A 72,089-nucleotide genomic window follows, 5' to 3' on the forward strand; every position below is an offset into this window, starting at 1 on the left:
TTATGAGTTTATTTAAGCAATCCAATCAATATGCCTATAATAATATAAACAAACCTCATAAATTCTTCTCCATAGAATCTTAATGGTTATTTGATGATAAGTTTTGTAATTATGAGTTTATTTAAGCAATCCAATCAATATGCCTATAATAATATAAACAAACCTCTTAAATTCTTCTCCATAGAATCTTAATGGTTATTTGATGATTTTCATTATAAGAGAGGTTAAATCATATAAATTCGGAGTGAAGAAATTAACCATAAAGATAGTGTTTGATTTTTTATTTAAATTATTTTTTATTAGCTGAGACATTATTATTTAATAATGACTGAAAAACATAAACTTGAATTCAGTTTAATGGTAAATACTTATTCTTCATTGGATGTTTGAAGTTGGATTTGTGATTTGCTAAACAACTTTACGAATTGTTGTATGGTATGTACTTGGTATTATTGGAGTTGTAGCCGTTATGCTATTAAATTTTGATGGGAGTAAAAGATAAAATCATTCTTTTAAAGTATTGTAAATGTCATCTCATTTGATAGGGGTCAGGTGGAATGATTATTTAAAATGTTTTTATTAAGTTTAATATGGAGTTGTGAATTGGAAAATTGAGTTTGATGATTATTTATATAAAAATAACTAAAATATAAATAAAATATCTACCAACTATTACTCTTTTTTTAATTTACTTCACCACACTCGTCAAAAAAAAATACAAAACAGCTTTTATTAACACTATTAAAATTTATTTTAATAATTTACTCAAAATTTAAATTACTAAATTCTATAAATCTTATATCAATCTTAACCATCAATCTCAACGATCAAAACTATAAATCTATTAATAAAAATTAAAAAGATAATGACATATAAACCTGAATAAGAGAAAAAATGCATAACCCGAAAAAAAACCCGCCCCTCTAACCTCGTTGGCAAATTATTCCATGACTTTTTGTCTTTCACACGCGTACGGAGTTACTGTTCATGTAAAATATGTTCCAAGAAATAGCAACATATACAAAAGCTACAAAAGCAGAGGAATTCAAATTTTCTTTCGACTGCGAATTCAAATTTGCGTGAATTCGAACTGTAAGTGGGATGTTGATGGCATGTCACTCCCCCAGTGCCCCTCCGAAAAAGTTATCAGTTCAGAGACATTGTGACCGTTTGAAAGGGAGAGTATATAAGACAATCTCGATTCTCTTACACATCGCTGTCTCAATTTCATCTCATCTTCTTCTTTTCTCCTCTGCATTGCGTTGACTGGCCTGGTCTCTTGTCGATGTTTGTTTCCTCTGCTGCATGGCCATGCATTTTGGATTTTACAGTTTTTTTTGGTTGGATTTTCCGTTTGATTGTTCTTGATACTCTTTTTTTTTCCAATCTGTTTGCATTTTGGATTTTACAGTTTTTTTTCGTTGGATTTTCCGTTTGATTGTACTTCATACTCTTCTTTCTTTGTTTTCCCAATCTGTCTTTGTTTTCCCAATCTGTTTGCATTGTTTGCCCAGGAGATTTTATTTTGCTGTTGTTATGTAGAGGAGAAGAATCGCTAGAGATGAAACGCTTATTATCCATTGAAATGGAGGAACAGGTATGCGTTCGAAAAGTTTTTCAGTATATTTAATTTTTACTAGTAATTTGTACAGTTAAAAGCCGCCTGGTAGACAATTGGCTATGCAAAGAACTCAAACTGTTCAACAGTTTGTATTCATTGTTTCTATTTCACAGTGAAGCCGTGGAAAATTTTAAGCGCTATCACGGTAGAGATTGTTCTTTTATTCTATTTGGCGGTTCTTGATTGCTTGATGGTTTTGACCTGCTTAATAATTTTGCAACAGGGGAAGAAAAGGGCTTGCCATGGAGGGAGAATTTATTCATTATTTCTACGTCAGAATGAAGCCCTGGAAAATTGCAAGAGCTATCACGGTAGGGATTGTGCTTTTATTCTATTTGGCGGTTCTTGCTTAATGGTTTTGACGAATTTAATAATTTTGCAACAGGGAAATAGAAGGGGTCGCCATGGAGGAAGAAGAATATGAGACAGGAAGCTACGGTTTCTGAATGTGTAATGTGTTTTCTCATTTTTTTCTGTATCTCTTTATGCTTGGGTTTCTCTGTCAACTCTGTTTAAGGCGGTGTTTAAACTTTAAATGTTTGACAATGAATTTGGGGAGATGAGAACACACGCTGGAGCAGAGTACGAGCGTGCCAGAGGATTTTCGGACACCGTTTTGCCTTACGCATTCTATTATGTTAGGCGAGCAATATTAGGTAAGTACCGATTCTTCTTTCCCAGCTCCTCAAAAAGGGAGAAAGTATCGATGCTTCTTTTCCCGGTCCTCAAAAGCAGAGAAAACATTTTGTCATTCTCGGTATGCTACCTGCAGGTTCAAATTCAGTCAATCTGTTGACAGGCATTCCATCATTTCTTATATTACTTAGAATGGACTTATAATCTAAATCTATATACGATAAGGATGCCTCAGGCAAAGCCAACCCCGTAGACCAGAAAGGTTAACATTAATTTTCTTCAGTATTACCCTATGCACATCGTTTGCTGCGGCATTTTTATTTTATTTTGTTGCATATTAGCAGGAATTGATGTTTCTCGGTATTCTTGATATGGTTTTAGAGTTTGATCGTTTTTATTTATAATTTGACACGGGCTTTAATTTTTTGCACAGACCGTTTGCTGCTTTTTCATATTTTTTGGCAGTTGCTTGCTATTGGTTAATTACTTGAAACAGGTAAAGAGGTTTAGAGCGGGGCTCGCAACAAGGAATCGAAGATGACAACTCAGGTTTGTTTTGGTTTTTTTCTGGGCCCCGACTCTATATTTGTCTCTCCCTCTCACAAATTGTTTGCAGTGGAATTGCAGGGAAAGGATAAGGAATACTTACTTGGTTGCCTTCGAGGAAAAAGAGGACACGAAAACCTTTCGTACTTATTTCCTCAGTGAAAATGAAGACAGGGTGGGACAGGCTGAGAGGACATTTTTGTGGTTTACATAACATCTTTTCATACTCATTTTGTGTAAATATGGCTCAGGTATATTCAGTGAATAGTAGCATCTTTTCATACTCATTTTATGTAAATATGGCTTAGGTATATTCAGTGAATAATAGCTCAGGTAGCTTTTTCTGTACTTTCCAGATGGGTGAACCGCTAACCCCACAGGTGGTGTTAAACCAGTAAAAGTCTTGCTAAACGGATATAAAATATCTATTTAGAGATCTATTCTACCAAATTTCACTACAGATATTCTTAAGTAAGGTTAACCAGAAGTCACGAATAGCATATTGTGAGTTGTGTTACTTGTGTTTCCATTCGTTTGATTGGGGATTTATTTTGTTGCAGAATGTACTACAGAATGGAAGAAGGATGGGTAGAGATGAAACCCATTTGAGTGTAGGAGTTTGATATATGATTTTGTTAGGTGAATTAAGTTTTATTTATATTGATTGTTTTTTATTTATATGAGTTGTAAAAGTTGTTTCATAGTATAGTTTAGTTAGAAAGAGTTAAATTTTGATTATTTTATTTTAGAATGGTATTAGTTGGTTTTCATTTTTTTTAGTTTATAGTTATTTTTGTTTGATTTATGGTTTGAAATGAGTTTTGATTTGTAACAGGTTATTAGGGTTAGTTATTGACCAAGAAGATGAGATAAAGAATATTTTGTTTCAATTTAAAAGTTGTTTGGTGTTTTTTCTATATAGGTTTGTTTATTTCGGTTGATATAACATTTATATTTAATTGTAATCGTTTTGGAGATTGATTCCTTTTCAATCTTTCTCTGAAGTAATTGCAAAGATGTGATAAGGTGCAAAAGGAGAAATGCATACAGTCAAGGTGCAATGAAAATGGGGTAGGTAGACATTTATTTTTCATATTCTTTGTTAGATGGTTATTCTATAGCTAACCACATATTCTTCTTATTGCTAGTTTTCTATTTATTTGGTGAGTGCTTAAAACTATTATTTAGAATTTTTGTTTTTTTTTAAATGATACAGAGGACATTAGAAACAAGGTGAGCTAGAAGTTAGATTATTATAGATGCTTACATTGGGAAACTATGTAAATGTATTAATGTCATGTATTGTGCATGCCAAATTTCAGTTTGCTCATTTATTTGGGATGTTTTCCATAAAGATTACTTGATATCCATCATTTTTCAATAGATCATATTCCCTGTTTGAGTCAGAAAATATTGTGGGTGGTCATGATTGAGACGGGGTAAAAAATTTATAGAATTTTTAGTTCCAGGAGAGAAATAAGTTGACTCAATACAAGCTAGTCTTTTCTTCAAAATGCAAAATATCATTACTTTAATACCAAATTGGTGTGAACTTATTCACCAGAATATAAAATTAGAAGTGCAGTCAACTTCACCACACTACTTTGATTATTATTATTATAGCAATTTCTAAAATCTATTTTGATAATTGGTTCGATGTTTAAATTACGCAGTTCTCTAAATCCTATATCCATCTCAACAATCAAAACTATAAATCTGTTAATAAAAATTAAAAATATATCGAAAATAAACATGAATAAAACCCCACCATATTTATGATCGCTACATATGTTTAATTCGGAAAAATGTATAAGTTAAAAAAACCAATTCGCTCGCTGGCAAAATATTCCACCGTGGCTTTTTCTCTCACGCGCCAACAGAGATTATGCTAATGAAAAATATGTTCAAATAAAACAAAGCTCGATAGAGTTTGAAAGAAACAACATTCTCGCAACATTTACAAATGCTAAAAAACAGAGGAACTCAAATTTTCTTTCGACTGCGCATTCATGTCCACTCATCCCTCCCAAAAAGCTATCAGTTCAAAGACATCGGGACCGTTTGAAAGGGAAAGAATATAAGACCATCTCCTACATTCGGCGTCGTTTGGCTTTCATCTCATCTTTTTCTTTGCTCCTCTGCATTGCATTGGCTGGCCTTGTTTCCTGTCCATGTTTGTTTCCTCTGGTGCATGGCCATGTATTTTGGATTTTACATTTTTTTTTTTTTTTTTTTTTCTCTTTTGATTTTCGGTTTTGATTGTTTTTTTCCAATCTGCTTGCATTGTTTGCCCAGGAGATTTTATTGTGTTGTTGTTATGTAGAAGATAAGAATGCTAGAGATGGAACGCTTATTTATCCATTGAAATGGAGGAGCAGGTATGCTTTGAAAAGTTTTTCAGTGTATTTATTTTTTACTTGTAAGTTTGGACAGTTAAAATCCGCCTGGTAGACAATGGCTATGCAGATAACTTAAACTGTTCAACAATTTTTATTAGTTGTTTCTATTTCACAGTGAAGCCGTGGAAAATTGCAAGAGCCATCACGGTAGAGATTGTGCTTTTATTCTGTTTGACAGTTCTTGCTTCATGGTTTCGACCTATTTAATAAGTTTGTAACAGAAGAAGAAAAGGGGTCGCCATAGAGACAAGAAGCAAGGGTTTCTAAATCTGTAATGTGTTTTCTCAATTTTTTTCTATATCTGTTTATCCTTGGGTTTCTCTGTCAACTCTGTAGAAGGGGTCGCCATGGAGGGAGAATATGAGACAAGAAGCAAGGGTTTTTAAATCTGTAATGTGTTTTATCCTTGTGTTTCATTCTGTCTTAGTCAGTGTATAAACTTTAAATGTTTGACAGTGAGTTTGAGGAGATGAGACCTTACGCTCGAGAAGAGTACTAGCGTGCCGAAGGATGTTCGTACACTTTTTTGTCTTATTCATTCACCGAAAGATGTTCGCACTTTCAGGGTAGGGGAGCGATATCAGGTAAGAGTAGTCTAAGGAGGTTAAGGACTTGGTTAAATGCAGAGAATTTTGGGTAAAAAACTTGTAAAGGGAATCATGTTTTAATGGTGGAAATAGGTCTGGCACTAATTTGACAGTTGTAATTTACATTTACAAAAATTTATGATAATTTTTTTTCAAAATATAACCCAAAAGAAAAAAACAACGTCGTTAGGCTACGGCTCAGGGAAGTCCCGATTATTATTTTCCGAAGCGAACAGATTGTCATCATCGAAACAAATGTGCTGCAGCATTCCGAAGCGAACAGATTGTCATCATCGAAACAAATGTGCTGCAGCATCACGCAGCTCCCGCAGAAATCAAACGTGACTAGAGATGCCGCCGCCCCAACCAACACATCATGCACTCACGTGCACAAATTCCGCTAATCTATGTAGACACGCATTCCATCGTTTCTTAGATTACCTGGAACAGACTCCAAATCTATATACGATAAAGATGCTTCAGGCAAAGCTAATGAAGGTTAACATTATTTTATTTAGCATTTGCCCTATGGGATCATTTGCTGGGCCATTTTTATTTTATTTAGTTGAATATAGCCGTAATTGATGTTTCTCCATATTCTTGATACGGTGCTTTGCTTTTTCTCTATTATGTAACACTCACAAAGGGCTTTAATTTTTTGCACAGAGCGGCCATAGTTTCCCTGTGCTCTTATTGATAGTTTGCAGCTTTTCATATCTTTTTGGCAGTTGCTTGTATATTGGTTAATTAATTATTTGAAAGAGATAAAGAGATTAAGAGCGGCGCTCGCCACAAGGAATCGAAGACGGCAGCTCAGGTTTCTTTTGGTTTTTTTTGAGCCGTAACCCTATACTTGTCTTTCTCTCTCACAAATCATTTGCACTGGAATTGCAGGGGAAAAGATGCGGAATACTTACTTGGTTGTCTGGGAGGAAAAAGAGGACAGGAAAGCCTTTCGTACTTATATTTTGTCATTGAAATTGAGGGCAGGGGAGAACAGGCTGTGAGATTACGACATCTTGGTGGTTTACGTAAGATCTTTTCATATTCATTTTGTGTGAAGATGGCGTAGGTATGTGCCTATCAGTGGATAGTCGCTCATGTGGCCTTTTCTATACTTTCCAGCTAGGTGAACCGCTAACCCCATAGAAGATAGGGTTAAACCAGTGCAAAAGTCTTGCTAAACAGATACCTTTAAGTAAGGTTAACCAAAAGTTATATAAATGAATAGCCTATTGTGAGAAGTTATAGATGAATAACGTATTTTGAGTTGTTTTACTGCATGTGTTTGATTTTGGGATTTATTTTGTTGCTGGATGTATTGGATGTATTTAAGAATGAGTAGAGATGAAATTCACTGGAGTAGAGGAGTTTGATAGATGATTTTGCTGGTCGATTAATATGTCTATATCTTTAAAGAATTTGATAGATCTATATCTTTAAAGAACTTGATAGATGATTTTGTTGGTCAATTAATATCAAATTGTTTTTTATTTGTAAGAATTATTTTACAGCCAACTTGATAGATGATTTTGTTGGTCAATTAATATCAAATTGTTTTTTATATGTAACAATTATTTTATAGCCATAAAAGTTTTATTGTAAGTGTTGTTTTATAGTATAGTTTAAGAGATGTTAAATATTTTTTTGATTATTTTAGTTATAGATTAATTGTTTTTGTTGGTTATCTAATTTTAGAATGGTAGTTGTTTGCTTTTAAATTTTTTTTGATAGTTTTTGGTTATTTATTTTGACTTGATTTGTGGTTTGAAATGAGTTATGGTTTGAAATGAGTTATGATTTGCAACAGGTTATTAGAGTTAGCTATGGAGGAAGAAGACAAAACAATAAATGTTTTTTTTCAAACTTAAAAGTTGTCTAGTGTTTTTCCTATGTAAGTTTGTTTATTTCAATTGATTATATCATTTATATTTAATGGGAATTGCTTTAGATATTGATTCCTTTTCAATCTTTCTTTGTAGTGCAAAGTTGTGATCATGCCCATCCGGATCATGCTACAATGAAAATCAGGCAGGTAGACATTTCTTTTCATATTCTTTGTTAGATGGTTATTCTATAGCTAACCCCATAGGTTATATGGTTAGTCTTCTTATTACTAGTTTTTAATTTGATGGGTGTTTAAAACTATTATTTAGAAATCTTTTTGTTAAAATTTCATTAAATGATATAGATTTCACTAGAAACAAGGTTAGCTAGAAGTTAGATTATTATAGATGATTACATTGGCCAACAATGTAAATGTTTTAATGTCATGTATTGTGCATGCCAAATTTCAGTTTGCTCATTTATTTGGGATGTTTTCCATAAAGATTGCTTGATGTCCATCATTTTTTAGTCCCTCACACTTTTTCTTTGGATCAGAAATTAGTGTGGGCATGGAAAGAATTTTCCTCAATGCAAGCTAGTCTTTTCTTCAAAATGCAAAATATCATTACTTTCATACCAAATTAGTGTGAACTTATTCACTAGAATATGAAATTAGAAGTGTAATAAATTTGAATCCATAATCACAAACACACTGCATTAGAATGAAACAAGATGGATGATAATTTGATTAATACAAGAACAACAACTAATCTAATAATCATATTTGTTAACTTCTATTTTTAGTTATGCTTTTATAGAATATGTGATATCTATCTACTTAGATCACTTTACCATGGTGATTGCCACATACAATGATAAAGATTATTCCCAAATTTAAAACAAAGTCAACTAGTTATTAAAGCTAACTAAAAGCTCATTTAATACAATTAATCTATTTAGATCAATAACTTATCAATTAATTCTTAACAAATAAATAAATCATTACCAAATAAAATTCAAAAAATAATTCATCAACACCCTATTTGACTTCCTATCAATCTTTAACAAATATCTTCACCACTTATTATAATTCCTAAAGATATTATTGTTATTTATTTTATACAAAATTTTCCTCAACATATTATTACTATTTATTTTATAAAAAAATATTTTAAAATAAAAAATGACTATGATATCAACAAAATATTTACTAATTTTTAGTTTTTTTTTTTTCACGGCACCTTAAAAAATACATTTATATTACCATTTCTAAAATTAATTTTAATAATTTTTCGATGTTTAAATTATATTTATGATAAAGATCAATCTAAACGATCAAAACCATAAATATGTCAAAAAAAAATCTTTTTGAATGAAAAATTTTTAATCAATTTTTTTTCACGGTAATTTAAAAAATATGTTTATATTACCATTTCTAAAATCTATCTTGATAATTTTTGAATGTTTAAATTATATTCATGGTAGGGATCAATTAAACGATCAAAACCATAAATATGTTAATAAAAATTAAAGACATAACAACATATAAACCTGAATAAAACCCAACCATGTCCATGATAACTACATATATTTAATTTGGAAAAATTTAAGTTTAAAAAAACCCACTCCTTTAACCTTGCTGGCAAAAATATGCTACCATGGCTTTTTGTCTCACGCGCGAACAGAGATTATGCTAATGAAAAATATCTTCATATAAAACAAAGCTCGATAGAGTTGGAAAGAAATAACAACCATATTGAAAGCTACAGAAGCAGAGGAATTCAAATTTTCTTTCGACTGCAAATTCAAATTTGCATGAATTCGAACTGTAAGTGGGATGGTGATGGCATGTCCACTCACCCCTCCGGAAAAGCTATCAGTTCAGAGACATTGTAACCGTTTGAAAGTGAGAGTATATAAAACAATCTGCTACTTTCGGCGCTATCCGGCTTTCATCTCATTTTTTCTCTTCTCCTCTGCATTGCGTTGGCTGGCCTTGTTTCCTGTCCATGTTTGTTTCCTCTGTTGCATGGCCATGCATTTTGGATTTTACAGTTTTTTTCCTTTGATTTGCAGTTTTGATTGTTTTTATTTCCAATCAGCTTGCATTGTTTGCCCAGGAGATTTTTTTGTGTTGTTGTTATGTAGAAGAGAAGAATGCTAAAGATGAAACGCTTATTATCCATTGAAATGGAGGAGCAGGTATGCCTTTGAAAAGTTTTTCAGTATATTTAGTTTTTAATATTAGTAAGTTTGTACAGTTAAAGGCCGCCTGGTAGGCAATGGCTATGCAGAGAACTTAAACTGTTCAACAGTTTTTATTCATTGTTTCTATTTCACAGTGTAGCCGTGGAAAATTGCAAGAGCTATCACAGTAGAGATTGCGCTTTTATTCCATTTGGTGGTTCTTGCGTAATGGTTTTGACCTGCTTAATAATTTTGCAACAGGGGAAGAAAAGGGGTTGCCATGGAGGGAGAATTTATTCATTATTTCTATTTCACAGTGAAGCCCTGGAAAATTGCAAGAGCTATCACTGTATAGATTGTGCTTTTATTCTATTTGGCGGTTCTTGCATAATGGTTTTGACCTGCTTAATAATTTTGCAGGAGGGGAAGAGAAGGGGTTGCCCTGGAGGAATAATATGAGACAAGACGCTGCGGTTTCTGAATCTGTAATGTGTTTTCTCATTTCTTTTTATATCAGTTTATCCTTGGGTTCCTCTGTCAACTCTGTCTAAGGTGGTGTTTAAACTTTAAATGTTTGACAGTGAATTTGGGGAGACAAGAACACACGCTGGATAAGCGTACGAGCGTGCTATAGGATGTTCGTACACCTTTTTGTCTTCTTCATTCTATTATTTTAGGTGAGCAATATTAGGTAAGTACAGATTCTTGTTTACCAGTTCCTCGAAAAAACGTATCGATTCCTCTTTTCCAGTCACTCAAAAACAGAGAAAACATTTTGTAATTCTCGGTATACTATCTGCAGCTACAGATTCAGTCAATCTATGTAGGCAGGCATTACATCATTTCTTAGATTACTTACAATAGACTTATACCCTAAATCTATATAGTAAAGCTAAGCCGGTAGAGGATGAAGGTTAAAATTAATTTATTTAGGATTGCCCTATGGGCATTGTTATTTTATTTAGTTGCATATAGTTGTAATTGATGTTTCTCGATATTCTTGATACGGTTCACAAAGGCTTTAATTTCTATCTATTATTTAACACTCACAAAGGGCTTTAGTTTTTTTCACTAGCGGCTATAGTTGTCCTATGCTCTATTGATATGGATATAGACCGTTTGCAACTTTTCATATTTTTTTTGGGCAGTTGCTTGCATATTGGTAATTACTTGAAACAGGTAAAGAGGTTAAGATGATAGCTCTGGTTTTTTTGCCTTTTTTTGAGTCGCTACTCTGTACATGTCTCTCCCTCTCTCAAATCGTTTGCAGTGCAATTGCAGGGGAAAGGATGAGGGATACTTACTTGGTTATCTTGGAGGAAAAAGAGGACAGGAAAGCCTTTTGTCCTTATTTTGTCAGAGAAATTGAGGACGGGGGGGCAGGCTGTGACATTACAACATTTTGGTGGTTTACATAAGATCTTTTAACACTCATTTTGTGTGAAGGTGGCGTAGGTATGTGCCATGTCAGTGGATAGTCGCTCATGTAGCCTTTTCTGTACTTTCCAGCCAGGTGAACCGGTAACCCATAGAAGATGCGGTTAGGCCAGTGAAAAAGTCTTGCTAAACAGATGTAAAATATCTATTTAGAAATCTGTTTTACCAAATTTCACTAAAGATATTCTTAAGTAAGGTTAACCAGAAGTTATATAGATGAATATCATATTGTGAGTTGTTTTACTTGTGTGTTTGCATTTGTTTGATTGGGGGATTTATTTTGTTGCAGGATGTACTGCAGAATGGAAGAAGGATGGGTAGAGATGAAACCCATTGGAGTGGAGGGGCTTGATAGATGATTTTTTTTGGTGAATTAATATGCCTATAGTCATAAGAGTTTTATTTGTAAGAGTTGTTTCATAGTTTAGGAGCGGTTAAACCTTTTTGTTGATTATTTCAATCATAGATTAAATGTTTTTATTGATTATCTCATTTCAGAATGGTGCTTGTTTGCTTTTAATTTCTTTGATAGTGCTTGGTTCTTCATTTTGGCTTGATTTATGGTTTGAAATGAACTTTGATTTGCAACAGGTTACTATGCCTCGACAAAAAAGATGAGAAAATTAATGTTTTTCCTAAGTAGGTTTGTTTATTTTTGTTGATTTTATCATTTATATATAATCGTAATTGCTTTGGAGATTGATTCCTTTCAATCTTTCTTTGCAGTCATTGCAAAGATAAGATCACACGTCGAAGAAGGAGAAATGCTGATAAAGAATACAATCAGAGTACCAGTCAAAATTAGGTAGGTAGACATTTTTTTTCATATTCTTTGGTTATTTGGTTATTCTATAACTAAACCCATAGGTTATATGGTTATTCTTCCTATTGCTAATTTTCTATTATTTTAACCGGTGCTTAAAACTATTATTTAGAAATCTTTTGGTTGAAATTTCACTAAATGATATAGAAGACACTAGAGGCAAAGTTAGGCAGAAGTTAGATCACTATAGATGACTACTTTGGCCAACTATGTAAATGTATTAATGTCATGTATCGTGCATGCCAAACTTCAGTTTGCTCATTTATTTGAGATGTTTTCCCTAAGGTTTGCTTGATGTCCATCATTTTTCAGCAGCTCATATTCCCTCTTGTGAAAATTCCTAGATCTAACAATCTCTGGAATCCTACTGCAACCAGCTGAATCTACTTCACCTAGATCGTAAATTACATTACAAACTTATTTCAGATTTCTTCTTGAAATATTGAAGTAAATTACTGAAGCAGCCTACACCAAATTAAATATGATTATGAAACATAGAAACTGAGCAAGGAAATACAAACACATAGGACACCGTTATTTTTGGACAAATGTCCCTGGAAAAACCCAATGCAGGAAAACCGGTGCAACAACTCTGAGGGTTTTATTATTATTAAGCAGTAGCAAATTTTGAATACATCTCTGAATACCTCACAAGATTATTCAGTTACAGAGAGAAATACTGGCAGAAAGAATTGTGAGGTTACCTCACACTATCACTAGAAATCCTAACTGATCTAGCCCTAGACTGATTGCCTCCTCGGCTTTTCTGGCTGCCTTTGCATTGTGCCTGCGTTAGCCCAACGTCAAGCTCTTTGGGGACTGCGTCACTCCTCTGGCTGGTCGATTTGCTGTCCAGTAGATTCGATTTTTGCCTCTTGGTCTCACACCCCGGCTCCCGGCCTCTGAAACTCGAAATACCTTTGCAAATTTCGGACTCCTCATTGGTTTTTGTGCTGCCTCTGCGTGGCTCTGCGTCAGATCCTTTGGCTCAGCATTGCCACTGCTGGATTACCTTTTGGCTCTCTCTACTGATGATTCTTCGGCTGAGAAAATCACCCTTTCTCCGGAAGCTATTCCTGCCCCTCTGCTGCAAGAAATCTCCTCAATCGAATTTTCCTCCTGAGAACTTCTTACTTTAGAAAATCAATTTCTTGATCTCTCTTGGTGTATTTCCAAATGACCCTCAAGTCCCTTCTTATATCTTCCTGTTGGACAACCAACGACCTAGATTAAGTCCTAATCAAAGGCGCAAATCATTTTGACTTAATCTCCGTCTTTATCTAGAAGATTCACCCACAATTAGATTAATACTCATTAATATTTTAATTTTCTTAAGTTTAGACTTAGGAACCTCATTAAAAATATTAATTATTTTAATATAATCGTCTCTGGGTGGAATATCCCAAAACGGTTTCTGGGTTCTTTGTAATGCATGTGCCCAAGCCTCCCTACAAAATTTGAGGCCTAGACCACATCCAATCAATGTTTTTAAAACCGGAACCGGTGACCGGACCGGTCCACCTAATGAATCGGTTTACCGACTGGAACCGGTCTAACCGGGACTAGTTTGGTCTAAACGAACCGGTTTTAAAAAAATACATTAAATAATTAATTTTTAATGAAACAAAACTATTTTTAAGATGTAAAACCATGCTTCCAAGTCAATAGAGACAAAATATGCAAAGTTTGCTCATTTATATACCATGTAAAGGTGAATATATCAAAATGGCACCAAGTGCAATAAATATTATCAACAAAATAGCAAAATACATAAGAAATGAGGCATTAAAAGGCCTATAAAGTCCAAAAACAATGCTACAAGCTATGAGGCCATTGGCCTACTACAAGTCTATAGTGTACACATGATCAACACTCCCTTTTAGCGAGGAATGTGCTCTAGCAATATACTGTTGATGCATATTGCTGCTCCAGTGTTGATTTGTGGCAACCGGTTAGACCCACTGCTGCTGTTGCTTCTGTCAAGTTTGACTTTGACTAGGTCTCTCCTCAGCTCCTCTTGTTTTAGAGCTGCCCCACATCTCATCCCAATTAGGCAATGTTGTTCTTCCCAAGATACTATGGACAAATACTTGCCACTCATCTGAGACAAAATTTAGGGCCATTCTCATTAACTCTGAATCCTGAGGTGTATGCACCGTAGCCGACAACTCATCACGGGTATCCTTCATCTTCGTGAGGGAAGGGATCCACACGCTCTCCCTTCTGCATCTGAACAGATCTCATCTTCTGCTCTAAGTACATCTTTCACTGCTCGGAAGATCCCTGATACAACGTGGCCAAAGCATCCCACATCTCCTTAGCAGTTGCTCTGCTAGCAACGTGGCATACCACGTGATCCTTGACTCCATCTAGGATCATCCTCTTGGCCTTTGCCATCTCAGCCTTGTACTTCTTTAGCGGATCTACATCCACAGGTTCAACTACAAAGGCATGCTCATCTAGAAGGAAAGACATTCTAGCCTTCTAGATGACATAGTTGGAAGCTCCGTCCAACCTGTCCTGATCCCTCAAGCCACTGGTTGCCATATCCTCCGAAAAATGTCGAACAACTCCCTCTTTCTCCCTACTGCGTAGCTCCTAGGCTGGCTTACGCACTCCCTAATGGAGCTAGTAAGTCTGTTGCTCCTCTGTTGCCCAACAAATGAGAAATATTGATTTCCTCAGTAAGAAACCACTGGGGAAGTATTCCCTCACAATGAGATTTGCTTCCTTCTTCCGACGGCTCTTCTGCCCAGCACTCAGCTTGCAGAAAACTGCGTCCCTCTAGCTCTGTGCTGAGGCTCTACGTGGCTCCCTCTGCCTTGGCAAATTCTCGATCCGACAGTCTTACCTCTTTGTCGACTCACTCGGAGAGAGACAACCTAAAAAATATAGCCCTCCTGGCTAAAACTACGCAATCCCTTAGAGGATTCGAACTGCTGCTTGCTGCAACAAGTTGGCCCTTGCTTCAGTGCTAGATCTTCTCTTCCTGTTTCACATCAACAAATCCGATACCATGTGAAAATTCTTAGATCTAACAATCTTTGGAATCCTACTACAACCAGTTGAATCTACTTCTCCTAGATCGTAAATTACATTACAAACTTATTTCAAATTTCTTCTTGAAATATTGAAGTAAATTACTGAAGCAACCTACACCAAATTAAGTATGATTCTGAAACATAGAAACTGAGCAAGGAAATACAAACAAATAGGACACCACTATTTTTGGACAAATGTACCCGGAAAAACCCAATGCGGGAAAATCAGTGCAACAGCTCTGAGGGTTTTATTATTATTAAGTAGTAGCAAAATCTGAATACATCTCTGAATACCCCATAGGGTTATTTAGTGACAGAGAGAAATACCGGGAGAAAGAATTGTGAGGTTACCTCACATTATCATTGGAAATCCTGATTGATCCAGCCACAGGTTGATTGTCTCCCCGACTTTTCTAGCTGCCTCTGCACTGTGTCTTCATTAGCCCAACGTCAAGCTCTCTGGGGACTGCGTCACTCCTCTGGATGGTCGATTTGCTGCTCAGGAGATTCGATTTCTACCTCCCGGTCTCACACCCTGGCTCCAGCTTCTGAAACTCAAAATACCTCTGCATATTTCGGTCTCCTCACTAGCTTTTGCGTTGCCTCTGCGTCAGCGCCTCTAGCTCAGCGCTACCACTATTGGATTACCTTCTGCTTCTCTCTGAGAAAATCACTCTCTCTGAAAGCTATCCCTACCTCTCTGCTGCAAGAAATCTCTTCAATTGAATTTTCCTCCTGAGAACTTCTCACTTCAGAAAATCGATTTCTTCATCTCTCTTGGTGTATTTCCAAATGACCCTTAAGTCCCTTCTTATATCTTCTTGTTGGACAACCAACGACCTAGATTAACTCCTAATCAAAGGCTTAGATCATTTTGACCTGATCTCCGTCTTTATCTAGAAGATTCACCCACAATTAGATTAATACCCATTAATATTTTAATTTTCTTAAGTTTAGACTTAGGAACCCCATTAAAAATATTAATTATTTTAATATAATTGTCTCTAGGTGGAATTGCCCAAAACAGTTTCTGGGTTCTTTGGAATGCATGTGCTCAAGCCTCCTTGCAAAATTTGAGGCCTAGATCACATCTGATGCTACCCCAAATCAACACCTCTTTGGGTCGGAAATTAGTGTGGGTGGGCATGATTGGGATGAGGTTGGTTAGTGCTACCTTGTGTGTAAGCTTGGATTTTGTGGTGCACAAATCTATTAGGATGAGGAGAACTAGATGCCACACAAAGTCCCCAAAGATACTAGGGTTGTAATTCATCTTTGCTCATAGAGAAACTAGCATTTTAAATTCATCTTTGCCCTGATTATTTTATGTCAAAGATATAGCCATTGATCATTGATAGAACTAAGAATCCTTATTTTTTCACAATTGAATATGACTATTTATGTTTTAATGTGGTAAAGAGATTTTGGCAATAATTATCATGTTCGATAGGGGATTTGGATGTGAAAAATTATCTATTTTTTAAATATGATTTCATTTTATTTTTATGGGAAAATTGTGAAGTATTTACTATTTTAATAGGCGTTTATCCAATTGTAGGAGTCATAGAGATGAACTCTAGATACCAGCTATGGAAATGCTATTCAAAATTTTGTACTTGTTAAACACACATGGGAACGAGAGAAAATATGAAAGATAAATCATTCAGTACATTTTTTTATTAACATCAGATATACATTTATAGTACAAATATGTGACTCTTGGGTTTCAGATCCCAAGGTCTCTTGGACTCCTTTTGTCCATTCGACTTCCACACTAACCCACTTAGGATTAGGTGTCCAACATTCCCCCCCTTAATCCGAAGGGTTATGTATGAGTCCAAGAAGAGAGCTGTAATACAAAATGTGCAAAAATGCATGGCAGCACTAGGCTGAATGTGCTCTATGAAATGTTGGTATAAAGGGCAGTGGTTTAAGGATGACCACCAACTCTGGAACGCTTAGTGCAGTTCCCGGAACTCTTCCAAAACTGGCAAGAAGTTGGAGTCTTCTGCTAGAGGAAGTGTTCTTAATCTGTGATGGTTGAAGGATGACCAACAACTCTGGAATGCTTATTGCAATTCCTGGAACTCTTCCAAAACTGGCAAGAAGCTGGTGTCTTCTGCTAGAGGAAGTGTTCTCAATTGTATTCCTGGAATGCTTCCAAAGCTGGCAAGAAGCTGAAGTCTTCTGCTAGAGGAAGTGTCCCAGATTGCCAACTGAAGGCATGCTCAGGGGCATCTTTGTCTCTGGCTACAACTCTGAAACTGGTGTGGCAGGTTGTGGCTCAGGCTTGATGTGACTTTGAAGCTTGTAGATGACCATCATTTCCCCCCTGTCAGATACAAGGTGAGATGATGGAGGAAACTCAACTGCAAGACTGTTCAATATTCTGGAACAAGTTCTGACATGTGTTTGAAATATCTTCTTGGCTGTTGATGCCCATTGCCAAGAAGCGATCCATCCAAGATGAATCTTTGTTCTTGCAGGACGTTTATTTCTGAAGCATCTGTGTGAAGAATGACTGGTTTTATGACAATGCTTACATGGATGAAGATCAAAACAATGATCTTTCAAATGGCCAACTCGGTCACAGTGTTGGCATTTCACGATCTGCTGTTGTTGTTGCTGTGGAAGAGGCGCAGAATCTGGAACAGCTGAAGCTGAACTGTCATGAGAAGCAGGTGAACTGTCATGAATGAATCCAGCACTCTGAAACTGAATGGGCTTGGCATAGTCTGGAATATGAAAGGACAAGTCCTTGTCATATCCAAGACCAGTTTTGTGCTTGTTGTGGACAAGCTGTTCCCAAGGTCTGATGATGGGCTTGGGAAGTGCAGACTGAGTTTCTGCATCTGCATATACAACTGCTGCTTTATTTGAATGAACTGTACCATTATTAACATGCTGTTGATGGGTGGTTGTCTCAATGTTCTGAACAGAAACAGGTTCAGAATGGTGTCTATTTTGATGTAGCTCTTCTTGTTGTAGCTGTGATTCAAGCTGCAAAAAATCGATCTTTTCTTGTGCATCATGCAGGCAGGTCTGAATGTCACAAAGAGTGTCTTTGCTAACATTTACCTTCCCACCAATAGTGGAGTGTATTAGTGTATTCAGTAACTCTAATACATCATCAAATCTAGCCATTGTCTCAACAAAGAAATGAACACTCAGCAAGTCTAGACAAACCCCAGCTATTGAAGATTTCAAAAAATTAAGAATATCAGTTTGAAAAAGGCACTCAACTAATTCTAGCTAAGAATTTAGCCAATCACTAACAGATTTGTGTCCAGCAAGAATGAGAGGCTCAAAGTCCTTCCAACACAGATACAATAGATATGTTTCACCCTTAAAATGCTCAGGTATACCAAGATATGCTTTGTATGGATGCACAACTAAATGACTTCTTCCTTCTTTGAAATTCGAACTTCAACTACAGGAATGGATTACATATACCTCTGATATATCAACTCTAATAATAACAGAGATTTGAAGTAGAATATACCAGCAAATGTTAGGAAGAACAGTGGCTGTAGATAAGTGTTATAACATCAAAGAAGCTCCATCATTACAGAGAAAACACCACAGTGATAATATATGCAACGTATTCAGCTCCAAGACAGAAATTAATATGGAGTGTCTTCAATATATTCACAGCCAATGAGATGAGGAAGTTTGAGACCCTCTATAGCAGAGGTACATCACCAAACATCACTTCCAATAGTCTATACTCATTAAGATTTCAAGCACAGGTATAGTGATATGCTGCTCAACTTGCCACTCTGGGATTAGCCTCTGGTGCTTGAATCACTTAATCACTGTTTGACTTACCCAACCTGAATGCTGATTTCTGCGGATTTTTTGTTAAATTGAGATGTTCACATGTCAGGAAGGTTTTCAAGGCATTTATCACCAATCCATTTCACAAGCCTGATACATAAATGATCATCCACAAACTGCTCCATCAACTGATCCTAATGCCGCGAAATTTCAACTTAAAGAATAACAGGAGGAGCAATATACAAATTCTCCCTCGTTTCAGGAAAAGGGGCTGAACAGCAACAACATCCACTTCAGTAAACCAAACAGTTACACAAAACCTTCAATCCTGACAGAACAATACCATCATGTAACCCATTTCCTCTCTCTGCAGCACAACAGCATGAACAACTATGGTGGTTTTCCACAGCTTATTATGTTAAAAAGCAGTTACAGTGAATCTTGAAATAGCCTATCTCTGGCAGCCCGCCATTGTAGCAACAACCAACGAGCAATGATGTTCCACCGTTCTCGCTCACGCAATTCTGCAATATTGATACGCCTCCGAAACCTAATCGACAGCTTGTCTCTGCCACGAGAATAGCCAGATCCTTCACTGAATAGCGGAAAATTGTCAACGATTCCGCCTCGATCACCAGCACTACCAATCTGAGACTTCACAGGGAGCCTCAAATCGCCGGGAATTTTCCAGATAGCTGGAACGATGAAGATTAATGGAATGAAAGCCGATATAATAAATAATGTCGGTGAGAAAACCGTCGGAGGCTTATGGCAAAGAGATAGGAGCGCTCTATTTTGTCAAACGCTTCATTTTCTGAAACCACGACGGCCGAGTGATTGACTACACACTGATACTCCTCCATACGCCCACCTCTGAGAAGGAAATGACAACTGGGAACTTGGTGCACCTCCGCCTTGTATCCATCAGAGCCTCAAGATTAACGTTTAATGTGTTCTACCGAGAAGAAGTACAATTACATTAGGGACAGAAAACATACTTCTGAGGAGATGTTAAATACACGGTTCTATCGCTAAGCGCAAAACCTTTGTGAAGTATTTTTCAGGACAGCAAATACACTTGATCACAACTCGCACTGCATCTTGGAAATCTTCAGCCACGTCTTCTTCGAGGGACTTTTTGTACCGAATATGATATGCTTGCCTCACCATCAATAGTTCAGCCGAAGATCGAGCACTGGAAATTTCTAAAAGCGATATATTCTTTCCATTCCACTTCTTTATTGCATCATGAGATATGACCGCATCACGTTCAGCTGGATCTAGTACCCAAAGGAATACAACTTTCTCAAAGTCCAATGCGCAATTCCAAACATTTATTTCTTGTCACAATCCCTGACAAGCACGTATATATATATAAATCGCCTCGGCTATGGTTACAGGCACGTATATATATATAAATCGCCTCGGCTATGGTTACAGGCACGTATATATATATAAATCGCCCCGGCTATGGTTACAGGCGGAGATTTATCATGACAAAGATATACATCTCCGGTCCTTATACAGTTCACGGTTTAGGGTGGTCTGGAAGTGGGTTGCGACTACAATGGCGGAGCTGAACCGGAAAAATGGACACCCCCTTCCTTTGATTGGGAAAGCGAGCAGATATACAAGAAAGTGGCCTGGGAGAACGAAGAGTCACGGGATCGAATCGCAGCGGGCAAATACAAGAGCTCTTTGAGGGTTCATCAGAGCGATGCAAGCAAAGCATAACTGGAAAGCTGATGAACTCCAAGCATTCCTCAGAAGGACCGCTGCCAGTTAGATTTCAAGACGCAGTCTCTTCCACCAACAAATCTCTAGTAGTCCACAAACAAAGAGTGAACAGCGTGGAAGAAAGAAAAGTAGAGAGAACCAATTCTCGGGAGCACATCTGCGATGGCCAAGGACCTCCACTCAAATTTCAGGGCGCTCAGAAAATTACCACAAACATCAGGCGCAATTTAACAGGGGATCATCCTAATCCATCAGGGCCAGGGACAGTTACTCAGAAAATTGGTACAAACATCAGACACGATATATCAGAGGAGCATCATAATCCATCAGGGCCAGGCAGGGGCGTTTCAATGGAATGAAAAGAGCAGCACAACGTTTCATTAATGTCAGAACAGTGTACAGTAATGTCACCAGCTTTTAGTAATGAGGTGTAGTAAAAATGGAATGCGCAGAGGTCGACAGGCGTTTCTGAGGCAGAGTCAGAGGTCAGGTAACGCAGAGCATTAATATTCAACAGCCATTCAATAATGATACCAACGCAGCGTTAAAATTGAACAGCGTTAATATGATATGGACAACGTTCAAATGGAAACGCATTCAAAAAATGTTATGAAACAGCGTTAAACCGATATGGACAGATGTGCAGTCTCAGGACAGAGGCGCTCAGTCTCAGGACAGTGCGCAGTCTCAGGAACGTTTATGAATGAATGAGAGTGCATGAAACGCTTATGGACAGAGAGCGCAGGTAAAAATATGGCAGACAGACATGTCAGAAGAACTGCTTGGACAGTGCTGGAATACTCCTGCTCACATTAATTATGCAGGGCAGGAATACGCCTGCTCTGATACCATGTTAAACACACATGGGAACGAGAGAAAATATGAAAGATAAATCATTCAGTACATTTTTTTATCAACATCAGATATACATTTATAGTACAAATATGTGACTTTTGGGTTTCAGATCCCAAGGTCTCTTGGACTCCTTTTGTCCATTCGACTTCCACACTAACCCACTTAGGATTAGGTGTCCAACAGTACTTTTATAGCAACGCTTAGGTGAATTTCGCAAAACCATTTCAATATCATAATTTGATTTTGTATTTTTATAATAAAGCCTATGTGAATTTGTAAACCATAATCGAGAATTTTCACAATAAATTGAGCATAGAGACTATTCTGGCCATACTCATCCATATTTAAAAAATAAAAATGCTTATCAAATCGGATTATACTAGAAAAGGATTTGAAAAAATTGCAAACGGGGTTCACAAAATTGGCCTAGGCTTGCATAGTGCATATTCTACATGGTGATCAACCCAACTCAACTGGTGATGGGAGTTTTTTCTAAACACACGAGAGTTGAAATTTATAACTTTTATTATATGGTAATTTCTAAATTTTGCATAGGTGTTGCTTGGAATATTGTGAATAGTGAAATCATATAGTGTTTTCTTCTATAATCATTGGTGTCTAAGGTGGTGTTAAATTTGGACAACTAGGTCCAAACTCCATGTTCTGATGCTCAGATTAAGAGGCTAATATTTTTGTTGGATTCCTCTTTCTGAGAGGTGTAAAATCCATATAAAAATAGTCTTAATCCGATGAGCAGAACTTATATTTTGAATTTATTATTCTTAATAAATTATATGTGCAAGGTCAGCCAGTTTTGTAATGTAGGCTCACATGCCCAACAGATGTGTCACACACCCTCATTGATGGATATATATACAGGAAAAGTTGGAGAGAATTTGATTACAACACAACTCACATCTTCCTCTCTCATCCTAAAAAGTACGAGCTACCTGGAGGACGAATTTCAGCCACACGTGGGAAGGACGAAGAGGATTTTTCTGCTGCTAGGGTTTCTGCTGCTAGGGTTTCGCAGAAGTTTGACCAGCGTTGACTTTGGTCAACGCTTGGTCCAAACAAGCTGAAAACTTGTGGGAGGTTCGATTTTTGAAGGCCGTACTACCTGGCACAAAAATCGAGGTCAAAGGGTTGACCGTTTTGCTACTGCGTTGACTTTTAGCTTGCTGCCCCTGCGTTGACTTTTCAGGACAGCATTGACTTTTGTAGAACTGACTTGGGTTGACTCATCTACTGGTTGGAGGGTTGTTGTGACACATGCTGGGATGGCTGACCAAAGGAGACTTTGCTGGTTGAAGCATCCTGTTGACCGCCGAAACGAACACATACATTTTTCTTGTTTCTGATTTGTCTTCTGTAAGATCTGCTTATATGTTCTATCTGCATTTTGCTTATCTACTTGTATGATTGCTGTGAGAAAAGTGAAATTGCTCTTAGCATAGAACATCTACAAAACTTTACATGGTATCGGAGCTGAGGTGAAGACAAACTCTATCTATAGCAATCATCATCGAAGGAAATGGATTCCTCTAAGCTTGAATTCAGGGAGAATGACAAGCTGACTGGAAGTGATGACTTCCATGCCTGAAGAATATGAAGAAGGGCCGAGACGAGTCTATTCAAACTTTCTTTATGAAGTTGACCGAAACCAGGAACAATCTGCTAGCTATTGGGGAGACAATAGCTGATCGTGAGATGGTTCTCACCGCACTTGGAGGACTTCCATATGAATGGCAAGTATTCACAACTACCATTCTCAACAATAATACCATCCCTAACTTTGATGAGCTTCTGTCTAGATGTATGCAAGAAGAAACAAGGATGAAGGAATTTGATAATGAAAGAAATGTTGCCTATGTTGCTCATTCCCGAAAGAAGAACTCTGGTGGTTCCAAGGACAAAGGAAGGACTAAGACTCAAAAGAAGAAGGGTAAATGTTTCACCTGCCATAGGACTGGACACTATGCTAGAGAATGCCCCTTCCAGAAGAATTCTCCCGATAGTGACGACAACAACAACAACCGAAGGAATGGGAATCGAAGAAATGACAAATCCAAAGGAAAGAGGAAGGCTCACTTTGAAGGAAACAATCCACCTTCTAAAAGGACCAGAAATACCAGGTATGAGGAGTCTAATGTTGTTAATAAAAGAAATGAGTATATTCTAATATCTGCTCTCTCAGCTGCATCTCCGCCCGACACTATGGATGTCTGGCTAATCGATAGTGGTGCCTCAAGACACATCACCGGATTCAAGGAAGCACTTTCTGACATGGTTGAAAGGGATACTAATCTAGAAATTATCCTTGGGGATAATGCCACTTATCCTGTGAAAGGGACCGAGACTGTGACCCTCCACTTGTCTCAAGGACAAGTCCTCCATCTACAAGATGTACTCTATGTACCCAAATTGAAGAAAAACCTTGTGTCTGTATCTGCCATGGAAGACAAAGGTTTCAATGTAACTTTCTTTGATGGAAAGGTACTCATGTGGAAGAAGAGCTTCAAGGAAGCTTTCTCAATTGGTTTTAGAGTTGGTACACTCTACTAGGTTGGAGGGAGTCCGTTGGGAGCTATGACTTGTGATACTATCCGTCAAACCGAACTATGGCACCGAAGATTTGGACACCTTCATTACAAGGCTCTTCCCGAAGCAAGGAAGGTGGTGACAGGGATGCCTGATTTTGGAAATAATCATAAAGGTGTATGTAAGGGCTGTGCTGAAGGAAAACATACAAGGGGACCTTTCCCCTCAAGTGTCACAAAGACATCTGAGATATTGTAACTGGTCCATTCTGATCTTTCCGGTATGTTGCCTGTAACATCCCTGGGGGGATGTTCTTACTATATGACATTTACTGATGACTTCTCTCGCAAAACCTGGATATACTTCTTGAAGAAGAAGGATGAGGCTTTCATGTGGTTCCGTACCTTCAAAGCCTTGGTGGAAAATATGACCGGAAAGAAGATCAAGATTTTGAGGACTGACAATGGCACTGAATATGAGTCAAATGAGTTCAAAGACTTTTGCAGAGAAGCTGGCATTAAGAGGGAGACTACCACTGCATATACTCCTGAGCAGAATGGTGTTGCTGAACGCAAGAATAGGACTATTGTGGAAGCTGCCCGTGCCATGCTATGTGACCAGGGTCTTCCAAAGTTTCTGTGGGGAGAAGCTGCAAATACTGCTGTGTACATTCAAAACCGATGCCCTCATTCCGCTTTGGACTCCAAAACTCCCGAAGAGGTTTTCTCTGGTAAGAAACCTGATGTCTCACATTTTAGAATTTTTGGATGTCCTGTCTATTTTCATGTGCCGAAAGAAAAGAGAAGTAAGTTGGATGCTACTGGGAAGAAAGGAATGTTTGTGGGCTACAGTGAGACTTCTAAGGCATATAGAGTCTATGTACCTGGTCAAAGGCAAGTTGAGATAAGCCATGATGTCACTTTTGACGAAGATGCTTCCCTGAAGAAAGTAGTAGATCTTCCTAGATCTGAAGAAAACCATGAAGAAAGACCTGGAAATCTGGAAGAACCCCAGGATGAGACTATGCCTGATGTTGAAGGGCCAATGGACCCTATTGATCCTTCCCCTTCTCCAGGAAAGAGGCCATCATGGCTCAGGGACACCCTCGAAGATGCTGAGGGTCATGTTGCCCCAAGGGGAACATTCCGAGAAAGCAAGAAGCCGTGTAGATACCAAGGGTATCTAGCTGCCATGAGTACTATTATACAATCTGAACCTGGATCTTTTGAGGAAGCCATCAAGCATCAAGTCTGGAAGGATGCTATGCATGAAGAATATGAGGCTATTATGAAGAATGATGTCTGGGATGTGGTCCTGAGACCGAAGGACAAATCTGTTGTCACCGCTAAATGGCTCTACAAGATTAAACATGGATCTGATGGGAGTGCTGAAAAGTTTAAGGCAAGATTTGTTGCCCGTGGCTTCTCTCAAAAGGAAGGAATTGACTATGACGATATATTTGCACCTGTGGCTCGATATACCACCATCCAATCCATCATAGCCCTTGCTGCTACGCAAGGATGGAGTCTTCATCAGATGGATGTCAAGACCGCTTTTCTGCATGGTGCAATAAAGGAAGAGGTGTATGTAGAACAACCTCTAGGATTTGAAGTTCAAGATCGAGACACTTATGTCTGCAGGTTGAAGAAAGCCCTCCATGGGTTAAAGCAAGCACCCAGAGCTTGGTATGAGAGGATGGATAGTTACTTGATGAAGCTGGGCTTCACTCGAAGCAATGCTGATCCAAACCTTTACTTTAAGGTTGAGGAAGGAAAGCCTCTCATTCTAGTGCTGTATGTGGACGACCTCTTCCTGACAGGTGATGACCCTCTCATTCATCAATGTAAGAGGGAGCTTGCTGCTGAGTTCGAGATGAAAGACCTAGGACTGATGCACTATTTCCTAGGCCTGGAGGTCTGGCAGAGACGTGGAGAGATTTTCCTTTCTCAAGGAAAGTATATTGTGAAGCTTCTGGAAAGATTTGGGATGGTGGACTGTAAGTCCGTGTCGACACCAATGGAACTCAACTTTAAGAAGTTGAGTGGCAGCGCTGCAGGGCCTATCTTGGCCAATCCTACTGAGTATCGTCAACTCATAGGAGCTTTGATGTTCTTAGTGAACACCCGTCCGGACATATGTTTTGCAGTGAATACTTTGAGTCAACAGATGGTTGAGCCTCATCATTTTCACTGGGTTGGTGCCAAGAATCTTTTGAGATATCTTCGGGGCACGATAAACCATGGGCTGAGATACACTGCCGGGAGTGTGATACTCCGGGGATATACTGATGCCGATTGGGCTGGCAGTGTGGTGGATCGTAAGAGCACATCTGGATGCTGTTTCAATCTTGGTTCTGCTTCGATCTCATGGATGAGCAGGAAGCAGAAGTCGGTGGCTTTGAGCACCGCGGAGGCCGAATACATTGCTGCTAGTATGGCCTGTTGTGAAGCAGTTTGGTTGAGGAAGCTCTTTAGTGAGTTGTTCCAACATGTGCTAGATACCACTATAATACTCTGTGATAATCAGAGTGGGATTCGTATGACTGAGAATCCTGTGTTCCACGACCGATCCAAGCATATTGATATCAGGTACCACTTTATCCGGGATATGGTACAGCGAGGCGCCGTAAGGCTCGATCATATAGGAACTGATGAGCAGGTCGCGGATATTCTCACTAAGCCCTTGGGGAAGGTCAAGTTCCTAACCTTCCGTGAGAGTCTTGGTGTCGTGGAAAGACCCTATGATGTGGGTCCTGTTGGACGATGAGCTCTGGGAGCTCTGGGGGGCTTTGGGGATAGCTTCTCGGAGCTATAAGCACTCATAATGCTTCTGCCCCACCCTTGTGATTATTGAGCTGGTTCGCCACTCATTTAATCTGTGCCCCGTATGCATCCTACCCATTGAGTTCAGGGCTCATGGGAAGTACCTCTCATTTGGCCAATGAGGTGTGGAAAAGCTAGAGACTATTAGCAAAGACTGATGGACGCATCAGAGATTGCCGTACTCTCTATCTAGGATGGCATGGTCCAACCACTTGATCTGGGATCAAGATTTGTGAGGTCTGGGACCTCTGGACTGATTATGTCAGTCAGGGAATGATGTCTTTGTGACTGACCCACTTCTGTTCTGAAATAAAGAAGCCAGCAAAGCAAGTTTCGGCGGGATGACTCACGATGTTAATTGCACTAATAGATGGAGTTCTCCCTAGTTGAGAGGGAGTGTTAAATTTGGACAACTAGGTCCAAACTCCATGTTCTGATGCTCAGATTAAGAGGCTAATATTTTTGTTGGATTCCTCTTTCTGAGAGGTGTAAAATCCATATAAAAATAGTCTTAATCCGATGAGCAGAACTTATATTTTGAATTTATTATTCTTAATAAATTATATGTGCAAGGTCAGCGAGTTTTGTAATGTAGGCTCACATGCCCAACAGATGTGTCACACACCCTCATTGATGGATATATATACAGGAAAAGTTGGAGAGAATTTGATTACAACACAACTCACATCTTCCTCTCTCATCCTAAAAAGTACGAGCTACCTGGAGGACGAATTTCAGCCACACGTGGGAAGGACGAAGAGGATTTTTCTGCTGCTAGGGTTTCGCAGAAGTTTGACCAGCGTTGACTTTGGTCAACGCTTGGTCCAAACAAGCTGAAAACTTGTGGGAGGTTCGATTTTTGAAGGCCGTACTACCTGGCACAAAAATCGAGGTCAAAGGGTTGACCGTTTTGCTACTGCGTTGACTTTTAGCTTGCTGCCCCTGCGTTGACTTTTCAGGACAGCGTTGACTTTTGTAGAACTGACTTGGGTTGACTCATCTACTGGTTGGAGGGTTGTTGTGACACATGCTGGGCTGGCTGACCAAAGGAGACTTTGCTGGTTGAAGCATCCTGTTGACCGCCAAAACGAACACATACATTTTTCTTGTTTCTGATTTGTCTTCTGTAAGATCTGCTTATATGTTCTATCTGCATTTTGCTTATCTATTTGTATGATTGTTGTGAGAAAAGTGAAATTGCTCTTAGCATAGAACATCTACAAAACTTTACAGGTGGGTACGAGTGCATATCCCTCAATACCACTAGCTTTCCATTCGGCCCTGTGAACTCCATCTCCAACCTCCTCCAGTCCGTGGTGACATGCCCAAGGGAGTAGAGCCATTGAATGCCCATCACCACATTGGTGTCTGGAATATCAACTACAAAGAAGTGATCAGTCATTGAATAATTCCCCATCGTCATAGACGTATCTAGTACACTGTATGGTCTTGTCTCCAGGCACTAAGACAGAGAAGTCCTCAAAGGTCTCAGTGCGTATCCCTCTCTGCTCCACCATTTGGGCATAAAAAAAATTGTGGGTAGCCCCATTGTCCACTAGCACTGATACATGTTGCCCTTGCACTGTGCCTCTAATCCTCAATGTCAGGTACTTCGACACTCCCTGAAGTGAAGCAATAACTTCCCCCTGTGGGTAAGAAAGGGGCTCCTCTAGGTGGGGTGGTGGAGGTGGTCCTCCTCCTCCTCCAGTAACTTGTGGCTCTCCATCATCTCCCCTTGCCTCCTGCTCCACATCACCCTTCGACTCACTATCTGAAAACACCTCTATGTAATGGGCCTTGTCCTCGGTGCACCTGTGCCCTGGTGCCCATGGCTCCTGGCACGTGAAGTACCATTGTCTCCTTCGGAGGTCTCTCTTGTCTCATCATCCAACTTCCCACCCCCTAGCATCTCCCTCTACGGTGGGGGTCTAGTATCTCTACCCTTTTGTGGAAAGGTAGGTCTCGTGGATACTGGGGGTCTAGTCTGGGGGATTGCACCCCGCAAGTCCCGTGTTCTGCTCATTGCATCCTTGAGCGTAGTAGGTCTGTTCAAAATCACTAGCCCAAACAAGGGCTCAGCTAAGCCCTCCACAAACAAGAAGAGTACGTTGGTCTCTGACAGATTTGGCACCCTCACTGACACCCTCAAGAATTCTGCTATGTATTTCTCTGCATTGCATGTCTGCTTGAGCTAGGTCAACACTCTGGAGCGTGCCTCAGGGTCTCTCAGGTCAAAATGCTCCAATTCCTTCCTAGTGAATTCCTAATAAGAGGTTACTCCAGCATGACCCAATGTTGACAACCCATGGTACCACTAGTCATGAGTGTCTCCCTCCAAGTGCAAAGATGCTACCTTAATTGCCTCCACTTCTGTCATCTAGTTAATGTGAAAATAGATGTCTAGTTTTTCCACCCATGCCCTAGCGGTGCATTTAGAGGAGCCATCAAAAGTAGGAAGGAATAACCTCCCAACTATGCACTGCAAATCAGAATTATGTGCAAATGTTCTACTGGTCCCTTTTCCTTTATTCCATGCTTGAGTTGGCAAAAATCCCAGAGGGTTATAACCAATGTTGTGAAAATCGTGATCAGGATTAAATTGGCGCGGGGAACAAATCAGAAAAAATAGGAATTATCGGGAAAAAATCATTTGGCACAAAAATATTATTTTTTTTTCAATTTTTTTAATATCTAAACCATCTACAACATAAAATAAATACATTGACACATAAATATGATAAAAAAACTAATATATAAGATGTTTAATATCATTTCTAGCACTAAAATCACACATAACATTGAATCATGTCCTGAATAGTAAGTCCTGACTCCTGAGTCCCAACTCAGCCTCAAAATATCAACAAAAAATATGATAATGTATCTCATCATGTCATAATGTCATATACAATAAAATGAAAGTCTAATCCTATTGATTTCTTCTGCCCCTCTTGCGAGAAAATGCCACAGCTTTCCCTTTCCCTCTAGATGTAGATGCTGGTGCCTGTGCTGGTGGAGATGGCAGTGGAGTCTGATGTGCTCTAGAAGCTGAAGAACTAGAAGTAGGAGCTATAGGAGGTAGACCGCGTCCTCTACTGGTGGCAGGAGTAGCCTGGGTAGGTGGTGTCACCTGGAAACATTACAATCTCCCAATCCTGAAATCCTGAAAAACTGATAAGTCTGCTGGATTTTAAATGAAATCTAAAATTCTACTTTCTCCATATCAAATCCAATGAGTCTGGAACCACTCTCAAACATCCTGAGTCATTTCATGGTAATGTTAAAAGTTTAAGTAAAAGGATGAAAATGAAGATTAAGGAGAATGTCACTTTTACTTTAAGAATTTAACATTACCATGAATAGCATATCCATACTAGGGCCTAGACTTGATCATTAAGCTGCCCCACTCAAAAATTATTTGTTTCTTAAAAAAAAAAATGCATGAAAAAACCCAAAAAAACGTTATAAAACTATGCTGTCGTGACCCTCGGTGATTTTTTAAGTTTTTATCGCGATTTTTTCAATAAAAATCGGCAAAAAAAAAATCCGGCGATTTTTTCGTTTAATTATCGCGATTTTATCGCCAGAGGGAAAAAATCGCGATTTTTTCATTTTATTGCGATTTTATCGCGATTTTCACAACACTGGTTATAACATCACAAAATTTTGTTCTCATAGTCTGATACTCATAGAAATAATCCCCTAAGGGCATCTCATCCATATCTGGCTGCCCTCAAGTCCTTGCAGTCAGAAACGTGGGCATAGTAGACCTCAATGGTTTAATTTAAGTGTGGGGATGACTCTGTGGGTTGGTACTGTCATCATGACGAGATGTGCCTTATCCCTCTCCTATGATGAACTCCCCATGGCTGCCCTTGTTACGATATTGTTGTCTGATCTCAACCAACATCTCACTTTGTCCTTGTGCCATCTTCCTTTTCCCTTGAGCCAACTCATTCATAACATTCAAAAGGCTCTGGAAGGTTGCATCCTCTTTATTGGTATTTCCCATGTTTGTCTCGTCTATCTCCTGCTTAGGAACCTCCAGATCGGGGCTGATATGCAATTCCATTTCTTTGCTCCTGTATCTCTGCCCTCGGTAGGTTATGTTCTGCTTGTCTTCTGGGGTCATAGAAAAGGGTTTTTCCCAATAGCGGCCCAAATGACTGCTTTGATACCACTGTAATATTCCTAGTGGAAATATTAAGTGATAACATAAGAAAAACAATGAACATGCAACCTGAAATAAACACACCACCAAAAATATCAGCCACACCAAAAATATGCACCAAAATACTAAACCATTTTATTATAATGATGGAAATGGAGTACAATAGATAGGAATAGATGAACCTGAGATTACTACAGCGAGCAAAGCCAAACCTAGGTGGAATCTATGCTGCCCAAGTGTTGATTAGGCTCCAATCCATAATCCGCATTGGCCCAGGATTTTATTGCTACTGCTACTAGGTGAGAAATAGAATTTCTGCCCTCCAAAATGCTCTAAAAATTTTGAAGCTTCAGTTGTAGTGTTTCCCCACCAAGATAAACAAAATCTAGAAAGCTTTTAGCCAAACTCCAACCCTCTAGAAAACCCACAAATTAGAGCGAATTTCCCAATCTTTTCTCTGGTACGCACCACTGGAAAACTACTAAAGAGAGCTCCCAAAATTCCCCAAAGGCCTTGCCCAAAATCTCTGCGAATTTCGTGCTAACTTTCTCTTGATTTTCTCTAGCCCCTTTCCACCACAAATTCTCCTTCCTCTAACCCCTGCGTAGGCCTTGCCAATGATCCTCTGTGCATGCCCATAATGCACAATTACACCCTCAAAATTCGCCCCCAAATTTAGCTTGCAAATTCCCACATTCCTCTAGCGAAATTCCAAGAGAGAATCTCCTCAAATTCCTGGAACTGGATCTACCCTATAGCTATCTCTCCCAAGGAGTGCGAGTTCTTTTTCTACACCCAATCTACTCACAAATGAGACGAATTCTCCTTGCAATTGTCTCTGGAACAACTCTGAAATGATAGAGATGAAATCCCCTAGAGTGGCACTCAAAGTCCACTGGAGAAGGAGGTGAGATTCCCACCCGAAAATAATTGTGCTAAGTAGCACTAGTTAACTTGGCTGAGTAGCATAAAAAAACTATGGTTCAATTCTAAAAATGGCCTAGAGTCCCAAAATGGAGGCCTCCCCTTCTATTTATAATTGTTGGCCCTCCTTCCTCCTTGTGGGCTCTACAATTTGACCTCCTTCTCTCTCCTCCTTCCCTCCAAGTCAAATTCCTCAAGGGAGTTCAAATTCCCTCTTGGAGTGGTCCCCACATTCCACTTTTCCTATGTTTTGACCCAGAATTTATTCATCACCAAAATTGCAAAATTTTAGAATTTATTTTTAGTAGAATTTTATTTAGAGGGAATATTACATCCAAGGACTATAGTTGGACAACCCATCCAACCTATCCTTATATCATAGACCAGCAACCAACTTCGCCATTGCTATTAGTCCTTCAATAACAAGGCAACTACCTCCCTCTTTAGTTGTACACTATGCACAATCTAATTCAATTGTCCCTTCAAAGTAGCTCTGATACCATGTTGATTTTTCCTCGACACTTCAGAATCAGGTTTATGTCTAAGGCACGATCACAAACACACCAAAATGCCACAACAAAAGCACTTTGCACAATGGAAAATGTATAGCAGGGAATCAATGTAGTACACAATGTGAAAATTTCTGAATCTACACATCAGAAATCCTACTGCAATCACTGGTTTATCATCTCCTACTTGTTTTTACATTCAAAAAGTTATTTAATTATTTAAATAGCGATGAAAACACTATTGCAGACTACACATACATACAGATCATGAACTGAAATAGAACGAGACAAATACACTAGGGACATTGTTATTTTCGGACAATCGTCCCCGGAGAAATCCATTTCGGGAAAACCAATGCAGTACATAGAGGGTTTGTATTAAGCAAGCAGAATCTTAGTATAACAGGTTGCCTCTCACATCAGCTAACCTTTCAGAGATATTACAGCAGCAAGAAATACATATGAGGGTTTACCTCGTTCTCCAAGTCTCAACTGATCCACTGAATGGCTGACTCCGGCAAGCACTACGAAAATCCCAACACAATCTGCTCTGTATGGGCCAGTGTCTTGCCTCTGGGAAACTGCGTCACTTCTCTGCTGGATCGATTTGCCCTTAGAAGCTTTGACTTTAGCCCTCCTGGCTCAGAACATCAAACTCCCAACAAAATCTCGAACTTCCATCGATTATCTCGCACTGCCACTGCAAGAACCCTCTTGGCTTGCATCAGCTCTGCGTGAGCCCCTTCCTGAGCTGCGTAGGTCTCTTTCCTGCCTCTCTGATGCTACTGTCGCCTCTCTGCGTGGTACTCGTTGGCTCGAAACTCCCAATCCAACTCTCTGCTACTGCCCTTCTCATTGCAACAGATCACTTGTTCGATTTTCTCAGCAAACCTCACCTTAGGAAAAAAACGAATTGACTGATCTCTCCAGTGTATCTCCAACTGACCCTCAAGCATCCTCTCATACTTTTCCTGTTGATGAATCAACGATCGAGATTAAGTCCCTAATAAACGACTAAGATTAAAACATACTTGATCCTCGTCACTTAGAAGTTTCTCACCCACATTCTTATTAATACCCTTTAATATTTTTATTTTCCTAAGTTTAGACTTAGGAACCCATTAAAAATATTAATTATTTTAATAACTCCTCATCCGGGTGGAATTTCTCCAAACGATTTCTGGGCCTTGGAGATCTCATGTATTCTAGACCCTCCACAAAATTTCGGAGCTAGAGCACATCCGATGCTACCCAAAATCAACACTCCCTCTTAGCAAGGAATGTGCTCTAGTAACACTTCTCAACATAAGTACTACACTGATCCACTACATCGGTCCTCTCTGCTGTTGATGCTTGGCCTGATGCCCTTCATCCACTGCACATTATTTTAGTAACTCCTCATCCGAGTGGAATTTCTTTAAACCATTTCTGTGTCTTGGAGATTTCATGTATTCTAGCCCCTCCACAAAATTTCGGAGCTAGAGCACATCCGATGCTACCCAAAATCAACACTCCCTTTTAATGAGGAATGTGCTCTAGTAACACTTCTCAACATAAGTACTACACTGATCCACTGCATCGGTCCTTTGTGTTGTTAATGCTTGGCCTGATGCCCTTCATTCACTGCACTGTTGCTTCCTATACTGCTGCCCATGAATCTTCCACTACCACTGCTACATTTGTACTACAACTCCCTCTCAAAACGCTGCCTCATGCTGCCCATAGCACTACCACTGCTAACTGCTGCACTACAACTCAGTTGCTGAGAAGTAAGCAACTGAAAATTCACCCAAAAACTGACATGCTAGTTAGTCAGTATGGATGCCTCATGACGTTGAAGCTACCTTTGCTGCTAATCTGTGTTGACTGACCCTCTGCTGCTACTGCACTGCTGCAAACTACTCTGTGTCTCTCACACTGCTCCAACATCCACTGCGCGGCCTCAGACTCTGGCACTCTAGCTCTGCCACTATCACTCCATCACACCTCGCTCCAACCGACAGCTGTTATTTTGCTACTGTCGTTAAGGGCTCCTATAGCCGTATGTGAACCAAGAGTTTGGGCACCTCAAGGATCTTGCCCCTCATGTAGTCCTCTCGACTACAACTCCATGTTGCCCCACCTCTTCTCCAGAGGCGCATGAGCACTCATGGCACAATCATCATCCTCGCTTTCTCTGTCTGTTAATTTTAGGTATGTTTTATGCTTAGAGCAATTTATTTCAATTTTCACAGTTAGCTCAATATCTTTTCCAAATTAGCAATCACATCAGTATTAAAGTAAATTGCAAATAGAACATAAACATAGATCGCAGAAGACAAGCGAAGACAAGAGGACACAAGATGTGGCGCTAGCCAGGGACAAACGTCAATGTGGGAAAAGCCTTGATCAATTCTTCTTATATGTTCTTCAATAGTTCAGCAGAGAGGGAGAGAGAGATAGTACATTTACAACAGAAGTCAACACTTTGACTTATCTAAATAAGAGCATAGATCATCTCTAAGTAGATGATACATGAGGTAGTTGAACTAAGTTGAAGACATGCTGCTTCAACTAATTCTCCCAGGTTACTCCATCACCATGCTGCACCTATCATTGTGCTACTCCTCATCATCATGCTGCACCCATCATCACTATGCTGCATCTCATCATGCTTCATCAATCATGACTGTACCCATCGCTGTACTGCATCATGTACCATCATGTGCCATTGCTGCACCATGTTTGCCATACTGTCCCATGTGCTTGTTGCACCGTGCTTGCCACCCTATTGTTTCATTGTTAGCATGCCTTTGTCGCTAACCCATTGTTACATTGTTGTACCATGCCATTATTGTAACATTGCTGCTATTATGCTGTCATAGTAACATTGCTGCTATCATGCCATCATTGCTATCATGCTACCCATGCATCTTGCTGCACTATCATGCATTCAAACTTCATGGATCACCTTGTTGTCACATTCCTAGCACTGCTGTCCCACTGTTAGTGACTGTTGCTCCTATGATTGCTTGTTGTCCCATTTGTGTTTGCAGCACCATGTGACCTTGCTGTCCCATCTTCCTTTGCAGCACCATGTGACCTTGCTGTCCCATCTTCCTTTGCTGCCAACACACCATACAAACGTTGTTGTTTGTCACTTCATTACTGCTATAATTTTTGGGACTGGTTAGGGCACACAACAGTCCCTAACCATCCTCAAATCTGGCCCAGAATTTCCCTTATGAAATGCGGCCTACCCTAGTGTGAACAGACCTCATTTAGATGACTGCATCTAGGGTATTCTAGGACTGCAGCTAGGGCTTCCTTAGGACAACGTCTAGGGCTTCCTTAGGACTGCGTCTAGGGCTTCTTTAAGACAACATTAGGGCTTCTTTAGGATTGCGTCTAGGGCTTCTTTAGGACAACGTTAGGGCTTCTTTAGGACTGCATCTAGGGCTTCTTTAGGACAGTGTTAGGGCTTCTTTAGGACTGCGGCTAGGGCAAATTGTTAAGCCTTCTTTCCTCTTGCATCTTAGGGCTACTTCCTCCTAGATTTTTCTCACACTAAAACCCAAAACAAGTGGAGAGAAATCAGGAGAGAAGTGTGTTTGAAATGACTCTCAAGTCATCTCCTTTTATACTAAAATGTTGAGCACATGTGGGTGTTATTTAGTTGTTGGCCGACCTTGACGAATTGTCTTATAACAAAAATAAATTCATAACTCCATGAATACTTATTGGAATTGGATGATCTTTAGATCAATCCTACACCTCTTGATGTGTGGGATCCAAGAAAAATATTAGCTACCATTAATAAGATGTCCCACATGGAGTTTTTCCCTAGTTACCAATTTTAACACTCCCTATCAACTAGGGAGAACTCCATCCGTTGATCCATCTGCCAGACTGTACCATCTCTGCCATCAGTGCCCTGCACTACTTTGCTATGCTCTGCTGAACCATGAAGAAGAAGAATTGATCGAGAATGTCTCATACCATTCTCTACTAACCCGAAGTCAGTTCCATATGAAGAGAGTGTGTCATACCACTCTTACTGATCCCAGATCAGTTCCAAGAGAGTGAGTCATATCACTCTTACTGACCCGAAGTCAGTTCCAATTGATCCCAAATCAATATCAAAAGAGAGTGTCTCAAACCACTCATACTGATCCCAGATCAGTTTCATTGATCCCATATCAATATCACAAGAGAGTGTCTCAAACCACTCATACTGATCTCAGATCAGTTTCATTGATCCCAGATCAATATCACAAGAGAGTGTCTTAAACCACTCGTACTGATCCCAGATCAGTTTCATTGATCTCAGATCAATGGAGGTCATCCTAGCATAGGGAGTACAGTAGATACAATGATGCGTCCATCGATAGTACTACTATGGTCCCTAACCCCATTTCCCTACTCATTGGCCAGATGAGAGGTACTTCCCATGAGTCCCAGACTGCATGGGTAGGATGCCTCGACAAGAGAACCACTCATCCTGTCCATAAGTCGCCACGGGGTATCACAGGGGAAGGTTGAACCATTCACCCTGTACACAACACACCATTAGGGGAGGGTGAGTCGCCCTATGGTCGCTTGTTGCTCCAAGAAGTACCCCAAGCCCCCCGGAGCTCCCAAAGCTCAATGCATGCATCATGCAGTACCCTCATAAGAGGGTCTCTCAATGATTCCAAGTCGTTCGGGAAAGTCACAAATTTGACCTTTCCCCGGGGCTTCGATAGAATCTTTGCGACCTGTATATCAATCTCAATGCGATGGAGCCTTCTCGCTCATCGATGTACCATATCCCAGATAAGGTAGTATCTGATGTCTATATGTTGGAGCAATCATAGAATACGAGATTACTGAACAATCAAATCCCCCCTAGTTGACACAGAAGATCGCGGTGGTATCCATCATGTGCACAAACAGCTCACTAAAGAGCTTCCACAACCAAATAGCTTCACACAAGATCATACTCGTAGCTATGTATTTGGTCTCAGAGGTGCTTATAGCAACCGACTTCTGCTTCCTGCTCATCTAGGATATCAAAGCAGAACCCAAAGAGAACCAGCACTCATAAGTGATCTTGCGATCCTCCACACTGCCTACCTAGTTAGCATTCGAATAATCATGCAGCTTCACATTTCCGCTAGTGTATCTCAATCCATGAGAGGTTGTGCCCCGAAGATATCTCAGAAGGTTCTTGGCACCAATCCAATGTGAGTGATGAGGCTCAACCATATATGAGCTCATCATGCTAATTGCAAAACATATGTCTGGACGGAAGTTCACCAAGAACATCAACACGAATGAGTTTATGAAACTCAGAGGCATTTCCCAAATCTGGTCTGGCATTACTACCACATAACTTCTAAAAGTTAAGATCCTCGAGGTAGTCACGGGCTTGCAGTGTACCATTCCAAATCCGAAATCCAACTCTCTCTTACTTTTGTAACTGAAAGGTTCTACATCTGTCAGAAAGAGGTCATCCTTATAAGGTGCCGGTATGAGAGGTCTATCATCCACAACCTTCAAGCAAATGGTTTGGATCGGCTTCACTCCTAATGAATCTCAACTTCATCAGATAGCTATCAATCCTCTCATATTAAGCCCGAGGTGTTGGCTTCAAGCCACAGAGGGCTTTCTTCCACCTACATACTTGAGATTCCCAATCATGAATCTCAAACCCCTTGGGTTGTTCCAAACCTGTGGACCTGCTACATGAGGGGAATGGTCCCCTTGTAATATTTTCCTTCCGTACATCTCAGACATGTACCTTCATGCTCATCTTGAATTCAAGCATCCCTGTCATCATCTGACTCACATCGGGTAGGGCCCCATAAGTAGATCTCCGGTGCTATAGATGAGATGTGTCAACTGACATGGTCCCCAATGGACCATCCTGCAACTTGATACAAACTGCCAACCCTGAACTCAAAAGCATCTTTGAAAATTCCATTTTCAAACACGTACCTTTCCATCGATGAATGTCACCCTGTAACCTTTGACTTCCATTGCCGAAATGGACACCAGGTTCTTCTTGCGATCAGGTACATAAAAAGAGGTTCTTGTAAATGAATCGAGTTACCCTCATTCAGTTGAGGGGTAACATTCCCTGCACCCTTTCCGGGATAGGTGGCATCGAATCCAAGTATAATCCCACAATTGTTTCCATCTCTACAAAATTAGAGAGAGCACCCTTCTATCCGATGAAGTGCCTTGAAGCACTACAATAAATAAGCCAGATTCCCAACGAGTCTGAAGGAGAGGGCCAGTATAAGATAACGATTCTCTATCTCATTAGAAACAACATTTGATTCTTCATACCTGGGGTTCCTTGCTTTCTTTGAAGAGTCGGCTATTTCCTTGATGACCTGCATTATCTATTATTCCTTCGATCATTGAAGATGTCCCTGGAATGATTGTTATCATCATCAAGTGATGTGTCCCTACCATTTGGACACTCCTTCGCATAATGGTCGAACTTATTACAAACAAGGCATTTGCCTTTCCTTCCTCCCTTAGATCCGGACTTCCCATTGAAGTGATCTTTAGGTAGGCCATCAGAAGCTTTTGCTGTGCCATACTGATAATGTTCTCTACTTCTACTTCACCCTTGGTGAATTTGAAGAGGGATGAGGAATCCATTAATCCTTTTGTCCTTTCCCAACTTTCTTCGGTGATTGCTCTCACTCTTGCTTGCGCTTTGTCTTCACCTCATCTCTGATACCATGTTAATTTTAGGTATGTTCTATGCTTAGAGCAATTTATTTCAATTTTCACAGTTAGCTCAATATCTTTCCCAGATTAGCAATCACATCAGCATTAAAGTAAATTGCAGATAGAACATAAACATAGATCGCAGAAGACAAGCCAAGACAAGAGGACACGAGATGTCGCGCTAGCCAGGGACAAACCCCAATGTGGGGAAACCCTTGATCAATTATTCCTATATGTTCTCCAATAGTTCAGCAGAGAGAGAGAGAGAGATAGTACATTTACAACAGAAGTCAACACTTTGACTTATCTAAGTAAGAGCATAGATCATCTCTAAGTAGATGATACATGAGATAGTTGAACTCAGTTGAAGACATGTTGCTTCAACTGATTCTCCCAGGTTACTCCATCACCATGCTGCACCATGCTGCATCCATCATCACTATGCTGCATCTCATCATGCTTCATCAATCATGACTGTACCCATCGTTGTACTGCATCATGTACCATCATGTGCCATTGCTGCACCATGTTTGCCATACTGTCCCATGTGCTTGCTACACCATGCTTGCCACCTTGCTATTTCATTGTTAGCATGCCTTTGTCGCTGACCCATTGTTACATTGTTGTACCATGTCATCATTGTAACATTGCTGCTATCATGTTGTCATAGTAACATTGTTGCTATCATGCCATCATTGCTATCATGCTACCCATGCATCTTGTTGCACTATCATGCATTCAAACTTCATGGATCACCTTATTGTCACATTCCTAGCACTGTTGCTCCTATGATTGCTTGATGTCCCATTTGTGTTTACAGCACCATGTGACCTTGTTGCCCCATCTTCCTTTGCAGCACCATGTGACCTTGCTGTCCCATCTTCTTTTGCTGCCAACACACCATACAAACGTTGTTGTTTGTCACTTCATTATTGCTGTAATTTTTGGGACTGGTTAGGGCACACAACAGTTCCTAACCGTTCTCAAATCTGACCCAAAATTTCCCTTATGAAATGCGGCCTACTCTAGTGTGAACATACCTCATTTAGATGACTGCGTCTAGGGTATTCTACGACTACAACTAGGGCTTCCTTAGGACTGCGGCTGGGGCTTCCTTAGGACAGCGTCTAAGGCTTCTTTAGGACTACGTCTAGGGCTTCTTTAGGACAGCGTTAGGACTTCTTTAGGACTGCGGCTAGGGCAGATTATTAAGCCTCCTTTTCTCCTGCGTCTTAGGGCTACTTCCTCCTAGATTTCTCTCACACTAAAACCCAAAACTAGTTGAGAGAAATCAAGAGAGAAGTGTGTGTGAAATGACTCTCAAGTCATCTCCTTTTATACTAAAACATTGAGCACGTGGATGTTATTTAGTTGCTGGCCACATGTGGGTGTTATTTATTTGCTGACTGACCTTGACGAATTGTCTTATAACACAAATCAATTCATAACTCCATGAATACTTATCCGAATCGGATGATATTTAGATCAATCCTACACCTCTCGATGAGAGGGATCCAATAAAAATATCAGCTGCCATTAATAAGATGACCCACATGGAGTTTGGCCCTACTTTCCAATTTTAACATTTAAGACTTCGCTGGAGCAGCCTTTGTGTCAGAAGCCTCCTCCTTGCCCTTCTTCCGGGGGCACTGAGTGGCGAAATGTCCAAGTTCCCCACCCTTGAAGCATATGACCTTAGAAATATCCTTATTCTTTCTCTTTTGTTGTCCTTGTTGTCCTAATGATGCGAGCGTTGCATCCTCCTCCTCTTCCTTTTTGACCCGGGCTCCTTTGCCGCTACTCCTTGCCTTGGTCAACCTCTTGATTTTTTTTTGTCGAAGAGTTGCCCACATCTCCTCCCATCTAGGGAGAGTCGCTCTGCCCAAGATACTTTGGCCAAATGTCTCCCAGTCCTTGGTGACTACATTTAGGGTAGTCCTGACCATGAACTCAGGACCTGGTGTAGACCCCACAGAAGTCAATTGGTTGCAAATCCCTTGCAACCTGAGGAGGAAGGGACGATCTCCTCTCCCTTCTGCATCTGGTACTGTCTCGGCTGATTTTCTAATAGCATCTTTCGTTGGATGGAAGTGCCCTGGTATAAGGTGGTCAACGTTTCCCACATCTCCCTTGCTGTGTTCACCCCGTCTAGAATCATGCATTTAGCCTTCGCGTGGGCCTCCTCGTACTTCTGCAGCAGATCAGTGTCAATCGGAACAACAACTACTTTCAAGGCATAGTCCTTGATGCGATATTTGTCTAGGATTGCCAGGCTCCTAGCCTTTCAGATGACAAAATTAGATGCTCCATCCATTTTGTCCTGATCCCTCAGTCGATTGATCGCCATCTCTGCTAAAAAAATATAGGACTGGTTCTCTTCTCCCTCTCCTACTGCTAATCCAGCAAGACTCGGATTTGGATTTCTTTGGCGCAAGAAACCCTCTAAGGAACAAGCTCCCCTAAACTCCCTTTGAATCCTGATTTCCTCATGGAAATCCTCCTACCAAATGTCAAATCACTCCTCTCCAATCTTCCTTTGTTGCTGCAACCAGGATCTAGATTTCTTCGGCTAGAAATTTGTCAAGGCAGTGACTCCCTCTACCATGGCTCTATCTCCACAGACACTGTTCTGCACCAATAGCAACATCGTCCCACTAGCTCCACTGATTGAATCTGCTCTGCTCCTCAGGCCCTAACAACTGACTGTTTCGAGCCTCTCAGGCTTTGTGCTAGCCGAAAGAGCTAACACAGTCACTGTGTGAGCTCTTCTTGGGTTCTGCATCACCCTCTGCAGGCTCGAAATGCCGACGCAGGCACTGCATGAGCTTCTGCGTCACTTCTTTGGCTTTGCGTTACTCCTTCAACTATTCCTTTGCCTTTGAAACGACGCTGTTACTCAGGACAACTACTTCTCTGAAACAAATTATCTGGATCTCTCGGCTGATGTGTTCAATCTCCTATGATCTATAATGCTCTTATTACATGTGAAAATTTATGAATCTACACATCAGAAATGCTATTGCAATCACTGGTTTATCATCTCCTACTTGTTTTTACATTCAACAAGTTATTTAATAGCGATGAAAACAATATTGCAGAGTACACATACATACAGTTCATGAACTGAAATAGAACAAGGAAAATACACAAGGGACAATGTTATTTTTTGACAATCGTCTCCAGAAAAACCCAATTTGGGAAAAGTGGTGCAACATATAGAGGGTTTGTATTAAGCAAGTAGAATTTGATTACAACAGGTTGCCTCTCACACCGGCTAACCTTTCAGAGATGTTATGGCAGCAAGAAATACATACGAGGGTTTACCTCGTTCTCCAAGTCTCAACTTATCCATTGAATGGTTGACTTTGGCAAGCACTGCGAAAATCCCAACACAATCTGCTTTGTGTGGGCCAGCGTGTTGCCTTTGGGAGACTGCGTCACTTCTCTGCTAGATCGATTTGGCCTTAGAAGCTCCGACTTCAGCCCTCCCGACTCAGAACATCGAACTCCCAGCAAAATCTCAAACTTCCCTCGATTATCTCACACTGCCACTGCAAGAACCCTCTTGGCCTGCGTCAGCTTTGCGTGAGCCCCTTCTTGGGCTGTGTAGGCCTTTGCATTGCCTCTCTGATGCTACTGCTGCCTCTCTGCCTGGTACTCGTTGGCTTAGAACTCCCTTTTGATCCAACTTTCTGCTACTTCCCCTCTCACTGCAACAGATCACTTGTTCGATTTTCTTAGCAAACCTCGCCCCAGAAAAAACGAACTGGCTGATCTCTCCAGTGTATCTCCAACTAACCCTCAAGCCTCCTCTTATACTTTTCTTGTTGATAAATCAATGATCGATATTAAGTCCCTAATCAACGACTAAGATTAAAATAGAGTTGATCCTCGTCACTTAGAAGTTTTTCACCCATATTCTTATTAATACCCATTAATATTTTTATTTTCCTGAGTTTAGACTTAGGAACCCATTAAAAATAATAATTATTTTAATAAGTCCTCATCCGAGTGGAATTTCTCCAAATGGTTTCTGGGTCTTCGAGATCTCATGTATTTTAGCCCCTCCACAAAATTTTGGAGCTAGAGCACATCCGATGCTACCCAAAATCAACACACAAGACATTTTCAACCCAAAAATTGTTATCTTACAATCTTTAATACAACAAACATAGGGCTCCCGTACCAGGGATCATGGCCTTTATACTTAGTCTTGATACAAGAACAACTAGGGCTTGATGTAAAAAACTTATGATCATCAATCTACCCTTGAACAAGATACACTTGAAGTACTTGCTGAAGGAGCGCTCAACTCAGCCTTTTCGGTCCATGTACCTTGAACACCTAGCAGGCCCTTTGCTACCTCTTTTGTTGCTCATAGGTACTCCTGCAACTTTAGAAATGATTGCATCTCCGGCTGACCAATCTGCGTGTATCATGTTGAGAAATCAATGCTAGTAAATATAGGGTTTGATTCTTGTTTCTTGATAATTACTTGTGAAGTATGTTGGCCACTTTTAATTCTTTATTAGTTTATCTTTCATCAAGAAATTACCAAATTATGTATGTGTGAAAAGCAAAAGAACAAGAGACACAAGATGTAGGCACATAGCCAGGGAAAAACCCCTATAATAGGAAAACCGAGTCAAGAACTCTTCCTTCAGTAATTCAATTTAAGATGAGACACTTCCCGACTCCTTAGACCTAGACAAATACCTCCTCCAACCACCAAGTCAACTCTTCCTCCTTGTAGATGTCCTTTCTCAGCGTTCTAAGTGTCAACGGTTCAAGGTGTAGCTTTAGATAAGAATTTCAGCCCTAACATAGGATTTTCGGTCCCTAGCTTCAAAACTTCGGCCTTGCAACAGAGACAAAATTTCGGCCCCAACTTCAGCTCAATATCTTCACACATATGAGAGAAAGGTAGCCCAAAAACTTGATTTTCCTCTTCCTAGCTTCTCTCCTTTTCCTTCAACTTCACACTCTTTTCCAACTACTGCTTCTTAGAGATCGAACTTGATGATGATGCTCTCCAAATGAAGTCGAACTGCTCAATATATAGGCTTATTGTGAGGTCGAATTGCTCTAATCCAAGCTGACTTGTTGAGGGCAGGGCCGAATTGGTGTGGAGGTGACAAATTTTCTTTTTGACTTAAAAATAATTATTTTTACATCATACGAAAGCCCAAGAATGGTTTAATAATAATTACAATGACTCTAATGACTCAATACAAAACCTAGAAGTCCTCAATGGGGACTTTCACCTAGAAAACATTGACCCGAGCATGAAACCCATGCTTTAATAAGTCATTTCTTTAATAATAAAATTTTCTTTTGACAAGTACAATTATGAAGACCGAAGCTAGTTACATTCTTCAACACTCCCTCTTAACTAGGGAGGTATTCATAATTACATTTTACACGTAGAAACAAGTACATGGAAGGTTTCAAAATGACATGAACTATGAAGAGTTCTAGCACACTTAGTGCTACGGACTACATTCTTGACTAGGGTAATCTATCTGGGTGGGAGTAAGATGGACTAAAGCTTTCAACTAGTCTAGGTACCATTAGGCTTACTAACTAACCATCGACCCAGGGATTTAGGTGCGTATCCAAGGTCAGAGCTCCAAAGCTGAATGCCACCCTCCCTCTTTGGGATATAGACATCAACACACAGGCCAACCAGATGTCCTCCCATGCATCTGCCATTAGATGTTTCATCTCTCACTATCAACTAAATCTGTAATATCGGCCAACCCAAGCATGCTTCTAAAATATTCAAACTTCTTATTCTAAGGAGACTTTGTCAGTACAAAAACTACATGTTCGTCTGTCAAAATATATTGTAGTTTTACGACCCCATCTTGTACTAGGCTCCTAATGTAGTGGTACTTGTTGTTGATATGCTTTGTCCTTGCATGGAATACAAGATCTTCAAACATCTTAATGCTGCTTTGATTATCACAATTTACGACAATAGGATCTAGAAGCTTCCCAAAGAAATATGACAAAGTTTTCTTAACCACACAGTTTCCTTTCCTACTTCACATGCGGCAATGTATTCTGCTTCAACACTACTTAATGCAACAAGATCTTGTTTTCCAATGTATATCGTTCTTTGCTTTGATAATTTCATTTCTTCATTAACACATTAAATTTACCCCATGACATTATAACATTATTCAAATTTACATCATTATTCAACAACATATGCAATTATCTAGAAAGAACAATATCATCATCATCAATGTAACGAAACATAAAGGAACAGTAGAAGAAATGCATTGACACATAGAGACAACAAGATTGGTCGAAGACTAGGGCAAAACCCACTATGGGGAAAACCCTTTCAATTTCTTCTTCTTATTAGATTGTCATTGAATGATTCAAAAAAAAAAGAGTACAATGATCCATATATTCATCCATGCAACTATTCAACAAAAATCAACTAAACAACAACTATGAAATGAGCCCAACAATGCTCATAGTGAAAACCCTGATTCCGAAGCTTGTAATGAACTATCACTGTCTGCAGTCAACTACCTAACATTGCGGTCAATGAGCAAAAACTTTGGATAACTAAAAAAACAACATTTACGTCTAGGTCACATGGAGGAGGAGTCGTGTGTTATTGGAAAGGTTGAGTTGCTCCCTTGAGCTTGTAAGCTAACGAATGTGGTCGAATTTTGCCTTTGGAGAGCCTGCGACTGTGATTCTGAAACCCTTGATGCTAGTTGCATGCAGGACGAGTTGTGCATGAGACTGAGATGCTTTGTTCACACAGATAAGCTGGTTAGTGAGCGACTGTGGTCGAGATCCTCCTGTGTCATGCTTGTGACTGAGGCCCAAAACTCTAAAACAGAGATGCGAGCTTCGGACTTTGCAATTTCATCTTTGAGCAAACGCGTTCCTCTGCAGACATGCCTCAGAGTTGTGCGAGCGAGAACCAAGAAAGAAGAGTGTCTCATGATGATTTGCAAATGAGGTAGGGGTCACTTGTATTTATAGCCTTCCAAGGGTGTCTAACTTGCTTTAGGGGTGACCTGATCAAATATGCATATGTGGGATCATAATTCAAAAATACACTTTCCCTTGTCCAAATTAGATGATCTTTAGGTCGATTTTGGTCCTCTCGAAAAGAGGAATTCATTGAATCATCATCTCCATCAAATGAGTTGTCCAAAGTGGAATTTGACCTAGTTTTCTATTTTAACACTCCCTCTCAACTAAGAAGAATTCCACCTACAACTTGTCATGTGTATCCTCTCATCAAATCATATCCAATCACAAGTATCTCATCATTACGTATCGTCGTTGATCATCTCGATTCATCTCTTGCTGATTCCTACTTATCTTTTGATTATTCCTGCTCATATGTTGAACATTCTTGAATCTAAAAAAAGTAGAATTTGACATTGGAGGGGAGCCTAAGCTACCACCCTATATTCATCAGGGAGCCATTGATACCACTCGGAATCTCTACCAGCGGGGAGCCCAACGCTACCACCCGGGAAACATCAGCGGGGAGCCAATTCTGTGATCCACATCATCATCGAAGAACATATCATCAAGGAGCATATCTCAACCTAGAACCACATTGGGGGACACATCTCAAACCAAAATCTCACGGGGGAGCTAAACATCTACGACCCCATATCAAGCAATACGTGATATAGCGGAGCACATCTCAACCCATCCTATTGCCTACCGATCTTCCCAAAAATGAACCTCAAGAGTCATGTGGTAGAACACCTACATCATAATCTGAGTTTGGGCAAGATACCCGACCAATGTTGCATGAAGCGGGGACGCAGAAGCGTCATTTTCCAAAAATCAAGGAAGCGAAGTGCCTGCGGAAGCGTCTACCATATATATATATTTTATATTTTTTTTGCATTTATATTCAAAACAAGCATCCCAAATACCAAATTAGTTGTATAAGACATGAAAACATGCATAGTTTTGCATAAATCAAGATAGATATGGCATCCATGATTCCATTGTAGTTACTAGTATGTACATCAATGATTAATTATTCGAGCATCAACCATCTATATTCTAGCAATTACAAACATACATCAAATTTTTAAGCATATTATCAAACATAAAACATAAAACATTCAAGCATATTATAAAACATAAAACAGAGCATATTATGATTTATCTAGCAAGTGAGCCACTGTCAACATTTGTCATGCCCAAAATTCAAATGATAATGTTCACAAAATAGGTCACTTGGTCACCGCCAAGACAAAAAGGTTCAAATTCACAAGCCTACAAGTCTAATGATTAATCTATGAAAAAAGTAGTAAATTGTGAATATATCTACTAATGTCTGCTCCTTCCACCACGAAGATCCACCATGAAGAGAAGGTGGCGACGGGTCTCCACGTGGTGGCAATGAAGAAGATGGTGCCTGTGGAAGTTGTGGCACTGAAACTGATGAAGATGAACCCCTTGCTATTGGTGTTGAACCATGGAACCCAGGAACCAAGGGACCAAATGGGGGTGGCATCTCAACTCGATCATCATCATCTTGGAATTGCTCAAAAAATTCATACCAAAAAAACCACTAGTTAACAAAAAAAATTAAAAACATGAATTAGAGAAAAAAAATTCATACCACAATGGACATACCTGGATAAGAGCTTCATTTAATTGCTCTAATTGCAACACTCCATCCTCCAAATTGGGCTCCTCTGGATTCCTGTCCCAAATCTTAAGGTCTTTATTAGTCTTTGCATCATCAAAGTAATGGGACAACAATCGCAAGTTGTAATGAACATAAACCAAGCTCTCTTCCCGTTCTAAACTCAACCTGTTCCTTTTAACACCGTGGATGAAATAATAAGAGCTTCAACACCTTTCTGCAGAAGAAGTGTTTACCACTTGTGATAGCACCCGCAATGCCAAAGTTTGTAGAAGTGGATTAGCCCATCCATTCATGTTCCACCACTCAAGAGAAGAAAAAGTCTCTCGATCTCTAATTGCATGCATGCTCCCAAATGGACCAGTGTTAAGCGTATAGTTGCTCAACTGTCTCTGTACCATGGTAGCCTCCTCCTCATCAGGGACTAATTTAATCAATGCAATCATATTTTTTGTGAACCTCTTGATTTCGGTGTGGTTTTCTCCTACTTCCCCCCCAGGTGCTGGTGTTGAAAGCCATTATGGATGATAGTATTTAGGTGTCAAAACATATGCTAATGCATGCAATGGAACATTTAGCATTTCCCATCGGTTTTCCACCTCTGCACGAATATAATTGTACAAGGTGGTATCTCTAGGCTCAAGAATGTCTTTAATCTGCCCCAACATGCTATCCATTTGCTCATACACCTCCCCAATTATTTGTCGATCTGAATCTCCAAACTTGATCATGTAATAAATTGGTTTGGTGAATTGCAAAACATATTTAACCTGTGACCAAAAGTACATGTCAAGAATAGTGTCCTTGGCTACATTAGCACCATCTCTATCAGTGTTAATTTCATCCCATGTTTTAGCACACACCATATTAGTTAAAGCTTGTCTCACCTTCACTAGTCGCCTAAAGGTGAGGTAATAACTGGGAAATCTTGTCTTTGCAAGTTTAAGCAACTGCAACTTGGAGTAAGTGCCATAGAAGTAGTTTACCCTTGTATGCTCTGTGATGAATTTAATGAGTTGCTTCCCTCTCCTGTAAAGCTCATTAATCCACCCACATTCTTTATGCTTCACAATATCATGTAGCAAAAGGTTCAATGTGTGAACGAGGCACCCAGACCGAAAGATGTGTGGATGAGTACGCTCAATAATTTTTCCTGCTGCCTTACAATTTGCTGCATTATCTGTGATCACTTGAACCACATTATTCGGATCAACATCTTTGATTGATTGCAATAGGAGATCTGCAATGTTTTGGGAAGATGCACTGATGGAGGAGCAGTCATGACATGTAATAAATACTGCACCACTAGCAGAAACACCAAGAACATTTATCAAATGTTGGTTTATAATATTTGTTCACCCATCTGATACAATGGATACCCTACAATCTACCCACTCATTTGTAAAATGTGTCAAAGCTCTTTGAACCTTTGCTTTTTCTCTTGCTAATAACATTGTTCTAGCTTTCTCATAGTTTGGGGACTTGTATCCTTTTGGGGCTTCATTAATGGCCTTTACCATTTCATGCCAATAGGGAGAGTGAAGCACATTAAATGGTACACCGCAAGCACAAAGAAATCAGACTATCTTTCCATCCACATCATCTCTCCCAACAACATTCAAGAAATCCCCTATTATTCTTTTACCTCCAGAGCTTCTAGAAGTACCATGAGGAGATAAGCTACCAAATCTAGAGGTTGCACTTGATTAAGAATGAGTTTTTTGTTTCTTGCTTTTTTGTTGTGCAACCTCCTCTATTTGGATGTATTTTCTTCTTTGTTAAGCTAAAATGTTTGGGCAAATTTGTGTCCCCACATCACCCTTTTTGTCATCACTGTCCATCACCCCACAAAAATGCCTCCTCACACGAGTATATGAGCCACTAAATGGTTTTCCTCCATGACAACCATGAGGGCACAAAAATTTGTAGCTTCCACCACCCTTTCCCTCTTCAAGTTTGGCCACATAGTTCCACAAGGGTGTTAATGCAGCTTTGCCCTCTAGAGTTTCAGTGTTCCCTTCAGGTCCAACTTCATCCCTTTCCTCTTCAAACCCTTCCTCCTCATCATACATTGGGTCATTCATATTGGGACCACTATCCTCTTGTTCTTCTTCCCTTCTATCCCTAATCCCCCTTGCCATCATTAAAACCAAAAGTGGAATGATACGTAGAAGCCAGAAGAACACCATCTTGGAATATGGATATAGGGGGTGGACAACCTACAATTAAATGAGCAAGTAGATAGAATGGGAAAGAGTAGGAGAGGGAGGAGAAAAATACAAAAGAAAATGTCAAAAAAATAAGGGAGTTTGGGGTTTGCACTTACCTCGTTAACTCTTGTAGATAGAAGTCCTCCAAGCTCCTACTCCAAGCTCTTCCTCCTTCTCCTAACTCCTCCTCCTTCACTCCTCTCTTCTTCTCTCTTCTCTTCTCCAAGCTCTCATAAACTCAAAGTGAGAAAATGAGAGATGAATGGGGGGTTAAATCCCTTCATTCCTCACCCTAACCCAAGGTGGACCCACCCCCAACCAAGAAAAACAACAAAAATAAATAATAAATAATAAAAACAACGTTTTTTTTTGGCCGCTTGGCGGAAACGGCGGAAGCGGTTGCGATCCATATGGATCGAACCCTAAAGCACCACGGTTCGTATGGCAGAACTGCTGTACGAATTGCGTTTCGGAAAAACCAAAATGTGAATCGGTCGTACGCTTCCGAAAAAGGCAGGAAGCGTGTTTATTAGCCTGATCTGCGTTTCGGTTTTCCGAAACGCATTTCGGACGACGATTCCCCCACGCATCCGTACAGATCATGCATCAGGGTTTTGATCCCGGGGGGGGGGGGAGTTTCCTGCAACACTGTATGCGACTTACCAAAAGGTAAGGATCACACGTCCCCAAGCCTCCTCAACCCATTGGGCAGACGAGGAGGGAGAATCCCAACAAGCTCGACTTGTGGGTATGATGCCAACTGGGGTATACTCTGTAAAGACCAAATAGGGGAGGAACATCTACAACCCTATAGGTAATAGATAGGGGTGAAACCCTATTGTCCAAAGATCCTTCAACCCCAAGAGCCTTCCATCTCAATTCCACACCTTGGGAGCTCAAACAAGGGAGGGGGAGCTAGTTGAGCGTCCTCGATCAACTATGCTCTCTATAGATCAACAATATATCATCGTGCTCATATCTGGTAATCATCATGTCACAATTGCAGTTGTCTCCTATTCATACAGGACATCAAATCATATTAGAACAAAATATACATATCATAAAAAGGATACCATAGTCATACTCCAACTCGAGGAGGTGCCAACCACAAGCCGAAGCTTGTTTTGTACTAAAATACTATCTCAATGAAGGTATCTCATTCCCATCTATATACGAGATTCTTTGCAAATCGGTTCCCTCTCTTTGTCATCATACTGTATCCATGTCATATCTAGAACTTACTCAAACATTTCTCCAAAAATCTTCTTCATCCTGTCTCGTAGCTAGTCATGCTAGCAACCATCGAACTCATCCTTGGTCGGGCTTAAACCTACATACTTCTCATTCAAAACATCATGGTAGATCTCATACTAAGGCAACTCCCAAATGTGCTCGTCAGTAATGATCCCAAACATCGTCAGTACATCCATGCAGTCACATATCATAGGAAGAATGTCAAATATAGATCACCCCATGCAAATATCTCAAAGGGTGCTTGGCGACAACTCAATGTGTATGAAGCGGCTCAATCATGAATTCCCTGAGGTTATGCACAACATATATATATCCATAAGATGCTTCAATTCTCCTTGTAAACTAAACGAGATATATCCATTTGTCCAAGCATTCTTCCAAAGTGTTCAATCTTCTAGAGGAGAGATTTTCCTGTACTAACACAACCCCAATTAGTAATAACTTTCAAATATATATGTACAAACAAACCTTCAGGGTCCTCAATTATTTTGATGTTGCTTATCCAAATACATCTTGTCCAAAGCTTTCTTCTTTTACTTTTTCAGTAGTACCAAATACAACCACAATACTTCTCAAGTCCTTTGTTTGCAACTTCATGAATGGTGAACATTAATTTATAGTACTTTCATTCTTTTGTTGAAGGTATTATAATGTGCCCTCCCTCTTAACTGGGGAGATATAACTTTTTCTTCTATCCATTCTCCCTCTCAAAACAACTTCCTTCCTTTTATAACCTAGGAGAGACTTACAATCTTTCAAGGCTTTATTTCTCTCTCATGTCATCAAGGTCATCTTGATCATCATCATTCTTGTAGCTTCCTTCATCATGGTCATCATTATGAACATCCTCAACGTCTTGAAGATCTTGTACCTGCAAAATTTTGATAGCAAGTACAACCAAAAGCAAATATACAAAGCATGACATTAACTATATCAAAATCAAGTCATTATAATGGAAGCATCAAAACATTCAAACTTTAGACAGTAGATACCTAAACCTAGTTAGGTTCATAATCAACAAAGGTTACATCTTTTATACTTTAGACTTGAACAAATTGCTAGGGTTTTGTCATAAAACCTAGACTTCATTTCGAATTACAAAGCAAGTCAATTCAATCATAGTCTTATGCATCTAGGATTTCATTATTACTATGAGAATATTCAAAGCTAAATCATATCAATAATTGAAAACAATATCATCATGCCTTATACACAATTAAAACATCAATATGCATATCTAGGGTTTCATCAAATTATCAAAACTTACTTTGGTACACCCTAGACACAAAACATCAAAGTTAGATATACAACACTTTCAATCAAGTTAGGGTTTCAATTATATCGAAGAACACACACCTAGGGTTTCATTCCTAAGACCAAGGGTCTTGCTTATAAACCCTAATCCACCAAACCGCTAAGAAGCTAAAGTTTCGATGACAACAACAAACCCTAACTTTCGGTTATAACAAGGACAATGTGGTATTCCTACTTAGTATTTCCCTAAGTGAATATCGAATTTTGCTCAATTTTGGCGTATTGCATTGTTTCACTTAGGAGAAGTGGGCCTAGGGGACCCACATTTGATTTTTGGCATGAGAAGCACCCCAACATTAGAGTCAATGGAAAGATTGCGGATTTGGTGGAGTGTGGGGGCCACCACAAAGGATTTTCGACCCACATGGAGAGTACGCTTTCATTGGTGCGAAATAGGTGAGGGAAATTCGATGTGGACCCACATGGGTAGCCTTGGAGGAAAATCGACAAAAGGAAGGAGGGGCTCTCATTTTGCGGATCCATAGGTAGAAAAACCAACATGGGGGAAAATGAAGGAGACAAAAGGGAGGAGGAGAAGGAGTTTTCCCAACTCCTACTAAAGGCAGTGTATGATTTGTCTCAAAACATTGAAAGGATGGGCCAACGAAATGGCAATGGAAACTATGGAGAAGGATTTGACACCTCACATCACCATGCATCTCTAGATGTCAACATGCCATTGATTCAGAATACACCCCCTAGATCCACCATTCCTACATTCCTACAATCTGGAGTAGGTGGGCAGCCAGAGCTGGAGGAGGCACCATATGGGGATTATTTCCTAGAGTATCAGCCTTATGGGCCTGATTTTGGGAGGGCCATCACTTTCAAAGGTTTCTGGAAATTGAAGGGCAACAACAAACCTAAGGGACAAAGCGGAGGAGGTTGCATGCAAGGGACATATTTCCAATGCACTGTGGGGAGGCTATTTCTCCCAATCTTCGATGGGTCCTCCAAGAGCTTGGCTAAGGCATGGGTCGAAAAGCTGGATGTTTATTTCTAGTTGAACCAAATGACAGAAGGAGAGGCAATCAAGATTTCCACATTGCATCCGGAAGGGGAAGCCCACGACTTGTGGTTCCACGGATTGACCACGTTGGGACATACAGGAGTGACTACCTATGATGATTTCACCAGGAGGGTGTTGGAGCGGCTTGAGAGGAAGGACCCGGAGGAGTATTTCGGGGAGATGACAAGGCTCAAGCAGATCGGAAGTGCAAAATCCTACATCTCAGAGTTTCTGCAATTGTCTATGATGGTGCTTGACTTGTCATAGTCTAGGAGGATCTTCATGTCTGTGGATGGGCTAGCAGAGCCATTGTGCGGGTTAGTGAGGTCCAACAGACTCACTACATTACAGGATGCGGTAGGGAGAGCTCGAGATATACAGGATGCCCTACCTATGGCACATGCACCATCACCCCCTAGATAGGGTTTCCATCAGAGGGGGATGGACACCAGGGCTCCACCACCGAGAGTCAATTAGGAGCGTGGGCAGCTGGATGATGAGACCTGGAGAGACCTCAGGAGGAGGAAACTGTGCTTCACTTGTCAGGAGCCGTGGGCACCGAACCATAGGTGTGCAGCAGGCAAGGCCCACTATGTCAAGGTCTTCTCTAACGACGATGCAAAGGATGAGACCTATTTTGAGATGGGTGGAGAGGACAGCGCAACACCTCGGGGAGGAGGCCCACCACCACTGCCACCACTAGTAGGGGGAGTTTCCTTCGCTCCCACTGGAGGGGTCCTTGCATGACTACGCGGGGTACCCAAATTCTTGACTGTGAGGATTAGAGGCACTGTTCAGGGGCAGTGTGTCTCGGTTTTGGTGGATAGTGGGGCTCCCCACAATTTCATTGATGCTCAATTGGTTGAGAGGAGGGGCATCACAACCGAGGAGTTTGAGGGATTCTTAGTTCTTATGCCTGGGGACAAAACCATGCAGCACACTCGTTATGTGCCAGCCTTGAGAGCGATCATGGGGAACCACCATTTCTTTGTGGTGGATGTACTGGAAACCAACGTAGTATTGAGAGTCCAGTGGCTCTATACTCTTGGCAGACTCACAACAGACTAGAGAAAGTTGGAGATGGAATTTGTAGGGCCAAATGGCAAGAACATCTAGCTTCGGGGGATGCATTATACCCACCATAGACTGTTTCGGCCCATAGGATGGAGGCTGACTTGAGACATGGAGATATTGAGTGGGTTGTGGAGTTGAGGATCTTAGAGGCTTGGGGAAAGCCTAAGCCACCACATTCGGAGATACAAGCCATTCTTGACAGGTATCTAGTGGTGTTTGGGGACATACCACTGGGACAATTGCCTGACCGGGGTTTTGAGCACACTATCGAGTTGGAGCCAGGGGTGCAGGCCATCATCACCACCCCTTATCGACATCCCAAGGATTATTGAGATGAGATCGAGAGGTCAATCCATGAGCTATTTGCAATTGGGCATATTAGGCCCAACTCTAGCCCTTTTGCTTCATCAATTGTGTTGGTGAAGAAGGACAGGTCCTTATTGATTGTCATCGATTACAGGGCCCTCAACGAAAAGACGATGAAGAACCGCTATCCCATTCCTTGTATAGATGAGTTGATGGACGAGTTGAGGGGAGCTAAGTTCTTCTCGAAGATTGATCTGCAGTCGAGGTACCATCAGATCCAAGTGAGGGACCAAGATGTCCCAAAGACAACATTTCTGTGCCATTATGGGCACTTTGAGTTCCTGGTTATGCCCTTCAGGCTGACCAACACGTTCGCAACATTCCAGTAATGCATGAACCACATGTTTCTTGGATAGTTGAGGAATTTCGTGCTAGTGTTCTTTGATGACATACTGATTTACAACCAGACGTGGGAAGAGCATTTGCAGCACCTTGAGACAGTACTGCACAATCTAGAGGAGCAGTAGTTCTATCTAGGGTTGATCGAGATGCTCTACCCAGGGCACATCATTAGGGAGGATGGTGTCAGAGTACAGGAGGAGAAGATTAGAGCAATTCGAGATTGGCCAGAGCCCCAGAACGTGATCGAGCTGAGGGCGTTCATGGGAATTTGCACTTAGTATACGAAGTTCGTGAAGGGCTTCTTCCAGTTGTTTGCACCCCTCACAAACTTGATGAAGAAGGGGGCTTTTGAGTGGACCACTACAGTGCAGGAGGCACTTGATTGCCTCAAGGAGGTCATAAGTAACTTCCTGACTTCACTCAACCTTTCGTGTTGGAGTGTGATGCATTTGGAGTGGGTGTGGGGGCCGTATTGATGTAGGGATGGCACCCCATAACGTTTGAGAGCAGGAAGCTACTGCCCCATGAGCTACTTTAATCCATCTATGATAAGGAGATGCTAGCCATCATGCATGCATTGGCCAAGTTCAGGGAATATTTGGTGGGGAACAGGTTCAAGGGCAAGACCGATCACAACAACCTCAGGTTCTTTTTGGAGCAGAAACAACTACAGGAGAGGTAGCAAAAGTGGGTGAGAAAACTACTGGCGTACGACTTCAACATCGAGTATGTCAAAGGGAAGCACAACGTAGTGGCTGATGCGTTGTCTAGGAGACCAACCACTTTGTCCTTGATGAGCATCACCCCGGATTGGAGGGTGTAGTTACTAGTTGAGCACTCCAAGGACAAGTTCGCATGTGAGGTCCTTATGGGATGGTGACAGATGATTGATATCAGGTGATGAATGAGGTGATCTACTACTGAGATCGGATTTACTTGGTACCCAACTCCCCGTTGAGGGTGAAGATTCTAGAGGCTGCTCATGATTCACCATTAGCAGGGCATTAGGGGTTCACAAAGACATATCGGACCATCAAGGAGTGCTTTGCGTGGAAGTGCCTCAAGGATGATGTTCTGAGGCATATCCAGGAGTGTGACACAAGCCAACGGAACTAGGAAGGGAAGACACACCCCGTCGGCCTATTGCAGCCGCTTCCCATTTTGGAGGGGAAATGGGAAAGCATATCGATGGATTTTATTACCAGGCCGTCCACAGTACAGGGGAAAGCATATCGATTGATTTTATTACTGGATTATCCACAGTACAGGGGAAAGCATATCAATGGATTTTATTACCAGGCTGCGCACAGTAGTGGTGGATCGCTTGATGAAGTACACTCACTTCTACGCCATTCCAACTTGGTACTCAGCCTCTCAGGTGGCCAAATTGTTTTTCAGAGAGGTGTTTCAGCTACAAGGTCTCCCGAAGACCGTTCTCAGTGACCGGGACAACATGTTCATGGGTGGGTTTTGGCAAGAGCTATTCTGGTTGGTGGGTACTGAGCTCACCCCGAGTAACAGTTACCACCCTCAGACAGACGGACAGACGTGGATAGTTAACAAGTGGCTGGGGGGCTACTTGCATAACTATGTGACAGGCAACAAAGAGTGTGGATACGGTCGCTGCACTTGGGTGAATACTGCTACAACACTACGTATCACATGTCTATAGGTGTGTCACCGTTTCGAGCTCTGTATGGTTATGATGCGTTATCTTTTGTTGATGTTATGTTTGGAGACAACAGGGTCCCAAGGGCCAAGGAATGGATATAGGAGAGCGAAGATATCTTGAGGGCTCTGAAGGACAACTTGAAAATGGCCCAAAATCAGCAGAATCTTTACACAGACAGGGGTAGAGTTGAGACTTGGTATTCTCGAGGCTCCAGCTGTACAGACAGTCTACGCTCAAGCAGAAGGGGGTTGAGAAGCTCAAACCCTGCTTCTATGGGCCTTATCGTGTCACTTAGAGGGTGGGGGAGGTAGCATATGAGTTGGAGCTAGCTCCGGGGAGTTGGGTGAACAACATTTTTCACATGTCTTTCCTAAAGAAGGCATTGGGACAAAAGGTTACAGCTGCTACGAAGTTACCCCCTATGGATGATCAAGGGCATTTATTGTTGGAACCAGAGGCTATCTCGGACACCAGGGAGGGGCATCTGCGTAACAGGGTCGTTAGAGAATTTTTGATCTGTTGGAGGAATCTACCAGATGAGGATGCCACCTGGGAGGGGGAACATATACTACAACACCCTTCTTTGCAATTGCTTGAGGACAAACAACATTTTTGCGGGGAGGACTGTGATATTCCTACTTAGTATTTCACTAAGTGAATATCGAATTTTGCTCAATTTTGGCATATTGCATTGTTTCACTTAGGAGAAGTAGGCCTAGTGGACCCATATTTGATTTTTGACATGAGAAGCACCCCAACATTAGAGTCGATGGAAAGATTGCGGCTTTGGTGGAGTGTGGGGGCCACCACAAAGGATTTTCGACCCACATGGAGAGTACGCTCTCATTGGTGTGAAATAGGTGAGGCAAATTCAATGTGGACCTACATGGGCAGCGTTGGAGGCAAATCGACAAAAGGAAGGAGGGGCTCTCATTTTGCGGATCATCTATCATTTTCAGAATTTGTCTTTTGACAAGAGCACACATGAGTAGTGAGCTAAGTTTGCATGTGTTGTTCAAAACACCGGGTATTTTCGAGGGGAAATCCCAGCCCTTGCTTCGGTGGACTTCGTGTGCCAGCCCAAGGAGGGATTTCTACTTCATCTCAGTTGGTATCAGCTGTAGGGAGTCAAGTTACAACAACAGTAAGTTGAGTTCCAACAGCAGGGAGAGTAACAACAGTGCTGGGACTGTGCAGTCATAACTTGAGGCATTCTGAGAAGTTGTGGAGATAGGAGAGTTTGCGGAAGAAATCAGGAGGGAAGGATTTGGAAGCCTTCTAACAGGGATTGCAGGAATTTTGGGAGCATTCAACAACAGAATTCTCAAGAGGGTCGATTTACCCGGCAGGAGAGCTAGCAAAGTCCAAGAAAGTCAAAATATTGGGGTTAAGCTTTGGCGAAACCCTTCGTGAGCTATTCCGGGTTTCTTGTGTAGAGGTCGAAATTAATTTCTTGAGTTTTTTTACAACAAAGAGGGATCCAACAAAAGAGGGATCCAATAGTAGCTCATTCCAGGCAGCAACAACATTTCTGGGCATTTACAGCGCAACACTTGGGCCGAATTGATAGCAGATTGGAGGAGATGATTCAAGGATCATTTTGGGCTTTGATAGTTTGCTAAGAGCAAGCCCAGGTGCACTCATTCCAACACCTTGATTGTACACCTCTTTCCATTAATAAAATGAGTATACAACGTTATTTTGGAAGCAAATTTATGGTCTGATTGTTTATTCTGATTTTTATGGCGTGTTTGTCTATATTGCTTTGTGTTGTCACTCACTACTCACTCACTTCTTTGCAAACGATCAGTTGTCCGTGATGCATAAGAACACTGAAGTGGAAGCCATTTCCTGAGCCACATAAGCTATCAGAGCTTGACTAGACCCTCTCCATTACATAGTGCCCGAAATGAGCTTTCCAATGGTATATAGAAGTCCAAAAAAGGACTCTCCAATCAGATGTTAGAGCTTGTTGAAGATTTCCTTTGGAAAGCCCAAAAAACCAAAAAAATGGCTAAGTATGAGGGCATCCCGCAAATCGGCTGTCACAGCAGTCCCGTAGTCATAGAAATCTCCAAAACTTGCGGGGTCCGATCTTGCGATATAGTGTGAAATCGCTGGGAATGGTTGAAAACTAAATACAAAGGAAATGCATGAAAAGCAAGGGCGGGCTACCCCTGTTCTCTCTCCTCCACGTGGCGGTATCTCGCATCCTGGCGATCCCACAGTCCCACATCCTAGCGACCCCACAGTTCCCGTAGTCCTGTAGGTTCCTGACGACCTCGCAGGTTCTTGCAGGGCCCTGCATTTCGCATCTCGGCGACCCCACAGTCCTGCAGATCAGCGAGTTCTAAACTTAAAAGACATGTGGGGGCCGATCTTGCGATACGGTGTGACATCGCCGAGGAGGGCCAAAAACTAATTATAAAGGAACTGCATGACAAAACAAAGGCCGGGCTACCCCCTTCTCTCTCCTCAACATGACGAAATCCCGCACTCCCACAATCTCGCATCCCGCAGTCCTGCACCCCGTAGTCCCGCAACATCATGCGATATTTCCAATTTGCAATCTAGTGCAAAATCATCGATAAGGGCCGAAATTATTTAACAAAGGAAATGCCTACGAAAACAGGGTCGGGCAGGCCTTTTTCTCTCTCCTCCAGGGGGCCACGTGGCAACATATGATTGGTCTTCAAAGTTGACATGGCAATTGATGTCATCATTGAGGTGGGAGTATGAAGGCTGATGTGGCAGTATGGAGGACATGTAGTACGGATGCTGACCTGGCAGGGGACATGTGTCACTCAGTTATGGCGTTTTCAATGGTCCTATGGGGCCATTTCTGGGTGACACGTGTCACCATTCACAGGGTGACACGTGGCAACAATTGCATCACCCCTTAGATCGGCAATCGCAACTGTTAAGGAGAGAAACTAAAGGAAAAGGGGATTTAGCACCGGGATGCGGGACTCCGATTGCGATAAAGAAAAGGACCCTGGATGCGATATTTTATAGGCCATATCTGATAAAGGTTTCATGTCTGGATTTCAGCCAATGCAGTAAAAGGGTGTCACTAAGGGCGATTTAGGTTATACAAGGAAAAGGCCCCCACACAGACATTGATAGCCGCAACATGCAAAGGGTTAGGCCCCCGGTTCCAGCCCCAGTCATATGTGGAAAATCACGCAAGGGGCTGTAATGAAGGGGGCTAAGGGGGAAATTGAAAAAGAGCCCTTTTTCTTGTTTTAGAGGTAAAAAGCCTGTGCCCGAGAATTCTTTGTTACACTGTAATACGCAAACCTAGGCCAGATTAGGGCGCCGATTGTGTTCTGTAGGACTTTAATGGTAGAAATGACAAGGTCGGCGCTGAAAGCAGTTGTAGCAGTAAATCAAGAAGAGGGAGCATTCAAAACCAAGTTTGGGTGCACTCAGAAATGGCTCTTCGAGACCCGCTTCCAAGGTCGATGCTGAAGGCACTAAAGGCAGAAATGACAAGAGTTAGCTGAGCGACACCGGAGACCATACCGTGAACTAGATGCATCCTGAAGCTGAAGTAATTATAGGAATGGGTGCAAAGATATTGCATTAATGTTTCATCTGTTTTGTAATCTTGTGATGTGCTTTCCTTTATGAGGCAATTACTGTTTTTGTGATGTTTTTTTGGACACAGAGCCTTCCCTAGCTGAGAAAGCAAGCTAATTTGATAGCTGAGACTCAACCGAGGGAAATTTAAAGGGGTAGCAACATTGAATAAAGGTTTTGAAATCTGCAAAGAAAGTCTGATATTTTTGTGAAAACTGTATCACTTAGTCACATAGATCTTGCAGAATATCATAGGAGTAGTGGTGATTCCTCCTTTGAAGTATTACAGTGTGTTATTTCCTATTTTCATCCATTTTGTCTATTTTCTTCTCTGAATTCATGTAATAATAGATGCTAGAATATTTCATACTTGCCTACAGATTCATTTGCATTGAGTTGTTAATGCACATGTCTGTTTGATGGGTTGAAATTATATCTTTAAACCACACTACATGAATCATAGCATCCAATTTCTTTTCTGTTCATTATATCTACCTGTAACTCAGATAATTGCAGCAAATCTCATGGTTTTAGGCTCTATGTTTTTAATATAGAATTCTTGGTACTTTGAGCTCTACATTTTGGGTTACTCCTTCTCCTTGTCTTCCCTCATTTATTCCACAAAGCTGATTAAACTGTAAGCCTTTGAAGTGCTCGGCCTCCACTATTTTCTGTTATATTTCTGGGAACTGTGTATGTGTAGAAATACTGAAATACCTGACCTGCATCTTTGGATGAAAGAACCAACTCATGCCTCTTATATATGTGTATAGAACATGGGTGATGTCTCCTCTTGCTTGAGAATCATTTGAGACACACCGATTTAGATGTACCTAGGCACTGGTCTTGTAAGCAATCCGAGGTTGTCTTTGGGAGCGACAACCTCTTTTGGTGCCATTGTCGGGGAACGTATTGAAGGATTTTTCCCCTGGGATATGATAAATTGAGCATCCTTCGTGTAGGTGAGTGAAGTCTCTTTTGGTTGCACTAGATCAGATTGGCGACTCCACACCCCCCTCATTATCATTGTTAAGTTATGGTATGTTCTATGCTTATAACAGTTTACTTCTTTTTCTTATTATATTCCACCGATTAGCAATCACATGTACATAAAGTAAAGTGCAGATAGAACATTAAACGATTGACAAAAAACAAGCCAAGACAAGAGACACAAGATGTGGTGGCTAGCCAGGGACAAACCCCACAATGTGTGGGGAAACCCTTTGATCAAATCTTCTTTTATCTTCAATAATTCAGCAGAGAGAAATAGTACAATAAATCTGATTCATATCAGCAGTAGCAAACCCTAGATCAGTGGCATCAGCATTAGCGGCTTCATTATCAAACCAGGGCAGACCATATCTCACAAACCGACAGTCGGATTGACTTCATTCCACCACCAAAAGTTTCGACTTCCAGAGGAGGTTCAGATGAACCTACAACGCAGTTCAGATGAGGAGATCTTCTAGGCCACGCAAGTCAATCTTTACTTCTGCAGTTGCAGCTTCAGTTTCAGCAGTTTCCGGCTTCAAACTAGGGCAGTCGATATCTTGCAAACCGTTCGTTGGATTGACTTCATTCCACCACCAAAAGTTGCGGATTTCAAAGGAGGTTCAGATGAACCTACAGTGTAGTTCCAAAGAGGAGATCTTCTAGGACACGCAAGTCAATCTTTACTTCTGCAGTTGCAGCTTCAGTTTCAGCAGTTTTCGGCTTCACATGTGAGAGAGAGAGAGACCCATTTCAGCGCAGTAGAGAAGAGACTCATATTTGCGCAGTAGAGAGAGAGATGTGATGAGATGAGTGATTCCAAATGAGGAAAAGTCCTCTTATATTTATACACAACGTTGGTGGGTGAATAGATGCGACTGTTGGGCTTCTGAGCCTACATGAATTGTAGGTCGGCTTGATAATAATTCCATAATCAAAATAAATTCATGTCTCCATGAATACTTATTGGAATCGGATGATCTTTATATCAATCCTACACTTCTCGACGAGAGGAATCTAATAAAAATATTATCAGCCATGAATAAGATGACCCACATGAAGTTTTGCCCTGGTTGCCAATTTTAACACTCCCTCTCAACCATGGAGAACTTCATCTGCAATCTGTCTATCAGTTGTTACTATTCATCCATCAAATGCACTGGCCTGTATAGCCTGACCCTTGCCTTGCTCTGCTCTATTCTGCATGTTCTGCTCTGCACTGATCTGTACTGTTTTGCTTTGTTCTGCTTTGCTCTTGAATTGTTCTGTTCTGCTCTGCTTTTGTCCGAATTATGAAGAAGAAGAAATGATCGAGGATGTATCATGCTGACTCAAAGTCAGTCTCAGAGTATGTACCATTGGTCCCAGGCCAGTCTCAACCAACCCAAAGTTAGCGTCATAGTGAGTACAACTCCAATGGTCCCAGACCAATATCATCCTCCACTGACTCAAAGTCAGTCTCAGAGTATGTACCACTGATCCCAGACCAGTCTCAACCGACCCGAAGTCAGCGTCATAGTATGGTACAACTCCTACCACTGGTCCCAGACCAATATCATTGATCCCAGATCAATGGAGGTCATCCTAGCGTAGGGAGTACGGTAGTTACAACGATGCGTCCATCGGTACTAGTATGGTCCCTAACTTCATTTCCCTGCTCATTGATCAGATGAGAGGTACTTCCCATGAGTCCCAGACTGCATGGGTAGGATGCCTCGACAGGAGAACTAATCAATCTTGTCCTCACAGGAGAACACATCAATCCTGCTAGAATTGCCATGGAGAACACATCAATCCAGGCCTCACAGGAGAACACATCAATCTTGCTACAATTGCCATGGAGAACACATCAATATAGGCCTCACAGGAGAACACATCAATCCTGCTACAATCGCCGTGGAGAACACATCAATCCAGGCCTCACAGGAGAACTAATCATCCTGCTACACAGGAGAGCGAATCATCCTGTTCCACAAGAGAGCGAATCATCTTGTTCCAGTGTGCACCACCAGGGGAGGGTGAGTCACCCTGTGGTCATATGTTGCTCCAGTAGGAACCGCAAGCCCTCAGAGCTCCCAGAGCTCAATGTATGCAACATGCAGGACCCTTGTACAAGGGTTTCTTTCCGACTCCAAGTCGTTTGGGAAAATCACAGATTAGATCTTTCCTCGGGGCTTTGACAAGGTGTATCAACCTGTACATCATCTTAATGTGATGGAGCTTCCTTGCTCATCGACTTACCATATCCCAGATGATGTCTATCTGCTGGAGCAATTGACGAATACGGGATTCCTCAATAATCGAATCCCACCTCTAGTTGTTACAGAGAATCACAGTGGTATCCAATGTAAATCCAAACAACTCACTGAAGAGCTTTCGCAACCAGACTGCCTCACACGAGGTTACGCTAGCAACAATATATCCTGCTTTGGCGGTGCTCAAAGCCACCGACTTCTGCTTCCTGCTCATCCAGGATATCGAAGCAGATCCCAAGGTGAAACAGTACCCGGAAGTGCTCTTATGGTCCACCACACTGCCTGCCCAATCAACATTAGTATATCCAAGTAGTCTCACATCTCCGATAGTGTATCTTAATCCATGAGAGATTGTGTCCTGAAGACATCTCAAAAGATTCCTGGCATCAATTCAGTGAGGCTCAACCAAATATGAGCTCACAATGATAACTGCAAAACATATGTTTGGACGGAGGTTCACCAAGAACATCAATGCGAATGAGTTTTTGAAACTCAGAGGCATTTCCCAAGTCTGGTCCGACATCACTACCATATAAACTTCTAAAAGTTAAGATCCTCAAGGTAGTCACAGGCTTGCAGTCCATCATACCGAATCTTTCCAATATATTTACCACATATTTTCCTTGAGATAGGAAAATTTCCCTTGGCTTCTGCCACACTTCAAGTCCTTGGTCCTTCATTTCAAATTCAGAAGCCATCTCCCTCTTACATTTGTGAATGAGAGGGTTTGCACTTGTTAGAAAGAGGTCATCCACATACAACACCAGTATGAGAGGCTTGTCATCTTCAACCTTAAAGAAAAGGTTAGGATCAGCTTCACTCTTAGTGAATCCCAGCTTCATCAAGTAGCTATCGATCCTCTCATACCATGCTCGGGGTGCTTGCTTCAGCCCATAGAGAGCCTTCTTCAACCTGCATACATGAGATTTTCAATCATAAATCTCAAATCCTTCAGGTTACTCCACATAGACCTCTTCTTTGATAGAACCATGCAAGAACGCGGTCTTAACATCCATCTGATGTAGGTTCCATCCTTGTGAAGCCACAAGGGCTATGATCAAGCGGATGGTCGTATATCTGGCAACAGGTGCAAATATCTCATCATAGTCTATACCTTCCTTTTGGGAGAAACCTCGAGCAACAAAACGAGCCTTATACTTTTCCGTGCTTCCATCTGTTGCATGCTTTATCTTGTAAAGCCATTTGGAAGTAACAACAGTCTTGTCCTGGGGTCTGGGAACTACTTCCCAAACATCATTCTTTATGATAGACTCATATTCTTCGGTCATAGCATCCTTCCATACTTGATGCTTGACAGCATCTGAGAATGATGAAGGCTCATTTTGTATGATCGTGCTCATGATGGTCAGGTATCCTTGATACCTATTAAGTTTCTTACTTTGATGGAAGGTTCCTTAGGGTGCAGCATGTCCTTCAGCATCATCAAGTAACCCCTTAAGCCATGAAGGCCTCTTCCTAGAAGAGGAAGGCTCACTTGGAGGAGGATCAATCGGATCCATGGGTTCTTCTACATCAGGCATTGATTCATCATCCTTTTGTTTTGGTTCCCTGGTGTCGGCTTCTTGAGAGCTCCTCAAAGTCGGAAGATTGATCACCTTGCTGAGAGCCATATCTTCGTCAAAGGTGACATCATGACTAATTATGACTTCCCTTTGACCGGCTACATAGATTCTATAGCCTTTAGTATTTTCACCATAGCCCACGAAAATTCCCTTCTTTCCAGATGCTCCCAATTTATTTCTTTTCTCTTTCGGCACATGAAAGTATACAGGGCTTCCAAAAATTTTAAAATGAGAAACATCAGGTTTCTTACCGGTGAATTTTTCTTCAGGAGTCTTGGAACCCAATGCTTGATGAGGGCATCGATTTTGTACATATACGGCAGTGTTTGCAGCTTCAGCCCATAGAAACTTAGGAAGACTTTGATCATGTAGCATGGCCCGGACAGCTTCCATAATTGTGCGGTTCTTCCTTCCCACCACACCATTCTGCTCAGGAGTATGTGGTGTAGTAGTCTCCCTCTTAATGCCAACCTCAGGTATGCCTGAGTAAACCAATTGTAACATCCCGGACATACACCTTCTTTCTCTACTTGGAATTCGGGCATCCCTGTTACCATATGTTTTACATCGGGTAGAGCTTTGTAATGAAGATGGGCAAACCTCCGATGCCAAAGTTCGGACTGAAGAGTTGTGTCACAAGACATGACACCTAACGGACTTCCATCGACCTGATATAATGGATCAACACTAAACCCAAGAGTAAAGGCATCTTTAATATTATTTTTCCATATACATACCTTGCCATTGCTGAAGGTTACCTTGTAGCCTCTGTCTTCCATTGCCAAGATGGACACTAGGTTCCTTTTGAGGTCAGGTGCATTTAATACATCCTAGAATTTCTAGCCTTCTTGAATGCTTGTCCTCTTCCTTGATTCCCAGCTCTCCTCTTACCTTTGCTGTTGAATTTGTCATTCCTTTGATTGCCATCAGAGGGATTTCGAGTTGCATCACTACATACTGTACCATGCTTCTCTAATCATGATTATCATCATGCTGCCCATGTCCATGATTTTATCCATCATAATGCTGCTCAAACTAGTGTGCATCATTATCATGCTATCCTATATGTCCATGATCTCATGTTGCCCTTTATGTCCATGATCTCATTCCTCATGATGATCATGATCTTATACATAGTGACTTGCTTTATCGCAAATGAAACATCGTCCTTTTCTTCCACCCTTAAATCCATCCTTTCTTTTCGGTTTAGACCCAGAATTATTTCTTTTCTAAGCATGAGAAGAAAAAGCAGCAGGAGGACCTTTAGGCAAGGGCATTTCCTGCCCTTCTACCCTTGTTTGTTCTTGAATGCATCTAGCCATTAATTCCTCGAAACTAGGAATTACATTATTGTTCAGAAGAGTAGTCTTGAACACATACCATTCAAATGGCAATCCTCCAAGAGTTGTGAGTGCCATTTCTCTGTCAGTAATAGTTTCCCCAATAGATAGGAGATCGTTCTTGATCTTGGTGATTCTTAAGAAGTATGCTTGCACACTTTCATCTTTACCCTTCTTGATTTCCCTCAACTTATTTCTAAGAAACAAAACTTGATTTGCATCATTAAATTTAAATAAACTCACCAGTCTGTCGTAGATTTCCTTGGAGGTGTCTAGATCAGAGATGTAGGCCACCAAGCGCTTGTCGATAGAGTCCTGGATGATCTTCTTTGTTTTGACTTCTCCATTTTTCCATTTGTTCCAGGCAGCAGCAGATGCATTTGATGAAGGCTCAACAATATTGCCTCTTACATGGTCTAGCACTCCTTGATCTTCAAGGGTTAGATCGATAGACATCTTCCATCCGTGATAGTCAGCTTTCTCACGGAGCTTGTCTTCGGCAGGAAAGAGTGTTGAGGACCCCATAGTTCTTTTAGGATAGCCTTGCCAATATTCTCTTCAATGATTGTTCTTGCTCTTGCTCGGGCTTTGTCTTCACCTCAGCTCTGATACCATGTTAAGTTATGGTATGTTCTATGCTTATAACAGTTTACTTCTTTTTCTTATTATATTCCACCGATTAGCAATCACATGTACATAAAGTAAAGTGCAGATAGAACATTAAACGATCGACAGAAAACAAGCCAAGACAAGAGACACAAGATGTGGCGGCTAGCCAGGGACAAACCCCACAATGTGTGGGGAAACCCTTTGATAAAATATTCTTTTATCTTCAATAATTCAGCAGAGAGAAATAGTACAATAAATCTGATTCATATCAGCAGTAGCAAACCCTAGATCAGTGGCATCAGCGTTAGCGGCTTCATTATCAAACTAGGGCAGACCATATCTCACAAACCGACAGTCGGATTGACTTCATTCCACCACCAAAAGTTTCGGCTTCTAGAGGAGGTTCAGATGAACCTACAGCGCAGTTCAGATGAGGAGATCTTCTAGGCCACGCAAGTCAATCTTTACTGCTGCAGTTGCAGTTTCAGTTTTAGCAGTTTCCGGCTTCAAACTAGAGCAGTCGATATCTTGCAAACCATTCGTCGGATTGACTTCATTCCACCACCAAAAGTTGCGGCTTTCAAAGGAGGTTCAGATGAACCTACAGCGCAGTTCCAAAGAGGAGATCTTCTAGGCCACGCAAGTCAATCCTTACTTCTGCAGTTGCAGCTTCAGTTTCAGCAGTTTCCGGCTTCACGTGTGAGAGAGAGAGACCCATTTCAGCGCAGTAGAGAAGAGATTCATATCTACCCAGTAGAGAGAGAGAGATGTGATGAGATGAGTGAGTCCAAATGAGGAAAAGTCCTCTTATATTTATACACAACGTTGGTGGGTGAATAGATGCGACTATTGGGCTTCTGAGCCTACATGAGTTGTAGGTCGGCTTGATAATAATTCCATAATCAAAATAAATTCATATCTCCATGAATAATTATCGGAATCGGATGATCTTTATATCAATCCTACACCTCTCGATAAGAGGAATCTAATAAAAATATTGTCAGCCATGAATAAGATGACCCACATGAAGTTTTGCCCTGGTTTCCAATTTTAACAATCATTCATCACCTTGGCTTTTAAAAGGCCTCATACTCGCTTAGACACCTCCCAGCAGGAAACCCCAATTGTATTTGACCCTGAAAAATTAGTTTTAGGAAAGTCCGGGAAGAGAAAACTCTCGCTACTTGTGCTACCATCTCACCAGCCTTTGCAACTTCCTCTTCCAGTTCTCATCCCACTGTTGCTCACTTTTCAGGATTGGCTCCTAAGATCCTGACATAACCTTCTTCCAGTCTAGCCACTCAAAACCTTGTGTTGTCGACCCAAGTTCCTCAGCTAAATCATAATCCCCCTCCACTAATTCAGATGGATCTTCCAGGTTTTTTTCTAAATAAGTATGCACTTCTCGATTTACCTCAGCCCCTAAGTGTTATGCCCCAGGACTACTTAAAGCTTCTCCATAGGTTTAATGGGGAAGATGAAAATTCTGCTGAGAAACACATTCATTCCTTCTGTGCTTTTGCTAAGAACTTGAATGTAGTACAACTAGATGTGATCGTGAGATTTTTTGTACAGTCCCTTGATGGAGAAGCCAGAAAATGGTTTAAAACCCTACCAAATGCCTCCATCACCACTTGGGAGGAACTTGAGACCTCTTTCACACAAAAGTGGGGTGACAAGAGAAATCATGAGTACCTCCTCACAGAGTTCAATGCCATCAGGAAGAATCCAAAGGAGGATATCTCAGAATTTAATAAGAGGTTCAATAAGCAGTATAGCAACTTGCATGCTAAGATAAAGCCTCCCTCAGCTGTTGCTCGTGTAGCTTACCTCGGAGCCTTTGAATCTGAATTTGGTTTTACATTAAGAGAAAGGACTTACTTTAGATCAACTCCAAGTCGATGCTCTTGAAGTAGAAGCAAATTTTGCCTCAACAGGGAAGTCAAGTGGAAAGCATGAAACCAATGGGAATAGAAGAGGTAAAGACGAAGCTTCCTCCTCTAGTCAAACAAGAGAATCACTAGACCTGAAGTTGGAGGAGCTGGATAAACTCATCAGGAGTTTGTCACATAAGGTTGGAAGGCTCGAAATTGAGAACAAGAGTCTCTCCAAACAAAATGCTCAACGCAACAATCGGGGATATAACCCACAATATATAAGGCCTCCATTATAGTCACTGCCAAGGGAAAGAAAGGAATAGCTGGACCAGATCCCTCATCCTCTATATTTAGAAGATGATCCCGATGAACAATGGTCAGATACATAGGAGATGCAGGGAAACTTATATTCTGCTTTCTCTGAAGAAGAACAGGAGAATACGGTTCACCAAGAGGTCAGTCATAATGGAGAAGCAACAAATGAGGAAGATATAGATTATTATTGCAAACAGTTTGCAGAGTTCATGCTGGCACAACCACAACGTAAATATAATCTAAGATCTTCAAAGAAGAGGTCAAGAGAACCAGAGCAACAGGAGGAAAATGCCCCCAGACTATTCCCCCAGTACCAGATAAAGGGAAAGGTAAGTTGAATCCTGACCCTGCCAAGGTAAAAGTCCCCTTGAATAAGGAAAGAAATAGCTCAGAGGGGCACATAGCAAAGGAGGCACCTGTTCTGCAGAAAAATACTGGTGGTAATGAAGGAGAAGCAGAGCCAGGAGGTATAGAAAAGACCCAATCTACATTCAACCTTCAAAAGGAGCTTGAGAAGGTAAAGATTTATGTTCCACTAACTGAGCTTCTGAAGCAACCTACCTATAAAGCTCAGGTATCTCAGTTCACACATCCATTCGTCTCATCACCCACCCATGATTTTCTAAATCTTCAGGAAGAGAGGCCAATGGTGGTCTTCGGAACGAATATGGAAGAACTTGATCCTTCTACTGCACCTTTCTATGTGACTCTGGGAATCCATGACCTTCTCTTGCATAATTGCATGTTGGATTTTGGAGCCTCCCACAACCTCATGCCGTTGGAAGTAATGGAACAGCTTGGCTTGTAGATCACTAGGCCCTACAAAGACCTATACTCTGACTCCAAGAGGGTCAAATGTTTGGGAATGATAAAGGATCTCGTGGTGAACCTGGCTCAGATCCCAGTGAAGAGTGTGGTAATGGACATAGTAGTGGCAGATATACCCCCTCGTTTTGGCATGCTACTATCTAGATCTTGGGGCTCCAAGGTGGGGGGCTCTATCAGGTTGGGTCTGACTTATGCCACTATTCCCACCTTTGGAGGAGAACAAAGGTGGCTATATAGGGAATCCAGGTTTTGTAAAAGTCGTGACCTCAACTAAAGGCTCAAAAAACTCCCCAGTGTATGGAAAAGAAAGTGACCTCTCCTGTCTACTCCTAGAAGAAGATGAGTCTATCTTAGAAGAAACATCAGTCCACCTAACATGGAAACTAGAACATCAGCATGCAAGTGAAAGCAAAGTATGGAAATTATATTTTGATGGAGCAAATTCAGAAGAGGGTAATGGGGCAGGAGTATTGTTGGTATCTCTTGAGGGCCGCCTGATACCTGTCTCATTCAAGCTGGAGTTCGAAGCAACTAACAACGTGGCAGAGTATGAAGCACTGTTCCTTGGGTTACAAACTACAAAAAATAATAATATTGAATGCCTAACAGTTTATGGATACTCTGAGCTAATCATAAGACAAATCAGAAATCAATGTCAGGCCAAACACCACAGACTGAGGACCTACCGCAATGAAGTGTGGGATTTAATTGAAAACTTCTTCCTGGCTTTTAATATCCAGTTTTTGCCCAGAGAAGGAAATAGAATGGTTGACTCCCTAGCTGTAGCTGTAAGCACTTTCAGACCCCCCCCCAAAAATCCTCTCCTCAGATATGAGGTGGAAGTCAGGTGTAGACCCTCCATACCTGATAACATAAAGCACTGGTAGGTGTACGAAGATGACGAGCAAGTGAAACGATTTATAGAAGTCGTTGGGGAGTTTTCTAACTCCACCATCGATCAACAAGAAGAAGAAGAAGCAGATCGAGAAGCCACTTCATGGAAAGACACAGTGGTTGGGCACAAAATTTTGCAACTGAAAGGGAACACTATCCCTCGTGGACTAGTCCCACTAGAAAGGCTTTTTAATAAAGATGACATAGCCGCCAAACAAATGGCTCCTGAGATGGACAATCAAGTACAAGATTGCAACATTGGATCAGAGGAGGAGCCCCAGATGATCAAGTTGTCAAAAGGAATCCCCTTGCATTACAAATAGAGGTATTTAGATCTTTTCAAAACCTACAAAGATGTTTTTGCTTGGTCTTATGATGATTTGAAAACGTTTGATACTAACATCATACAACATAAGATTCCCTTGAAAAGCGGAATGAAACCCTGCAAGCAGAAACTTAGACAGATAAATCCACTCCTACTCCCCTCCATTGAAAGGGAGGTAAGGAAGTTGCTCTAGGCAAAGATCATAGTACCTTTAAGATATTTTGAGTGGGTAGCGAATTTGGTCCCGGTCCGAAAAAAAACTAGAGAGATAAGGCTATGTGTAGACTTCTGGAATCTAAACAAGGCGTCTTTGAAAGACAACTACCCACTGCCCAAGATGGATAATATATTGCAGAAGGTGGTTGGTTCAACCAGAATGTCCATGATGGACGGGTTCTTTGGATACAATCAAGTGGCAGTTCATCCCGAGGATCAGGAAAAGACTGCTTTCACCA

The sequence above is a fragment of the Pinus tabuliformis genome, chromosome 8 (assembly GCF_031772625.1).
Source record: "Pinus tabuliformis cultivar Carrire ecotype Pingquan chromosome 8, CPIR1, whole genome shotgun sequence".
Lineage (NCBI taxonomy): Eukaryota > Viridiplantae > Streptophyta > Pinopsida > Pinales > Pinaceae > Pinus > Pinus tabuliformis.